The 70,746-nt window shown below is 45.0% G+C and overlaps 3 protein-coding genes across 5 annotated transcripts in view; 1 reads left to right on the top strand and 2 right to left on the bottom strand.

The window, feature by feature from the left end:
• ABCB10 (ATP binding cassette subfamily B member 10) overlaps nt 1-4,057 on the bottom strand; it is a 25,288-nt gene extending 21,231 nt beyond the window's left edge. The window contains exon 1 of the mRNA XM_074168244.1: nt 3,712-4,057. Within this exon, the coding sequence (XP_074024345.1) occupies nt 3,712-4,057 (346 nt within the window). The remainder of the gene's footprint in view (nt 1-3,711) is intronic.
• Nucleotides 4,058-13,069: 9,012 nt separating this feature from the next.
• Nucleotides 13,070-33,839, bottom strand: TAF5L (TATA-box binding protein associated factor 5 like). Of its 2 annotated transcripts, XM_074168626.1 has the most exons (5): nt 33,816-33,839; nt 29,538-29,682; nt 24,507-24,611; nt 20,941-21,665; nt 13,070-15,091 (listed from the first exon to the last, which is right to left on the bottom strand). In XM_074168626.1, the coding sequence occupies exons 1-5, from the start codon at nt 33,837-33,839 to the stop codon at nt 14,294-14,296; spliced, it is 1,797 nt and encodes a 598-aa protein (XP_074024727.1). In that variant the 3' UTR covers nt 13,070-14,293. The 2 variants fall into 2 exon arrangements, with proteins under 2 accessions (XP_074024727.1, XP_074024728.1); XM_074168627.1 differs by lacking the exon at nt 33,816-33,839 and having other exon boundaries at nt 13,105-15,088; nt 29,538-29,679.
• Nucleotides 33,840-34,925: 1,086 nt separating this feature from the next.
• URB2 (URB2 ribosome biogenesis homolog) lies at nt 34,926-52,169 on the top strand. 2 transcript variants are annotated; one of them, XM_074168896.1, is made up of 10 exons: nt 34,926-35,044; nt 35,230-35,396; nt 36,597-36,773; nt 37,832-41,210; nt 42,949-43,109; nt 44,329-44,439; nt 45,253-45,495; nt 46,405-46,495; nt 47,494-47,633; nt 51,420-52,169. In XM_074168896.1, the coding sequence occupies exons 2-10, from the start codon at nt 35,271-35,273 to the stop codon at nt 51,615-51,617; spliced, it is 4,626 nt and encodes a 1,541-aa protein (XP_074024997.1). In that variant the 5' UTR covers nt 34,926-35,044; nt 35,230-35,270; the 3' UTR covers nt 51,618-52,169. The 2 variants fall into 2 exon arrangements, with proteins under 2 accessions (XP_074024997.1, XP_074024998.1); XM_074168897.1 differs by lacking the exon at nt 34,926-35,044 and having other exon boundaries at nt 35,236-35,396.
• The last annotated feature ends 18,577 nt before the right edge of the window (nt 52,170-70,746 follow it).

Genomic DNA, 70,746 nt, shown 5'->3' with positions numbered 1-70,746 from the left:
AAAATATTTTCTGAACTACATTACAGAGAATATACCTAATAAACCAGGTAGGCAATTAAAAATAAGTTATACCTTGGACTTTTTTAAAAATTGCTTTTATAGGTATTTATTCCTTCTTAGAAACTACAAAAGATAAATCTACAGCAATCCAGTATTGCTCATTCAAGAATGAGAAAGTGCTTCAACTGGTGTAACTTCAAAGTACAGAAAAATCAGATTATGAATAAGGCAGTGCTCTTCTGATTTAATGGCAAATTCTAACTTATAGGAAAACAGCTATTACAAATTATGCCCAAAATTCTAAAATAAAACTTACGAAATAACATTTCTTGCACATCTCTAGAGAAAACCTGTATACAAAACAAACCTTCTTACTTTGACTCAGTGCACGGTAAGTGTTATACAGGGATAAGGCACGCTTTTCTCTTGGATTAAAAATTTCAGAGTTCCTTGTGCTTACTTTACAATTCAATAGAATTATTGTTTCCTTCAAGTGTGGTTTGGATAAAGTGCAACAGACAGTTTCTCACAGGGAGAAACAAGGAGGCAGGAGGAAATAAAAGGCATCATTTTAAAAAGACATTTTTGTGGCCTCACACACACAGCAGGATTTAATAATTTCAACAACCGCCCTGTCCTCGTCCCTGGGAATTGAATTTAACCAAAGACACAGGTTTAACTGACCTGACTGCCCAGGATGAGCCAAAAATTCCTAAAATTACTTCCCTCCTTTGTTAAATCTGGGAGGTAGTACAGAGTTTACAAACTCCTAATTTCACTACGCAAAACTGTGGCCACTGAATTCATAGAGTGAATTCCCATCATGGTATTTAGCCATCTTTTTACCACCTTTAATAAGAACAACAAAATTTAACAGACATGTCCTGCTTAAAATATATTCACAGCTCTACCCAGCTCTAGAAGTAACTGAAGATGAAAGATGGGATATATTACACTGATCCTCTGGGGATTATTTTTTCTTTTTTACAGCATGATATTTGGTACATTTATTTTCATTCCTAAGAGCCTCCGAAGGGTCAGAACCTCCTTCTGTGAGGAGAGCATAGAGGTGCTGTGTGCCAGCATACTAGAGCTCCTGGCCAGAACACACCACTTCTTCCTGAGCCAGCAGATGGTGAAGATGCCCTGTGTAAAGCAAGATGTGACCGTCTCTTTTGGTGCCAGTCACAACTGGAGCAGGTCACCTTCACCTCTGTACCTCCACCTCCTCAGCTGACACCATTTTGCCACCGTACCAAGATGGGTGACCCTAGTCTTGCTCAACAGCCTCACAAATCATCACCCTCTGCTCCTCAGGCCTCCACTGTCATCATTACATCTGCTTCACCTTCTGTGACCGTGAATTTCAATGGCTTAACTGCACCGAGCAGAATATCATGACCTGTGCCACATGGAATCACAGAAAAGGGATATTTCACTTCACAGTGGTAATACTATATACCTCTGTTACCAACTACTGGTTATATAAAATGCAAAAGATCTGGAAGAGCTGAACTTTCTTGCAAAACAAAACTGCACCTGTAAAGCCTCTGAAGAGATCCCACAGCATTTGCTTACCATTTGTATGGACTTGAAGAGGAAATTAAATGTTTTACCCTACATTCATTGTTTCATACAGTGAAACCATTAACTTTTTCTTTGCATGCAGGAAAAACAGAGATACTGAGCTTTTAGGGACTAGTTTCCCAGGACAAAGATGCAACAGGAACAAAACACAATGTATTTTAACATGTTTTAGATACAATAGGCAGATGTGGTTTCCCTACAACCCTCCTACAAGGCATTTTACCCACATTTGTTACTCCTGCACTCTATAACGACCCAAAGTATTTTCCTTTTTAGCTTTTCCATCATCCCACTTAACTACAACATAACAAGAAAAGTTTTCCCTTAGGTAGGGTGTCAATAAAGAAGAAAAAATTCACATAAATTTACTCCTCTCCCAGAACCAAGACCAACAGAACACTGAAAAGCAGTTATTACATTTGCATATTATTTCCATCCTCATGATTTCATATTATCAAGTTGTGTTATTTTTTTTTAACTTTAATTCAGGCCATTTTGTTATCTCAAAAGACAAAACTACATGTAGCTGAATTTTAGTAACTGTGATAGTCAATTTACTTATATAAAACCATGAGCAGACTGCACAGATTAAGGACACAGCCATATTTCAAAGCACAATTACAAGCAAGCGTACTGTAACCTGCCTGTGATAAACAAGCTGACAGCAAGTGCCCAGTAACAAGAACTAAATTAAATTCTCAGTTAGTTTGGAACCTTGGGCTCCTAAAAGCCATCCTTAAAATAACCGATTTGTTTCAATTTCAATGGGAAAAACAAAGAACTTCACTGTAAAATCAGCAGGTAATTTATCTGATCAGACACTCACTTCTTCACCAAAATCTGAATAGACCAAACATTAGTTACTGGCCAAAGGCTTTTTATTTTTTCTTCCATAAGCCAACAAAGAAAAAGAATTGTGAGCAAGACCGAAACCTTACTGAACATTTTACCTTTTTCCCTCTCCATCCAGCCCTGTCCCATCAATTTTCCCCTGCTTTTGTTCTCCATGACCAAGCTGCATAAAACAGGTGTTCACATCATAGAAATACTTCTAATTTCTTACAAAAATTCATTAGGATTCAAATTATTTTGCCTATATAATGCCAACATGATGAAACTCTGTAACTATCCGCTACCAATAAAATCTTGTACAAAGTATTTCATGTTTCTCAAACCCACTTCTTTAGGTAAGCCTACCTACCTCACCTCTTTCTTCTTGAACACCATTTACCCATTCCGTGGGAACTACCCAAGTTTTTGCAAAGGCCTACAGGCCACACACTGCCATGATAGTTCGCATGCTGCCCGCCAATAAAAAAAACAAAACCCAGACCACATTGTAATTTGATATTGTTTTCTTACTAACAGCTATTATCCTATTATCCCCATGAGAACCAATGTCAAGAAAAGTTTGTTTCTACTCTTTGTAGATAATATCACTCTGTTAATGGTGCAATTTATACAACCATGGTGTTTGACTTCACCATATAGATGCTAAAAGTAAATAAATAAACCGTTTCCAAAACAGCTTACAAAAGTTCTAGGCAAGAAATTCTTGGGAGACAGAACTCCAATTTATCTACTACATTTTTTAAAAAAGCCATAGGAATCCCATTTCTACTTCATTCCATATCGTCTCAGGCACGAGTTTATTGCAGGCTGCTTGTGAAACCGGCACTGAACATGCAGAGAGGCGTTAACCACCACTACTAGCGGAACAGAGAGTTCTGAAACTTCCAAAACTTTTGCCTTCCCTTCCAAACAACAACAAATTCAGAGATGGCAAGGGGGGCGGGAGGGAGGGGGGGTTGAGAATGTATGGTTTTAGCTTTTTACACCTATCAAATGCTCGCTAGGAAATGTCACGTTGTGCTCTGATGGTACCAGACGCGCGGGGTCGGGAGGGAAACACGGCCTTCTTCTCGCCCCCGGCGGCGGGCCGTCGCTCCGGGCAGCGCCCCCGCACCGGGGGCCTGCGGTGGGGCAGGATCCCCACCCCGGCCGCGCACCGGGCCCGCCGCGCCGCTCAGCCCCGGGAGACCCTCCGGCCCCTCCCCGCTCCTACGAAGCCCCAGGGCGGCCCCCCGGCGCGGCGGCGGGGCAGCCCCGGGCCGCGGCCGGTACCTGTCAGTCTCCAGCGCTCGGGGTGCGCCAGGGCCAGCAGCCTGCGAGCCTCGAAGCGCGGCGGGGCACCGCCAGCCCCTCGCGGCGGCGGCTCCGCGCCCGCGGCGGCGCTTAGGGGGCGCGGTGGGCTGCCTGCCGCAGGCGGGAGGAGGAGGAGGCGGCGGCGGCGGCTGCACGGCGCGCCCGGCGGCAGCGGCGGCGGTGTGGGGGGCGTCCCGCACCTGCCGGCCGGGCTCGGCGGGGTGCGGAGGCCGGCGGCCCCGCCGGCGGCCCGAGCCCAGGGGGGCGGCGCCGCCCGCCGCAGCAGCGGCAGCAGCCAGGGCAGGCGCGGCGCGTAGCCCGCCATGCGGCCGGCGCGGCGGAGCCCAGGCGGCGGCGGCGGCGCTGGTGCTGCTGCTGCAGCCGGTCCCCGCCGCGCGGGTCTGCGGCAGGAGGAGGCGCCTCCGAGCCGCCGCCGCCGCCCATGGGCCGGCAGCCGGGGACCAGCGGCGGCCCGGGCCCGAGCCGGCCTGCGGAGCGCTGATAAGACTGCGGCTGTCGGCCTCCTGCCGCTCACCGGGCCGCGCCTCGGCCCCCGGCCAGCGCCCTCTGCCGCCGCCCGGCCCGGGGAAGGGATGGGACCGGAGCCCGCTGAAATGGCGCCCGAGCCTGCCCTGCCGGGTGGCGGCAAAATCCCACCAGGAAGGGGGACAGGGACGGGGGCTGAGGCGCCCGAGCCCGAGAGAAGGAAGGGGGGACTCTGCCGTGCTCGCCCGGACCCGACCTTGGAGAGGAGTTTGGCGCCTTCCCCTGTTCCTCCCTCCCAGGCCAGTGTGGGTCACACCAGGGGAGGCCATCTTGGGCTGGCCATTGGGCCTTGGTGGCCTCTTGTCCATGGGTTTGGTCTTGGTCTGGACATGAGGGAGCCTCCAGCCAGAGGAGCCCTTCAGAGGCACTACCCGACCCCGCGCTCAGGCTGGCACCTTCGGGACCCATACCAACAGTCAGTACCTGCCCGTCCTCAGACTAGAGGCTGCAGGATCCCTATGAACAGCCCTCCATTGCTAGTATTTTCCTCACATATTACTGCTCAGTAAAAAGCCATTTTCCAAAGAATCTGCTGGCCCTGGTGTAAGAAAAAGGAGCTGAGTCCCCCGGGGGATACCACTGAGGCAGTGAAGTCCTGGAAGCCAGAGCAGGGAATTGACCCAGGCACCCTATTTTACCTGCTGGACAGCCTGATATAGGGATACCTATATGTAACGCATATCCTTATATATCCTATATAAGGATACCTACGCTCGACTTTTAAATTTTGAGTCAAGCTTCTTTGTGAATTCGTTAACGTCAGCTCGTGAGATTTGGGTTGCAAGAGCACTGTTTGAACAACCGCGCTTTAAAGTCTGCAAATGAGTAAAATTGTATCAAAAGATCAGGTGAAAACACGAATACAGTCTTTTGCTACCACAATGCTATCTACAGTCAAATCCCCAGTATTTAGGGAAATTGAGGGGTTAGCACATCCAGAGAGCACGCTGAGGGATGGAGTCTCATCCTGGGAAAATCACCACCTTGGCAGAGCTGTTTCCCTTGGTATTTGCCTAAATTAGCATAAACCTTTCTCGCAGCCCTACGGTGATGGCTGAAATGTGGGGAGACCCACGCTGCGAGGGCAGCGGCATGGCCCCCTCACACGAGACATTTGGTTTTCCATACCTGCCTTCCCTGTCCTTTATAATGCTTGTCCTTTAAGGCTGTGAGGAGTAACTGTGTATTTCAGTGAAATCCTGGGATCGTTTCCCAGGGTGCGAGGTGCCTCCCAGAGCCAAAGCGAACAAAGCCCTGGAGCAGCGGAATGCCAACACCGGCTGTCACTGCTGCTACCGGCACCGCTGCACAGGGTGACGGCTGTCAGGCCTGCGCCTGTCTCCTGGATTAATTTATCTTTTAGTAATTTTACTTTTTGGTAAGGTCTTTTCTGTTGCTTGGGAAAACTGCATTTTTAGTAGACCCTAGCGTCTGAATTGGTGAAAATATTTCCTTCATAGCCAGCTATGGTAAGCAGGTTTCAAGGTCTCAGTGTTTTCGAGCTCACCAGGTGCAGGGATGAGGAAAAGCGAGGCCCGGGCACTTGACCCAAGCTGGCCAGCAGGATTATTTCATACCGTGAACATCACATTCAATATAAATTAGAAAGTTTGCTGAGGATTTTCTCTCTTCTCTGATGGCTGCGATCCTGAGAACTTCTTGCCCTAGTGCCAGACCCCCGAGGCCTTCCCTTCCTCCTGAAGCTGTAGTGCTCGCAGCGTCTGACATTTGCTGTTGGGAGTGCACAGCTTCCTACTGATAGAATGGGCTGAGTATAATCCTCGTATATTTTATATTGGTGTCATCGGGATCAATATTGGTTCGTTAGTGTTATTAATGTTTATTATTTAGTAGTAGTCTATTAAATCTGTTGTATATTTCAGCCTTCGGGTTTTCTTGTTTTTTCCAGATACCCCTTCCCGGGTGGGGAGGGCTCATCAGGTGAGAGAATAATTGCCTAAACGACAAGCGATTGTTGTGGTATCTCAAACCAGAACAGAGTGCCAGCGGGCCTGTAGGCCGTCGCAGACCCCGCGCCCGCCCAAGGCCTCTGGCAGCGGTGCCCGTGTGGGAGCTCACCCCCACCAGGGGCGCCGGGGGGAAGCGGCTTCACCGCCTCCCGGCGAGCAAGGCCCCGCTGCTCGTTACGGCTTGGCCCGCCGTTCCCGCCGTCTTCCCCTCAGCGCCCGGCGCCGCGGCGGCCCGCCAGGGGGCAGGGCGCCGCCCGCCCGAGCGTGAGGCGGTTTTTCACGCCCCTTCCCCTGGGGCAGAACCGCCCGGGGGACGTTTCTGGCGCTGGCGGCTTCCCCGAGCTGCCCTCGAAACGGAGGCGCGACCAATCGATCCCTCGGCCGGGGAGCGAGGCGGGCGGAGCGAGGCGGGCGGGACGGGGCGGAGCTGCGCTGGGCCGGTCTTGGCCGAGCGGGCCGCCCGCCCGCCCTGTGCCGGCCCGGCGCGGCCTTAGGGGCAGAGGCCTCGGCCGCGGCCTGGCCTTGCGCGGAGCCGCCCCGCCCGCCGCCCCGTGAGAGGAATGTGGACCTGAACAGCTCCCCCGTCCCCCCTCCTTCCCAGTTTTAGGGCGGTTTCGGTGTTTCTGGTTAATTCGCTCGCCGTTTGAAAAAGCAGCGCGGCGCCTTGCCGCCACCCGCGGGAGCAGGGAGGGCCTGATCAGCGCCCTTGCTCGGCCTTGGCCCGGCCAAACCCTCGTGTCCTGAACAAAGGGGCTTTTGGGAGCAAAACTATGTGAGGGAGTCTGTAAAAGGTGGAAAGACCCAATAAAATAAGATTTTTTTTTAATAGGAGGGACGGGTTAGTTGAGCATGTCGTGGCCTGTGAGGAGCCACACACCACTGCCGGCTGTCCCCCATGGTGATCCCCAGGGGCCAGTGCCATTCACTGTGGGTGCCAGGACACACTATGGCCCCGACACTAGCCCCAGGCCGGCCAGCCCATGTCTCCAGGGGTTGGGGATTAACTGGGGTGTGGGACACATTATGGAGAGCAAACTTCTGGCCTAGGTACGACACCGAGGGCAGGGGTTCTTGCCAAGCCTGCCACAGCCCAGGCCCCCTTTCCCTTTTGGAAGGCGCGGAGGGGAAACTCAGTGAATGCAGGGGAGGGTATAGGTGAAAGGGAGGCAAGGTGCAAGCACCGAGAGAAGGGCACACTCAGGAAAGTTTGCAGAGGCATGGGTTTCTGTCTTCCACAAGAGCTTGAGCTGCTGCAGGCTATCCTGCCCAAGCTGTGCTGTCCCCAGGTTATCTGATTGGGACTGTGACAGCTGATGGGGTTGCAAATGCTAGATTTATGTTCAGTTATTGCTTGATACTGAAATAGTTGCAGCCTGTTCTCCATCTGCAAGGAGAAACAACCAGGCACTGCAGGACAAAAGCCTTTGCATGGAGTGAAGCAAGCAGTACAAAAGCAACACAGTGCACTGAAATCCCACAATGCACGTTCTTTGGCAGCACCATTTGAAGGCAACTGAAACATCTCCATCACAAAATTAAAGCTGACTGAAGCATGCAGTTCCTACTGCCAGGTGCACAGAGGACCCGAGCCGGAGGAGCCCACACAGCTGGAGCCACGAGGTGTGTAGGGTGGGGCTCCGGCATCCCTGTGTGTGGATGACACTGAGATGCGTGAGGTGATCACTCGATAAAATTTTTGCAGGTAAGCACTGTGTGCTCGCAATAAAACAATCCATGCAGACACAAACAGTGCTTCTGTTTGTGCAGGGGCTCTGCACTCGTGTGTTGCCTGCGCTGGCCACAGCATGAAGGCTCTTGAAGAACACAAGATGGTTTTGCTTGAGAGACTTTGGAGAAGTAATAAATAATTATGGGTAAGTAATTAAAAAAAAAAAAAAGGAGAAGGCCAAGCACCCTCTGCCTTTGCTCTGGTGAGGAGATCTGACTGGCAAAGGTGATTAGAAGTTTAGGTCCAGCAGAGCTTTACGTTCCAGTTTGTTTTAGGCTTTGCTTCTGGGAAAAAAAACTTAGTGTTAAAAAACACAACAAACCCCAAACTCACAGATGGTTATAAAATCATCCTAAGTGGTCATGAAATATTTGCACTAGTGGAGTGGAACTGCCAGGAGGGAAGAGAGTGCCAAAATTCTGACTATTCTTTTCCAGTTTGTTTACCACATGCAGATTGCTCTGCTATTGCCTTAAGCGAAAATGGCAAAAGCAACAGCAGTCCAGCACATAAGTCTCCAGCTAAGCTGCTCACCAACACAAAAAAAAATGAGCAAAAGCTGTGCAAACATGCCTTGTTTCAACTCTAGCAATGGGCTGAAGTTGTAATGTGTTAACTTAAAATACTACGAAGTCGTGTGTGTGCTCACAACTCCAGACCTCGGGATGTCTGAGCTAATAGTTTGGGCTTGGCTGCTTTCTGGTGTTGAACTACATGCAGCTCCGGAAGGATCTGTGCTAGTTCTAAAGGGCAAATTGTCATTACACGAGTTTTTCTGTGCTTTTCTGGATGCCAGACAAATGGCTGTCCTCCAGATGCGGTCGGCACTAGTTTGCCGGGGATTGTCTTACAGCGTGACCCCAGTTTATCACTGCAGCAAGCACATGGCAGTTTCTGCCCTTATTTGCACTGTCCTTTCCCTCTCCATGAACTATGAAGCATCACCAGCTGTTGCAAAGCCAGGTCCAGGGCTGGCCTAAGGCAGACGTCAGAGTGGACAGGTACTACCACTGCCATCCAGGGACGAAGAAACTGCTTCTGGCAAGAGTGGTTTGTTATCTAAGCGGCCTTGTTTCCCTTAGTGTCTGCCCACCTCTCCTCTATCCATTGCTTTTAGGAACTTCCTGAGACCCATGTGCAACCCTGCCTTTGGATGCTTCAGTGGGAGCATTACTGTGCCACTGAACGGGGCCATCGCACTCACTGCTTCTGTCTAGGTAGCCCACTTACCAAAGTGTAAAAGAGAGAGTCGAGTCTGATCTAGCACCTTCCAAATTAGGGGCAGGGGGTTCAGCATATCCCCCAAATATCCCAAAAGGTATTTCAAGATCAAAGGCTTCTCTCGGATGGAAACAGGTAGTTCAGTATGTTACAGCCTACCTCTGTTAAACAATTTGAAGCCACCGCAGGAGGTGGGGCAGGGAGCAAACACAAAAAATCCGAAACAAAACACCAAACCCAAACGTGCTTGATTAAGGAAATATTTACAAGCAATTTATGAGCAAGGAAGGCAGCTTGACTATTTCAACAAGCTGCCTGACCAGCCCTGCTGTCCTGCCAAAGCCTCTGGAGTTGGTGGTGTTGCATGATGTGTAGCAGTGTGAACAGAAGCATCGCTACTGGCTGAGTGGAAGAAGTGGTAGCAAAGAAGTACCATCATGGTTGTAGTTCCCTGACACGTGTAGCTTCTGCACCACCTCCCATCCCGTTCTTCAGAGCTGGGGTAGTGATACCGGTATACCCTCTCCCTGTGATGGTGGGGTAGGGGTATTCAGAGTTTCTTCCTCCTGTTCTCAGGCGGTGTCAGTGGAGCACTGTCTACCTGCTAACTGATACGCTCGTACAGCACCAAACACCATCAAGTCCTGGTCTATGCTGATCCCCTGGCTGTATATGCTAAGGTATTTTTGTTATCAGGCTTGTCATAAACAGAAGATCACGATTTCACCGAATATCACAAACTTATGCAAAGAGGAGACAATTTTATCCTAAATGGAACTGCAAAGATTTGGACTGGGTAGGAAAGCAGGGCTACTGAAAAAGCAAGTGCAGCTCTGAAGTCCTTGTCTAGCCCTCAGCTTAATGCAGCCAATCCCTTCTCCTGTTTGAAAAGAGGATGTGTGTTTTAGTTACAGAGTAACACCTATGATATCGAGTGATAGAAATAGCTTCCACAGCTGCCTTGTTCAAGGAACTTCAGTGTCCCAGGAGAACATTTCTGCAGGATGACAGACATGATGGATGATGCCTCAACTTAAACTGGGCACTGAGATAGAATATATCACCTTCTCTGCTCAGTGCTGTTGTATAGCAGTGTCCAGGAAACAGAAAGCCAGACACATGTTTAAAATTGTTAAAAAAAAGATTACGAGTTCAGAGACAAAGTTTAGCAGTATTTTGTACTTGAAATACACTGAGCATGGTGAGCATTGTTGAGCTATTTCAGTCTGCTTGGGCTCCTATCCAGTACTTTTAAAAAAATCCCATAGCTAACGTGCAGCATGACGGGATAGTCTTTGGCGAGGGACATCCAGGCAGTTAATTTAACTGTCACATTGGTGCCTTGTGATGGTACAGTTTTAGAGCCTGTCTCACCGTGAGCAAATAGACACCACTCAGAAGGAAGGCCATCTCAGGACTTCATTGAAGAACCCACTGAGCCTGGAGGACAGTTGAAACAAGGTTAGCGAAACGGCCTGAAGTCTTTTTTATTTTTCTTGGCAAACTCAAAGCATCTGTTAATGGAAACATCATTTCTGTAAAATATTTTTAGACTTAAGACACTTGTAAGAGACAGCTTTCTCACAAAGGAATGAGAACGGGGAGGAATAGGATGAACTTCACTGTTGGGGGAGTTAAGACATTTAGACTGAACAGCACGGCAGCACACTGCTCAGGAGATGCCAGTGTTAAAAGCGGGAAGGGCAACTTTAATGTAGACCTGTGAATGGGCATAGCAATTTATTAGAGCAAATACCCTTTCCTTTCGAAAGTATTCAGTGACTAAGCATGGGCTTGTACTTCAGCTTTGCCTCTATTTACTGTGGCCTGGACTACCTGACACCTTTTGAAAGGGTGTTTTGCTGTTCAATGCCTTTATCCATTCCAGAGGTTAGGGAACAGAACGAAATTATCAGATAAAGGATGTCAAAAAATGGAAATACTTCCCCCCCACCAAATCAAGGTGTATAACTTCTTGCTGCGGGCAAACTGCAGAAACTACAAGTATATAGCTCATTAATAAAAGAAACAAGACAAAATTAATAGAAACTAAATTAATTAGCAGTTATTGCAGATACACAGCCTGCAGCTCTGCAGGCCTACTAAAAAAAAAAAAAAAACAAAAACAAAAAAACAAACCCCAAACCAACAAACAGTAACTGTGAGAAGACAGGAGTGTGTAAACCATGGAAGGATCACTGTCTATATGCCCTCTTTCTCTGAGCATCTGCCGTTAGCCACTGCCTGAGACCATGCAGTGCCTGGTGCACTGCGCATCGTCCAGGAGGCGCGTGAAGCGAGCAGAGCTTTACAGGGGAAGGAGCACCTAGTGACATGACCCAGAACTGCCTTACAAACAGACTCACAAGCAGCAACAGTCCCTGCTGTGACACCTACTAATATTTGAGTGCTTAAAGATGTCAACTTAAATGCTTTTGTGTTTTTTATGATATATATTTAAATTAGAAAAAGGAAGGGGTCTGTGCAAATGCAGACTTATTTCTGAAATGCACAGTCAATAGAGATGACGGTCCAAATTTTGGTAGACTTAATGGTATTTCTTCCTCCCACTCATACTATGCTCCCAGTTCTGCCTTGAAATTCAGCCTGTCAATCAATTGCAGACATTTCTTATAGTCTAAATTGTTTACTGGCTTCCTGCCTTCAAACATTTACATTCCGTGAACACCAAAAACTGTCCACACAACACACAAAAGTTTGTAGGTTTGACGTGCATCATCAGTGATACTATTTTTCCAACACCCCAGAAATCACTTTTACATCTTCTAGCCTATGTATGTGTAATAGGGTTTGCTTCCTACACCTCTCCACTCATCACTTCTGTATGCAAAATACTTCAGGATAACCCAACGAATACAAAGGTCAATTCCACTGGACAAGTAATATGTTAGAGAGAAACTTTGTTCTCTGCTTATGTCACCTTTATTTCTGCCCCGCCTTTTGGTTGCTGTTTGCTCTACTTCAGGACCAAAAGTCCAGATGCTCTAAATCTAAACTCTGCTCAGGACATATGGCAACAAACAGCAAAATGAGCTCCAGTGAACAGTGGGGAGCAGTTTCAGCTCAACAGATCTGAAGGAGAAGGTGTCTCTAGAGACCTGCGTAGGACAAAGCATCAGCAATACCACCATCTCCCATACTGTTTTTTTTTCCCAAAATGCCTGATCCTGGTCTGAGATTGTTGAGCTGCTTCACACTTTTGAAATCCAGCTGTCAAGAAAACTAGCAGTGCCATTCAACTCCAAGCGTACAGGGGTTTCTGGTACTCACAGAGCTGAGCCACACACCGTTACTAATCTCAGAAAGGTCAAACAGTTTTCTGATAAAAGGTTTTGGTATTTACCAATCTAGGCAGAAAAAAAAAAATGCAATTGTGAGCTGTCATCTAAACTCTCAGATTGTTTGGATGTTCTCAAGAGAACTCTCTCACGAAAGTCCAGAAGGTCTGAGGGAAGATGAAGGGAATTATCACGTAATACCGACAGCCTGTCTAAAAGACATTAGGATGGTGCCTTTGCTCAAGAGGCATTATAGAACATCAAACCACAGAGTAAATGTCATGCAATGCTACAGAATGAGACCTTTTGGTGCAGCGTCAACCTCAAGGGGTACCTAGATGCTCCAGATGCATTTCAGCTGACCTACAAAGCTGTGTCAGTCCCCTACTCCACGACCTGCCAAGTCAGCTCTGTGGAAAGCAAGCAGGGGGACATCAAAACAGCACACACCAAGTGAGCAAGATCACCAGATTGAGCCTCCAAATGCCAAGTGGGCTCTGGCCCAAGCAGTGTAGGAGAAGCATGCTCCTGCCCTCTCCTTCCCATGCAAGTCAGAGCAAGTTTCCCAGAAAGGGACCAAACCATTTTTATTTTTTTTTTTAAACTAAATGCTTTTAATAGAAAACAAAATACAAAATAACTCTTTCCAGAAAGCAGAAATATTTAATCTCTCCAAATGACAAACTAGAACGTGCTTTTTCCATAGATCCTTGTTGTAAATGCTGATGATTTATCTCACAAAGTGTTCATTAAACTGGTATTGCAACATTTTGAGAAAAATCCAACACTGGCAGAGCTGCCTCCGTGTATGCACAATAATTTAGTAATACTATTTTTTTCCATGTCACTTTGTGTGTCTCTCTTTCCCTGTCCCCCTCTCCCTAGACTGCCAACTTCCATTTACGGAAATATTTCTGTGAGGTGCAGTGGTGGATTGACATGCCCCGTTCCCATTAGGAGTCCAAACTTAGCTGCTTCAGTTCTATTGTGCCCTCCCTCCAGACAAGGCAAGTTGTTTAGTGCCCTTAAAGCCACCACTCTACCCCCACTGTCCTCCCATCCTCAAAACACAGTGCAACCAGACTCAGAAATATTCCTAATTAATGGAACATAAATACAAGTATCACAGATAGTACCAGGAAGCAAACCCAAATGACAATGCAGAGATGGGCCCCAACTGAGGTCAGATTTCCATCCCCTTACTAAAAAGAAAGATGGTATTTTCTACCTAACTAGTCCAAAATATTCCAGAAGTGCTCAGGGAGCTGTAATATTTAGGACCCCCATCACTGTAGAAAATACGTGATGTTCTTTTAATATAAGGGTTTTAAAATGCTGGTCCTCCGCAATACCAGGAAAACAAAAGCAAAACAAAACAAAAAACACTGGGCCAGTAGTTCTCCACACACGCAAGCCTCAGTTAACAGTAGGTAAGATGTGCCCATCAATCAATGCAGGATATTTAAGCGCAGGTCAGCAGCTTATCTGGTTGGCAGTTTGTTTGGACCAGGCTTTTGGTTTCCCCAAGCTACTTACTGGGTTTCCTCCCCTTTTCCCCATCTCTACAAGTACAAGATTAGAATGTACGTGTATTTTCATCACTCCTCCTTTCTTCCTTATTCCGTTCAACAGCACAGGCCTTTTTGTGGGCAAGACATTTTAAAGGGTTTCCATCACTCTGAATGTGCCTTTCAAGGGAGCAGAGGAAGAAAAGTGTTTCACAGTCAGTAATCTCAGCTTGCAATGGACTCTGGCATTCAATACACCCACCCACTTCCCTAAGAAAAAAAAAATAATTAATGTTCCTGGTTTTCTTGTGCAATTCCAGTCACTAGAAGAAGATTACAGGCCATAAACTGTACGCTCAGTACATTATTCATTTGTCCGGTATATACACCAACCAGTTCACTGGAAGACCCATCTGCAGGGGCGTTGCAGTAAGTGTTCCGAATGTCCCAGACCCGGACTGAATTGTCCATCGATGCCGAAGCAATTAAACTACTGTCGGGGCTAAAAGTAAGGCTGGTTATGTTGTCCGTGTGCCCCCTCAGTTCTTTGTAAAGAGTTCCTGAGGCCAAGTCCCACAGCTTTAGCCGCTGGTCTTCACCTGCTGATGCCAGGTACTTACCGTTGGGAGAAAAAGCAAGCGCTAGCACAGGGCCACGGTGCCCAGTGAAAAGACGCACCGAGTTGCCTTGCTGAGTGCTCCACAGGCGCACAGTTTTGTCCGTGGAGCCCGTCGCCAAATAGTTGGAATTGGGGTGGAACTTGACACAGTCTACGTCCGCCAAATGGCCCGCGTATATTCGCAGCGGGTACGTCCGATCAAATGACCAGAGCCTTGCAGTGCGATCGTGGGAACCACTGGCAAAGTACAGGCTGCAGGGGCTAATATCCAAATCCCAGACAGGATAGGCATGTCCTTGGTACAACACAGTGTTTGTAAAACTTCTGAGATCCCAGTATCTGATGGACATGTCCTCGGAACAAGATAAGAGTCCTGAACTGTCTGAAAGGAACCTCGTGCTATACACAGGTCCACAGTGTCCTCTCAGGATCTTCATTTCTGTGCCTGCGCTGTCATCCTCTTCCTCCTGGTTGGGGGAGGAGAAAAAGAAACAAGAAAGGAAAGCATGTTTATCTGCTTGACAAATACAGGAACCACCATGAGGAAAACAGGGGGGTGTTAATGCCAAATAAGTTATTTTAGATGTGGCACATTTTGTGCAACACTGAGACATAAACATTGCTAGTGCATTTGCTACATCTAAGTTAATGCTGAAAGAGATGGGGAGATAAGACTTTACATAAAGGTTTTATCTTCATTTTGGGTAGCCTCATGCTTACTCCAGAAGGCACCTTAACCTGGGATTGTACACAAATAGGGAAAATAGAAGAATGATATTATGACATTTTTCCACTTGCTAAAACATATGCTTATTCCCTATTCACTCTACTAAACTTTTGGCTAAGATGTTGAAACAGATTCTTGGCATCTGCTCTTTTGGTGTGGTCATTATTGGAAGTCAGTCTCACAGTAGAGAAAAAGAAACACAGATGTCCTAAACAAAAGGCAGGAGATGGAAAGACAAAGCATATTTGGCATGCTGTCTGCTGGACATTCCTCCTTAGTCCCACACGTGAACAGAAACCCAGTAAGGCCATATATCTATATCCATGCAAGCTCCATTCGGATGCTTTCACATCCTCACCCTTCAAGAACAGCAAATGTATGCAGCTTATTTAGGTCAGAGGATCTATTTTGGGGTAGGAGAAGATGAATAATCACAAAAAGGATGGCACTGGTAACCTTTTCATCCTGTAATTCTCCAATTCAAGTACCAGGGCACAGTCAACAAGTAAAGGCTTTCACGTTTAAAGACTGTTCAGTGAGCTGTGCTAAAGGAATCTCCCAGCAGAGGATAAGAGTCTTTGAAAGACTACTCAAGTAGCATCTCTTGACAATCAAAGGCTACAGACTGCACAATTTTCAACAAATCTCAACTTAAGAGAGTGTCCTTGCCCAACAAGCTGGGATCTCACTGACAGAGTGCGAGATAACCATGGCTTGGGGTGCACCTGTGTGAGACCTTCAGCTTGAGACTACCCCTTCCTCAGGGCTGTCAGGCAGGCACTTTTCCTCAGTACTGAATCAGCAACACTCATCCACGGACAGTATCTGCACATCAAACTCAACACAACACACTTTTGTTTGTGAGCAGGCTCTTTAACTTTTATCATCACAAACTGGCCCGTTTCCTGCCAAAGGAGCACTTCCTGCTCCAAGAGGAAACCAATTCCCCTGGGCTGCCAGACTGCTGACGACCAGCAGAAGCCGGTGCATCGTGACCAGCAGAAGCCGGTGCATCGTGAGCAGCTCTCTCGGCTGACATGACATCTCTCATCCCTCTGACCTCAGGATGCACAGACAGTTTTGCCTCAGGCTTAGCAACAGTCCTTCTATTGGAGGAGAAAGCCCTTCTCCAGTGCTTTCAAATCTCACATCAGAGGTGAGCAAACCCTGGCTTAGCCAGCTTGCTGCCTTTCTCCCATCTCAGCTGTGTGTTTCGTGGCAGGCAGCAAGCTCTGTTCAGAGTAGTCAGTGCCCATGGGAGTTTTATGATGTGGCTGGCAGCCAACTTCATCTCCACTATGAAGGTGAGGCAGAGAGGCATTGCAGGCTCTAGCATGCAAAGCCCCATTCTTATTCAAATTGCTTTTTCTACCTCAGATAGAGCATTGCTTGCTGGAATCCACAGCATCTCTAGGCTGTTACCACATTAAAGGAGAGAGGCTGATACCTGCAGCATTTTATACTATTTAATTATGACCATAAGATTCCCGACAAGTTACCAGTGGAAGCCCATTCAAGTTACATACATTGTACTACACTTTCTGTAAATTCTGCAAGTGCAGGTACTTCATTTTATGCCTTCAAATTTATACAGGGCTTCTTGGGCTGTCTGCAAGCACATACTCTTACTCTCTTACAGGGACCTACTCTTCTTTTCTTGTATTACAGTAGCAGCTTATTTGACAATGCTTTCTGCAGTGTTCAAAACCACACTCCTCTACGGGTCACAGGTAGCAAATCTTATCTTTGACTTCTGTTTGACACCCACTTAGTGTAACAACTGCATACTGTTGTTACAGCTCACCAAAGACTATACCTATAGGGCTGCTGAGTCACTAAATTTTTCCATTTCCTCCCTATCCAAGTTAGTCTGCTGACCAGATTAACAAAGCAGCTGGAAGTTCAGCCACTAAATGACTACCTTGCAGAATGAAGCTTTGTTTGTAAGATCAAGCACACTCTTCCTTGCATCCCACAGCTACTACCATGTAGATGACCCTTTACAGCAGCTATAGAAAGGTTATAACCTGTCTTATAAATCAGCAGGGGGGCAGGGAATCTCACTTCATAATATTTTTTTAGGATTCCTATTTCACACACTGAATATGTTTCCTGGATATAACGTACCACTGGGCACTACCCAGCTATCCATTAGCTCCTTCTGAAGTGGTTGCTTCAACCACTGCACGAACAATTTGTATTTTCTTGGAATGGACAAGAAATTGAGTTATATTTTAATCAATAACCTACACACACACACAAAAAGCTACCTTTTATTATTTGTACTATCCATTTTGAAAAGAAGAACTATCAAAACAGATTTTAAGTAATAGGAGAGAACTGGAAAACCTACCAACACTACTAAAATGAGCCCAAAAAAAAATTTACACTTCAACAGTGAACAGGAAATCTTCCTGAGCAAGACTCCCCAAATTTATATTATTAAGAAACTGAAAAGAACAAAAGTGTTATCATGTTTTGTTACACAGGACACCTTCCAAATGATACACCTATGGACAGACTGTCCAACTCCTCAGCTATTACTTAAATCAGTAATGGATTTTGCATGACAGTCATCTGGACCCAGAAAAATTTCTTGCTGACGCATTTAACCTTGTGAGCAGCAAACATTATCTAGCTGACAAAAATTATTTTGATCTTCCACCTAGCATAAACCTCAAGGGAATAAGTGAGCCTCAAAAAGCAAAAATGATAACTTAAAAAAAAAAAATCTCCTCCCTTTTATTTTTTCTAACTAGTAACAGGTTTTCCTGGGTGTTATCATATCTCTCACCCTGCAGTGCTCTTCAGACATCAAAACGGAAGATCTCTTACCTGCCTACAGCAGGGATCTAGCAGGGAAAGATGAGGGAGTAGATACCATGGCTCTCTTTGCAGGACATTTCTTCAGAATTCCCTCCCATCTGCCACCCACCAAGGTGTCAGCATCATCCCTGCTCACTACCACTTGAAGGACCACTGCCACTCACAAGCAGGTCTTAGAAGCAGAGCTTAATAGGGTCAAGTCTTAGTCTTCATAGAATTTAAAGGTGGCCACTCTTGTGGCTTGGAACAGAGAGTATTATTTTCTGGTTTTGATTTATGTAGTACCAGCAATAAGCACAGCAAAATTGCAAAGAGACAAACAACATGTCCATTTGCCCAGCTGCACAACTGCATTTTTATGCTGGACCTTAAGAGAGATTATAAAGTGGCATTTGTGAGATGCCACTATAAAGAAAATGGAATTACTTTATCCCCAAAGAGTAAGCCTCTCCTACTTCCAAGAGCACTCATGAAGTGCAATGGGCCATCCCACTGAGCAAAATTCATTAAACCTACACCTAGGAGATGACTTTGACCTTACTGACACAAAAGCTTTACATAGACCAGGAAAAAGCATCGTTCTCCAACCCTTTTGCCAAGTCTCAACCTCATTTCTATATACATACAAAAAAGATACAATATATCTTTTTCATATCTTAGATATATCTATAATGATATAATAAACCAAACAGACTAGTTGTAATGGCACTCTGAAAGTGCCACCACTGAAACTTGCAGTTTTAGACCTCTGTATCTTCATAAACAGATGGATCTATTTGCTTGCAGCAAATCAGAAACCAATCTGAGGATTAATTATTTCAGGCACTACTATTTAAATACAGTATCCAAAGCTAATTACACAATACAGAAATCGACCAAAACAAACAATATGAAGAAACCTTACAAAAACCCAGTCAAGTTTGACATCCTCACAAGTTATTCTGTATCTATGGCTCCTACTGCCATGGCACGCAAGCAGGTGCTGGTCTGCTCCCACCTGTGACCCTGCAGGTGCCTGTGTATTTTCACTGAGGGCTCCCAGATACTGGAATGTATTTCCTTTGTAGTCCATAGGCTATCATTTGCATTCGGGACATATAACCAGCAGTGTGTTTGGGCTGGTATCCTCCCCTTAACTTTGAACTCCTGATCAGGTCACTCTTTGTTTTGTCAGTGGTAGAAGTTATTCAGGGCAATGATGATTTTGATCTGTGCTGGTCTTTGACCAGCTTTTGGTTTTAGACCTGTGCATAAATACTACAGGATACACAGCCAGGAAGAGCCATTTGTACTCAAGCTTCCACAGCTGTTTCATAATACACATACGATATGCAAGTATGTGCCTATGTGACAAAAAAAGCTAATACACACTCTTGATAACCTGGCAGTATCTCACTTTCCTATAGTCTGGAGCCAAAGGAGGTGACCTGCTGATTTACCAGAGAAATTCTCCTCTGTCACAGGTTATTGACTTTTGGTTTCCATGACAGGCAGTAGACAAAGTCACGTGTCCTATGAACTCTTGCAGCTTCAAATGAAAACAAGTCCATAGTTCCATCTCGAGATGGTCTGACCCACTTGCCTGCTCACTCTGCAGAAAGGGTTAACCTGGGAAGAGGTGAGCATGCCACTGTGCTATCTCACCTGGATGCCTGCCTCTAATTCTCAAGCTGACTAACAAAGCAATACCTAACCACAGATCCCTTCACACAGCAAGCTCTCTGCACCCTTCCAAAATAAACAGAAGCCTGCCTGCCACTAGGTATTTTTTATGAGAAGAAGAGAAAACAGTGGAAAAAAAAAAAGGATATTTCTCCTGCTAAATGCTCAACGCAAGAACAAATGAGGCCCCTTTTTTTTTTCCCTCCTTCAAGAGGGGAGTGATTAAACAAAGGAAGAGTTACAAATTCTGATCTCTGACTAGATAGAAGATGCTACGTGGGCAGCTGTGGAGAGAGGGGAGGAAGGGTGTGACTAGAAGGCAAAAAAAAAAGAACAAAAAAAAAGAGTAAACTAGAAGATGCTATCTAGCCTGGCATGTGAAGGCACACACATCCCCATCCTTGTCTCCAGCACTCCAGAGTGGGAAGTCTCTGAAGTTGCTACACCGCAGATTCCTTAACAGAAACATTTTGTGTAATTTTACCATGCTAACTCTTCACCTCTGGTTAATGTGATTCCCTAAGTACAGTTTTGCACTTAGGCATCCCTTCTTCTTCCCAAGGTCTCAGACCAGCCTGCTTTGGCTCTTATTTTGTCTATTTTCCTCTTCTTGCATCTCTCCCCTTCTCTCCACCCTTCTGACTGGTTGTTCTGAGCCAGTTTCCTTTTAGTTTTCATTCACCACAGTGTGTTTTTACTGTTTGCATTTCCTTGTTTCATCCTCCCATCCGTAAGAAGGTTCTTCAGGGAAGGGAGCCTCCTCTAGTTACCTGTCCTGACTGGGCTGCCTGTGTACTGTCATCTGTTCAGGGACAGCTGGAGGAGGAAGACCAGCACCTAGAACTAACAAACTAACAAACTCATTGCACCTCAGTGCAGCATTTACAACCACTGCAGGAAAGAACAAGGACGAGAGCAGGTGATAAAATTTGTGCATCAAGGCAGACAAGTTGTGGAACAGCCTCCCAGTCCCTTAAGACATTACTAGATACTCCACAATGCATGCCCAAAATACCTTGGCAGAAAAAGGCAGGGGAGGGGAAGGGAAGGGAAAGGGGGGAGGAGAAAAAGGGGGGTGGGGGGGGAAGAGAGTATCCAGACCTCCTCATCCAGGATGTCACAAGCCAGGCGGATGCGGGACACATCAACGAGGTGGGGCTCAGATTTTAACTTCCTGGAACGCAGACTCCACAGCTTCACACATGAATTATCGAACCCAGCAGCGAGCAGCTTGCTATTTGGTGAAATCTCTGCAGTGTTCAGCAACTGCTCCGTGTTATAGAAGGCATAGAAACAGATGGTCGTTAAGGAAGGGGGCCCATCCTTGACACGTTTAATGCTGTCCTGCAGTAAATCCAGCGCTGCCTCGTTCTGCAGAATGGAAGCCGGCACGTCGCTGGGTTCCAGGCCGTTGCTCTCGTTGCGTGAGGAGCTCCCACCGGCGTAGAGCTGATAGTCAGTCCTCTTGGCGGGCTGCACATCCAGGTGAATGTGCAAGGTCAGGACTTTGCACAGGGCGTTGTTGTTGTCACTTTGGAGGTAGCGAAGAAGGTAGTTGTAGCTGTCCTCTTGAAGGCGGATGACATATTTGTTGTCCAGAAAAGCCCGGAGCTTCAAGTTGGACAGGATATCTTGAATAGTCATGGTAGTCTGCAACTGCTCAATGATATCCTTCTGGCTGGCATTCTGCAAGAACATGCCATGGAAGCGGCTGTAAAAACTGTCCACTGTGCTTTTTAGGCCATTCTGGACCATGTTCAGATGGAGGTAGACGAAGAGGGGATACAGAAGAGGCATCACTTCATGGCTGTGCTGAGAATCTGAATCTATATAAGAAACAGCAACAAACTTTGAATGATTTCTCAATCCACTTTCTAATGGGAATAAAACAGAGCAAGGACAATTACTGCAAAAAAGCCTTGACAGTGGCATCAGAGAGCAAGCAAGAGGAGACTTTTGTTGGAGCATCAACGTGAACCTCTTCTGTCACCTAAAGGGGATACACAGTTCCTCGTACAGATGCAAACAGAAATTTTCAAGTCAGTGAGATATGCTGCAAAACAAAGTACAGAGATTTCAAAACCCTTTTTAGGTGTAGGCCAGCTATTAAAGTACCACCTCAAACTACCTGACAGCTGAATTCTTCCCCTATGTATTTCTGCCCTCTGCTTATTGCTGTAAATGGACTTAAATTTAAAATAGTATGTAATGTGTTTAAGTCAAAATTATTTACCTAGCTTGTGCGGGCCTGAACTTTGGTGGCTTTTTTCCTTTCAGCTTCAATAAAACTTGCATGTGGTGCTTTGCATGGAACTGATTTGTCTTCAGAGGAAAGGAATCTACAGTTTCCAAAGCGTACTGCAACACGCTGTGCTCCTGTTTTATTTCTGTGCCTGCTCAGGCGCATGCCTTCCCTCCCTCTCTCTCTCCCCCCGCAAATCCCAGCAGCAATCCCTAGTACACAGTGTAACAAGGTCCCGATTAGGCTGTGCTGTACCTTGCAGAGACTAGTCTGTGCGATAGCTCCACCCCTCCTGCACCAGCTTCTTGGGGCTGCTTCCCTCCCACCTTCAGCCGGCTGCAGGGAGCTGGAAGGAGCGGAGCCCTGCCACAGAAAACTATGGAGCATACAGGGCCGGAATAATGAGCTACCGGGGGACCAAATTACTGCAACAAAATAGGCATTGCTGGTCCTCAAACAGCATTGCTTCTTTTCTACTTGTTCTTCCCTCCTGCCACTCACCAACACCTATTCTTCGCCCCCCCCCCTTTCCATTAGGCTATTTTTCCTCTCCTGTTGAGCGCTCTTCCAGACTTTCGCCGGTCCATACTCTGCCTCTCTTCCATTTCTATATGAGTAACTACAGAGTGGAAGTGTGGTGTGCTGTGTATACGTACATATTTGCATGCTTAAGGCATCATTCTCCTTTCTGTTCCACTGAAACTGGGCCAAAGCCAGTGAAACCAGTGGTCTGTACGTAGTAAAAGCTCTAAGCAGCCAGCAGGTACTCCTTTCTCTGCAGGTGCTCTAGTCCAGAAATGCAACAAGGGGAAGGACCTCACTCTGCAGCGGTGAAAAAAGAAGAATGGGAAGCTGGCAGAAACAGGAACGAAGGAAATGTTCCCCAGGAACACGAGAAGAGAGGTTACGGGAGCTGGGTATGCCGAGCCTGGAGAAGAATAAGGGGTATCCAACTGCTGCCTTCAGTACCCAGTGGGACATTATGGAGGAAAAGGAGCCAGCCTCTTCTCAGATGTGCTCTGTGAAAGGACAACAGGCAAACTGCTGCAGGGGAAATTCTCACCAAATCGCTGCAGCTGGAGCCCAGAGGTGCAGAGCAATCTCCGCACTTTCTAATTTTCAAAACCTGGCTGGACAAGGCCCTGAGCAACCCAATCAAACTCCTATCTTGCTCTGCTTTGAGCAGCTGATTGGACTAGAGACCGCTAGAGTAATTCCTAGATTTTTCGGTGGTCCTAGTCCCCTGCCCACTCCTCATGCCCCTAGGGGCCGGCATCACAGAAATGGGAAGCGTCCTGCTGTGCGTTGTGGCTGGCTGGCAAGTTACTCCCTTGCAGAAACAGAAGCATTTCTTATCATGTCTATAAGAAATCCAAACTGAGCAAGAGGGACAAAAAGATGAAAACAGTCGACCTGAACACCAAAACCATGCCTAGCACTTCTCCAAGCGATATTTAAGCCACTGAACAGAGCAATCAATACTTTCAATACTTCTCAAAAATCTGCTAAGCCATATGGATTTACCTCCAATATTAAAGTGCAATGGTGCTGAACTGCTCTAGATGGCAAGGTTAAGACTTCACAATTTTCTGCCTCTGCGCTTTCCTGCCTGCCTCCTTCCCTTTCCCTTCACCAACTATCAGGAATATTAATCCTAGTGTTATGCACACTGGGATCAAATCCCTACACCGGACAAATGTAGATGTGCCGAAAGGCGGGAGGAGTGGTAACCTCACCTTACTTGGTACTGTTCTCTGAAAATCCTATCTGCTTTGGTTTCCCACATTTGGTACTCATAGAAGAAATAAGAATAAGACATTCCCATATCCTTTTTTTTTTTAAATTACTAAAAAAATATTAAAAAAAAGAAAAATCATTATTGTACCACGTTACATGTACACATGTCTGTACCACATTATAGAATGAGAATATTTTTTTTTTTTTTTTTTTTTTTACTTTCTGTCATATGCCTCCAGTCTCAGAGTCAGTACGGATAATTTAAGGGAACGAATTCTCCCTTAAAAATCAAACCATCATAAAAAACAAGCCAATTATGAATAAAATTAAAAGCCTTGAAATGGAAGACAGCAGAGAACTACACTAATTTCTAAATTACCTGCCTTTGACATAAAACATTCTCATCTTCCTTCTTGTCCTGTATATGTTTGCTGTTGTCTAGATCTACAAAGGCCAAACGCTTGAGCAAGGGCAAACAATCAGCTATCTACAAAAGGCAAAGGTAATCAGCATGCAGAAAACAACAACAAAAAAGAAAAATATTTCTGATTGTAGTAACTGAAATCTCAAAACCAGGAAACAAAAGATTGTTAGGGACATGATTTTAAATTTTATTGTATTGTCCTTTACTTGCTGAAATTACAAAAAAACCCAGCTACCTTCCTCTTCCTTGCTTCCTGATATTTACCTGTGAGAAAATTGCGTAATCGTCCAAATTGTACTTCATATTGCTGTGGCTCTGCCAGGCAGGGAGCTGCAGACACAACGTTGGCACAACCAGATTCAGATTGGACTGTGAAATAAAATAAGTAAAAATTAAATAGGGATTTAAGGAGTTTTGCATGTGTGTCTGGAAACAAAGCATCTCATAAAATTCAAGGTAACGCAGCCACCAAGATGACATTTCATCTTTCAAACCATTCAAGGATGACATAGTCCGAAGCATCTAAATGTGGCATTAACAACATACACAGATCATGAATGAGAAAGTATACTGAAAGCTTAAAAAAAAAAACCCCAAACAAACTAAAAACCTCACCTGCTCCCCCCAGAATACATTTTTAAGTTTTCAAATACAACTTTCAGTTCTCACACTATCACAGATCACTTAACACAAGTGATCACTTATCACAAGATACTCAGAGGTTTTACTATTTTGCACTCAGAAAAGATGAGGAAAGCGATCTACAACTTTCTCCAAAACAAAGTTTCTTTTTCAGCAGGACCCACCAACCACCGTGGACAGAAGGTTTGCAGTGACACTACTTCACAGTCTCAAATTCCTTGTCCCCGTCATTATCATTTACAACAAATGATAAACATTATAATTTACTAGTCTCCCAGAGGTGGTGGTGAAAACACACTGAATCTCTAAGTAAACACTTAGTAATTTTTAATCAAAATGTGTCCTCCTCCCTGAGGATTTTAGGTTAAAGGGCAGCTGGTATCTGACCACAAACCCAGTTGTTACGGTCTCTTGAGATGGTGTTAAACTGTTTTTCAGAACCGGTATCAACTCTGGTAAAAGTGGTTCTGAACTATTTAGAAAAGGAATTGGCTGCTTCTCTGGCAGCAAACCTTTGCTCTTCTGCTAACCGCTCAGAATCCAACAAGGTACTTTGTGCAAGTTTACAGACACCCACCAATATACTCTAAGCATATACAAATACCAGTAATTAGAAACGTTACAAAATTATAATATGTTTATTCATCTGTTCTTCTAAGAAGAGCACTAAAGGGCATGGAGTTTGATGTTTTCCTATCTTTTTTTCAATTCGTAACTGTTTTCCCCTCCACAAAACCTATTTTCATTACTCTCACTTTCAACTCCTTCAACTTCTTTCAGTCTCCCCTGCCCCCCACCGCTTGCCATCCTCTCTCTTTGCCTTCCTACTCCTGATTGATCGTTTTTTGTTCCAGTATTTGGCTCAGGCACAGAGGCACAACTCTGACAGCCCTGCAAGTCTATAAACAACATCATCAAACGTTCACATGCTAAAGAAAGACAGGCCAGCCTCCAGCTCGTCTCAACGCTTCTAATTAGAAAGACATCAGCACATGGTGTACATACAGGCAGCCTGGCACTATTCTCCCCCTTCTCTCTGGTAAGACACAGGACTGTCTTCCTGGATCTTATGGAAATACAGGAGGGATGTTTACCAACTCTCCAGGGAAATCTGAACTCAGCTTTGCAAACAGAGAGCTGGGCCATGCTCATCAACCCCTCACTAGAAAAAACAAATACAGATTCCAGCACCAGTTCTCTATCTTCTCTCAAATCAGTTTAGAAATAAACAAATATAACCCATTGAAAGGTAACAGATACACTTTCTACAGCCTGGCTGCTTCAGAAACTCAAAGCTGATAAGAACTCCAGGCTCGCATACCTTATTACTTATATTATACCTTTATTACTTAACAGCCAAAGTAAAAAAACTCCGCTGTTCAGACATAAAATTTGATATAATCAATATTCAGCAAGAGAAAGTAAACTGCATGTATGTACCTGTAGTAACTCAAAAATGCTTAGTGACAGTTTTCAATGTCACTCATACTACTCACTGTAAAAGCAGAGAAAAACAGAAATATGCGGCCCTGTCTTTTATGCTATGCCACAGGGTTACATTCAAGGGTGATGTTCTGGTGGCCTCATTTCAGGAGGAATGGGAACGACTTATTACCTTGCTTGTGCCATGCGAATGCAACTTACTGTCCTTGGCTCTGTGTAATTCTCCCTCCATGCCACCTATAAAACTTTCTCTGCACAAGCAACTGAATTCCAAAATTAAGATGTACTTCATGCTTCATAAAGAGGAAGATCATCTTTGCCTACCTACCCTAGCTCAGTCTGACTAGGCAATTGTTGCACCCTATTTCTTTCAGTAATGATGCTAGAGCTCGTTCCCATTAAGCAAATGGTAAATGAACTGTACATACCAGACAGTTATAACAAGTCCAAATTCTCATTATTTTCTTTCCCAAAACTCTACACCAACCAGAACTGCAAAAAGGATCACGAGCTCAACTGATTCCAAAACAAGAGTAAAATTTCAGGTGTATTTTTCTCCTGGTGGAAATAAAGCACTGGCCATATCCTTCCCATACATTAATATATTTACCATAGTTTCTTTTCCTTCCACCTCCCTCAGTGATCATAAGAACATGTATTGGAAACATCTGTTCCTTGACTTCACTTCCATAATTGCAGCCAGCTTATGCGACCTGATGCCAGATTCAAAGGAACTCGCTCCTAACGCAGGGTTGTGGCCAGTGCCCTCCTGGCTGTGTGTGTTGGCTGTGAGCAGCGTTGCTTCCAGCTCACACACACAGGGCTACTGTAAATGCTGTTGAACAGCAACTGATTCCCCTTTTACACGAGTGTGACAATGTATAATTTTATTTCTATTTTTCTATTTTACATAGTCCTATGTGTTGATAGCATACTGTGGGAAATACTAGAGGAACAGAATTAGTCACTCATTCTGTCCTTAAATATTCTTCTAATTTGCTACAGAAATATAGCATAGTCATGAAGAAACTCTGTGCTATATATTTTACTGCAGATGCGATCGGACAGGGTACTAGATAATCTCATCTGGGCTCCGTTTCCCACAAAAGGTGGGACAATACGATCTTTCAAGGTCTCTTCCAATCTGGGCTGCTCTAGATTCTGTGAAAATAGACCTCTACAGATATAGGAAGTATATGAAGCAATGGAAAAGGGCTAAAACGAAGAGACTCTGGAAGAAGACAAAAAGAAATGCTGAGGTAAAACTGAGAAAACTATTTAAAACCAAAACCAGAGGACACTTTTCACTATGAAGAAGAAATCACAGAATTGAATACAGAAGTATTCAACTTCTCTTATTTATACTCTCTTTTAAATTAACCAGCCTGTATAAATAAGTCAAACAAATGAAAAGAGCTGAACAGAAAAAGCAAGGTGAGTTTTATTAAGAACAAGCAAAACATCCTCAGAAAAAAATATCTGATTGTTTTCCTGGAAATAAAGCAATGCAGGCTTTAGAATCTGGTCAGTTTTTGTTCAGTTTTCAAAACTAAGATGACTGCAGCAGAAAGCATCTTCAGCCTCTGTTGTCAGAATGAGTACAAGCTGGGTTTTTCTTTTTTAACAGTCATTCATGGAACTGCAGCATACTCACTGACAGCTTACTACGAGCATGTTTGACAAGAAGAATTAGTAAGCAGCTGAATACATGAGAGCAGACCGTTTTCAGTTCTAATGAAAACTGATGACTAAGTTCTGAATCACCAGCCACAAAACCCTTGCACTGGCAAGAAGATACAGACTAGTAAGAACAAATTTAGTAATAACATTTGGTGTATGATTAGTAAAAAGACAAAACCCAATCACACATTCATTCATTCTTTACTGAAATGGTCTTTCTTCTGCATGATGCCATATGTGAATGCAAGGGCTTGCAATCCAATTCATCTCTCTTACTTCAGATACTCTTGTGTCCTCCTGGTAAGGATTGGTCCCAAGTTCTAATCCTGTTTCAACACTGACCTTTCTACCTCCCTCGTAAAATCTCCCATTTAAAAAAAAAAATTTAAAAAAAAAAAAAATCAACATTTTACTTTGGTTTCATTCTTTCCCAATGTCCCCCACTATTATTTCAGGGAGCTGCAACAATCTTCCGATAGTTACTCTGAAAACAGTAAGAAAACGAAAAGTACTAAGAAGGTAAGTCACTTCTCATAATGAAGTATTACCCAATTTTCTTTAGGCCCCTGAGAGAATCAGCCTGGACACTTACCCATGAGTCACTCATATTTGGATTGTAACTATGGCAAAATCTTCTAGAGATGGAAAGAGCTATGTTGGCATCCAATCTTATCTAACTACAAGCACAGAGTTATACAGCAATTGATGTTTTGTCAAATCAAGCTGTATCACAAGTAACTCACATCACCACTCTTAAGTCACAATCTAAGCTCTTTCATTACCAGAAAACATTTCCTCCTTGTATTTTCACCCAAAGGTCAGACCAGAATTTTCTATTACTTTTACGAGTAAATTTAATCTTTATAACCTCCACGTTGCTTGCATCCTTTCAATATTTGTATGTGCTCAAGTAGTAGCATAGTTTGTTATAATGAAAATAATAATTACAGTGAGGACTGCCACGGACAGGATTTTAAAAGCAGGTAGCATAGCAGGATTCAGAAGCCTTTAAGAAAGAGGAGAAAAAACATGCAAGGAAATAAAACTGTCTCATCCACTGAAGGGCTGTTTTTTTTCAAGTGACAGAGCAGAGCTTTCACAACTAGAAAGCTGACGAGGCCAGAGAAAGAAACGCCATGTATCACTTCCATTTCACATGATACAGCTCTCCTGGAGTACAAGGGTACAACAGATTTTCCCACTTCTACTGAATTCCTACATCCATCCCAAAGCACCACTACTCACCAGGCTTCATGTTCTTTGGGATACAGCAGACACATTTTCCACTACCACGGCCCCGTATTTCACCCTGATGATTCACAGACTATGAATCTCACCTTTTTACACTTTCATCTGCATTTCCGCTCTTCAGAAATTCATAACTCATGCTACCTTCACACTGGGAAATTTCTTTATCTCAAAAGAAGAGCTGTCCATATGTGCAGACAAATTCACGTAGTTACCAATACACGTACTCACACTTGTCACAACTCTGCCGAGAAGCATGCATGGAAAATATGATAGGATTACCTGTGAGATTAGCTGCCATCTCTTCAGCAGTCTGACACAGCCTCAGCCCTTGTTTTAGGGGACCTTCGGAGTCCACATACTGACGGCGCTTGAGGTAGCAGGATACTGCCATCTGAATCTGTTCTGTGCGTACGCGTTTCATGACCTCGAAAGAAAAGAAAGAGATGATGGGGCTCATTGTGTAGGTAAATGCTAAGACTTGACAGCCAACAACAATTGCTCAGTATCTTTATTGCTGAAGTTAAACAAATTCCTTACCAAAGTACAAGACAAAATCTTCAGATACGTGCCTCTTGGTACTAAAGGCATAACTAGACACTTTAAACCAGATTCACGAAGATACTTTGCTGCCTAATTCTACTAATTTCACTGAGGAATCCAAAATACTTTTGAGGATTCTAGACTAAAGTTGCAGTGGTGAACTGAAGTATTTGATTTTGTTAAAAATTAACTCACAAAAAGGGAACATTTCTCCTCCTTGATTTTTTACATGAGCAGTTTGGGTATTCCTCAGTCATTTTCTGATTCCTCTGCTTGACTAACCAACAAAATGATACCAAAAGAGTCAAGGGAATAAGAAATTAATATACAGGAAGGAAATTTCAGAACCATAATGCTTTAAATAGCACACCTATTTTACCTATTTGAGGAGTCCAAGAAGCAATAGCTTATCATCTGAACTTAAAGGTTAAAGCCAGACTTGTGACACTTCACTCAGCTAAGTTCCCAGGGGGGAAAAAAAAAAAAAAAAAAAAGGAAATTTAAAACAAAAAAGCATAGCCTTCTGCCTTTTTTGCCTGTCCCCATCTATCTAGACCTCCCTCCTACAAATGCTTTAAAAAAAAATTCTTTGAAGTTTCATTTATATAAATTTTGAAAGCCATCATCACAAACACCACTTGGTAGTATCTCAAAACCAAAAGGAGCCTGATGCTAGATTTTAGCCTCTGGCTTGTAATAAAAGAACCTCAATAAGATGAATGCAATAGCTCCCTTGCCGTTTGAGTAGTCCCTCTCTGCCACCAATAATTTGACATAGCCATCAATTTTACACAGATATTTAGATAACCTAAAAGGCTTTAAATAAAGCAGAACTAAGCAACAGTTTTATTCTACCAGAATAATAGGTACAGGCTGCCTTGAGATAGTTCTACATGTTACAGCCCCACTGCCACAAGACCTGCATACATTTTACAAGTGCACATGCTTTCTGGTTTGAGTAACTAAATCCAACGAAATACAACTTTTCAGAAGCAGACAAGGATGCCCATTCCTCTCCCTTCTAAGGACCACATTTCTAACAAAATGATAGCTTTAAAAATACGATCATAAATGAGCATTTTCTAATACCCATGCACACTTCAGTGCTTATCCTACTTGTTAGAACAATAAGCCCTCTGTGGAGTTTCAAGTGGATGGGGATGCAAGGTTTAAGCAAAAGTTACTTTAAACAGGTATGTGGAAATACAAGCCCATATGCTTTAGGGAAAAACCTTAAAAAAAAGTTTTCCATTTGTTCTCACAGGTGAAATAACTGTTGAGGGTGGGGAAGGGGCATCAACAGGTGTGGAGTTTTCAAAGCATTTCCAGAAAGACCTATTAAAATCCTGGGTTTCAGTCACAACTTTATCCATTCTAAAAGCAAACTTTCTTTTCATCTTCCTTGCAATTAAAGAAACTATATTTGAGACTTACGCTGTCTCAAATATAACACTTTTTCTGCTGCACAAAATTGTAGGAAAGACAGAATTCTAATGAAGACCATGAAGAAGGGTGGACACTGGGATGGACCACCTGCATCTCAGCACCCTCCTAAAACACACCCTGAACTAAGCTTCATGATGTATTACATTGCCATTCTGCATCTCAGCTAGCAGCATGGACTCACATACAAGTGACTTGCCCAGGTCGACACTAACGCCACTAATGCACGCAGTCTGCCACACAGCTTAGGCTTGGGTAGCAACTTAATTACATTTGAGATGCTCTCACAGATACATATTTCAGGTCTAGAAACCATTTTGGAGAGTTTGTATTCAACTGTTGCACTTGGCTTATAATCCAAAAGAAACTCACTCCCAAAATGGCATGGAACAGATTCAACTAGATGCTTCTGAAGTGGTTTAGCCAGTCAAAACTGTGCAAATCAGCCTCAGGTCTGTGGTTCAATTTCGAAGAGAGAACATCTAGAAATATCCTTGCCCAGACTTTTTTGCTTCAGTTACAGGATGAATTTGCGCTAGGTTAGATTTGGTGAGAAAGCCCTTATTCATTATAGCACAGCATGCATGTACAGATAATTGCTCATGAACACATAATGGATCAGAGAAACTGAAAACTGGTGCGTGAAAGATGCAGAACTCCAGAGGACCCTTTGAAATGACAGTGACAAACAAAAGGAGCACTGAGATCAACCTTTTCAAGCTGCTGAACGAGCAGATGACCAACACAGAAAAAGGTAAATGTTAAATGAGGCAAAAAACAGCAGTAGGTTACCCAGTCGTCTCAAATTCTAACATCAGGATCAGACATTTTAGCAGCAAGAGTGAAGGGCCTGGGAAAGGAGCAGTCGCTGGCAGCTGATTCAAGTCCAAGCTTTTTCAGAGCTTTGAGGGTAACAGGGAAGCCCCAGTTTCTTCAGCCGAGATTAGCAAGGTGGTGTCTGCAGCTGCTTTATGCAATCTGTACAGTTTCTTGCTCCCTTCACGTACCTCGTATACTCCTCCCGGCAGTCAGAGCAGTGGGTGTTATGAGCAGTATCTCCAGGAGATCTCTTTCCCTGCTCCCAGGTGACAGAACAGGAACTACCTTACAGGAAATGCACCTTCACCAAGAAACACCCATTGGCATCAGACAAACTGTCACCCTACTTTCACTTCACCTCTTTGCTTCTTCATTCACTTTGCCTTTATACTTCAGCATTACAAAGAGCAATGTCACAAGAGCAGGGAAAGCATTCATGAAAAGTGGAAGAAGAGCACAACCAACATTCCTACAAATATTCATTATCAAGCCCTCAAAATTAGAGTATGTCATAAAATAAACATAAGGACGGCCTGCCAAAATGCCTTTAAATGGTTTCAAACTGAGTCAAGTTCACAACAGGTCAATGATGCAAAATTTAAGGGCAAAAAAGGAAAAGCCTGCCATTTTACCTCAAATCAATTTTAAGACTTTAGCTCTCATTGCTGAAGAAGTCTCCAAAATATGAAACAAACCGAACACGTACAGCCTTCCCTGTCCATGCCTGCAGAAAGCTTGAAAGAATTGTTCTGAAGTCCCAGATGCCTCGTTCTTCTCGAGCAGCCAGAGAGAACAACAACTAATGCCATTAACTATTTTTACTGATAAGCAAAATACATAAGGAAAAAGAGAAGAAAAATCAATCACATCAGGAGTCTGCACAGCTACAATGCAACATCTTCTGCAATGTCACAAACTGGAGCACGTACACACAAAAAAAGGATATTAGGTTAATTTTTTTTTGAGGAACCAAAACCACTGAAGAAACCCAGAGGAGAGGCCGATCATGCAAAAGACATCACAAGTTCCTCTTTCCTAGAAAAGCTGGAAGTTAGCTGTGTACTAAGTATTGGGCCAAGGAAATTAATTTCCTGCCTGTGCTACATCTCAGGTACAGGTTTAGGCAGATTCCCCGGGCTTGAAATATTACCAGTACACACACAGGAAAAAGAGCTTGAAAACTAGCATTGGAAACGCTGCTTTAAAGACTCTGCATTCCTGTCCTGATGCCGGGACAGCAGTCTCTTCCTTCCAACAGACTGAGGAAAGACCTGTGAGCATCACAGAAAAACCAAGGACAAGCAATCTTAAAAAAAAAAAAACAAACACCCACCCAACAATAAAACAACCCACAAACGCACATTTTGAATACTCTCTACTGGGAACTGCGTCTCAGGCCTCAGTTGTGGACAGAGAAGTACCATTTTTAATGTTATCACTAGAGATGAAATTTGGAGCCTATCAACAATACTAAATCACCTAATTTTTAGTTTTGTGACATTAAGCTGACCTAAGATTTACAAAGTTTCAGAATAAACAAGATAAGGATAAACTGATACAAAGATCAAAACCTAGAACGGAGGGACTTCACACACGCAGCGGCTGCCGTTCAGGGAAACGGGTGAGCAAACACGGACAAGTTGACATGGAAACTTGGTGCGGTGGTGGTGCAAAATAGGATAAGCAGGAACTCCGGAGAAGGCTTTTACCGGAGCAGCGGTGGCGATCGGGTGAAGGAGGCAGAGAGGAAACAGCTGTGATTTTTAGAAGAGCCTGCATCCACTTGCAGGACACCTAGACTGGGCTCACCGTCCACGGATGACGCTTCGCCAATTCCACAGCGTTGGTTTTTCAACCACCCCCGAGCAGAGAGCCAAAGGCCGGGCTTCCCCCCCCCGCCCCGTCTCAGCTCCGCTGGGCTGCCCGAGCCGGACAACCCTTCCCTCCTGCCCCCAGCCCCCCCCAAACCCCCTCCCCGCGGCGAGGCTGCCGGCCCGGGCCCCGCTCGCCTTTAGGCCCCACCACCAGCCGCCCGGGCCCAGGCCCGGCGCCCACCGGAGCCCCTCGCCCGCCCCGACCGTGGGCACCGCTAACGGGAAGGGGCCTGAGGGGCGGGCGCTCGCTGAGAGCGAGTCTTCCCCTATTAATTTTTTTTTTTTTTTTTAAATAAAGAAGGAAAAAAGAGAAGAGAAGAGAAACGGTGCGATAAGAAGCAGCTAATTAAACCCACGCACTTTTTAAGGGGAAAAAAATATGCTAATATAATAACGAGAGCCCACTCCGGGCGCAGGGAAGGCGCCCGGCCCTGCCCTCACCCGGGGTTGCCCCTGCGGGCCGCGCCCGTGCCCGAGGCCCCCCCCCGGGCCCGCCGGCCTCCCGGGAGCCGCCTGCCGGGCCGGGCCGGGCCGGGCCTGCGGGCCTCCGCCACGAGGCGGCCCGGCGGGACGCCCGGGACTCGCTCCCTTCGCCGGCCGGCCGGCGCCGCGCCCCCCCACCCCCACCCCGCGGGCCTCCGGCTTCCCGCAGCCCCGCGCCGCTCCCCGGCACTCACTGAGCATCGCAGGCGGCGGCGGCGGCGGCGGGAGGCGGGGGCCGGCGGGGCCGGGGGGGCGCTGTCACTGCGCCCAGCAGCGCCAGGCGCTGCCGGCGGGCGCGCCACCGCTGCCGCCTCCCCTGGTTGCCGGTGCCGGTGGTGGCGCTGGCGCGGCCAGCACTGCCCGAGGGCCGGCGGCGGCTGGCGGCGGCGGCCGCTCCATGGCTGGCTGACACACGCCGCGGCGGGCGGGCGGGCTCGGAGGCGGGGGGGGGGGTGGGGGGAAGAGCGGGGCTGGGGCCGCCCAGCGCGCAGGCGCCCTGCGGCCGCCAATGGGCGCGGAGCTCCCGCCGCCGATCGGCGATCGGCTGGCACTGCCTGGCGGGCAGCGGAGGGCGGCGTGGGCCCGGCGGAACGGTGAGGGCCGGGCAGTACCGGGTGTGCGTGTGGGGTGGGATCCCTGCGAGGGGGACTGGGGGGGTCGAGGGCCTGGTGGGGGAGAGGGGGGCACGGGTGGGGGCGGGGGAGCGGGGCCTGGTGTGCCCCGCTGAGGGGAGAGGGGGAGCGTTAGGCCCTGAGCTGGGCCTGCGGGGCCGCCTTCCCGTCCCACCGCCTTCCCTTCGGCTTGCCTTTCAGTCGCACCTCTTCACCCGCGGGGGCCCCCGTGCCGTCTCCTCATGGCGGCGATCTACTCCGGCATCTACCTGAAGCTGAAAAGCGCCAAGACTCCTTGGGAAGACAAACTCAAACTAGCCCGTTTTGCGTGGGTTTCACACCAGTGTGTTCTTCCCAATAAAGAGCAAGTAGGTACTTTTAAATGGTAAACAGCGAAAGAAAAAAAAAAAAGTAATTAATTGCTGCCGAGGGTGATTTTTTCCATAAAGTCCAGATCTAGTTGCTTGAGCTTTTAACCCTGGGTAGTGGTGCATATATAGCTCTGATGCTGAATTGTGGACGCCTCTTGATTTTTGTGTGGTTGCATGAAATGTTTTCATAACATCGTCTTTCAGATAGCTTCAGCAGAAAGATCTGCATTAGGGCAGGAAGAAAGTATCTTTCTTATAGAGTGGGTAGTGTATGTGTTCTGTCTCCCAGAGGGATGGGAAAACATTGTCTTCAGAATTGTCATTAGCATTGTTTTGTTATATCCTATACAGGTTGCTCTAAAGTCTGATGCTTCTGGTCATAGTTAAGAACAAGAAGTTCAGGGTGGGAGAACTGACTGCAGCTACATGTGTGTTTCCCGGTGTCTAAATTTGTGCACATGGGAAGAGTGTGCTCTGGATTCATGGGCATCTCCTTGGAAGATGCTTGGAACCCACCTTCCCCTCAAATCTTTTGTTTTGACGCTGTTTCCTGAAGGTCTGTTCTGTGTTACCCCAAATGAGGGGTGTCTTGTGCTGCTCCTCCAGCCTAGCACTCTTGTGGAATCTAGCGTTTGCACCATCTGAGATCAGTGTTTTGAGTTCCTGTTATTTCAGTTACTTAGAATATTAAACCTAGCCATACACCATAATTTTATTTTGAAATCAATAATTTAAATTAATGGGTTTCAATTTGCATGTGTCTGAATTTCTAGGCCTGAATTTCTAGGTAGTCAATGTAAACATACCAAGAGGAGGATGTGAAAGGAATACCAATTGTTAGAAAGTGAAACCCATCTGATTCCATAAGTTTTGATTTAAAAGACTATGTTTGTTATTTAGTATCAACTGTTAGAATTGTACCCTCATGAAAGGGCCTTAGGATATTGACTCTTGAAAGCTGTCTTGGAAGGGTACAGGGGAGCACAGGGCCTACATTGGATTTAGAGTGAAAGTTCTCAGGAATTTAGATCTTGGTTAAAACCTACCAGGGTGGACTTTTATGCTCAGAGCCTGTTCTGCTTAGATGTAGAGCAGTTCTCAAGGCACAAGTGCTGCAGTTGTGAAGAGATACTACTTTTGTTCTTGTTCTTGCATAATGGTTATTAAAGATTATTTTTTTTTCCCTTTTGTTATCAGGTATTACTTGATTGGGTAAGCCATGCCTTGGTTTCATACTACAATAAGAAACTTGAACTGGAGGATGAAGTTGTTGAGAAACTCTGGGCATATCTAGACAATGTTATCCACAGTAGAAGACTACAGAATCTCTTAAAGAGTGGGAAGACAGTTGGTCTCAGTTTTTCAATTGCACAGGTAACTAAAACTGTGGATATCAGCGCATATCTTCTGCAGTACGTGACTTCCTCACTGTGTAGGATGTTATGTGAAATATATAGTAATTAATTTGATGGCTTTTAGGACCTCTAATAAAAACTTCTCTACTTCTGTGATACAGTTTGTTTTTGTGCAGCGCTAAGGCTGAAAATGGCACAGCATTCTAATAATGTCAAACTTAATCTTGCTCCCTGTCTTTAACTTCTTCAAACTATCAGAGAGTGAACTGGTTTAAGTATTTTAATAGGTAAGTAAAGGCTTAGTTCCATATATTGCTGTTCTATATTATTTACTGCTTAAATTGCCATTTTGACTGGGAGTCTTAGGGAGAAAGGTATTTTCCCTCACTGTGGTGCTCATCAGTGTGTTTGGCTTGAGTACTGTGCAATGTGACATGCTGTTCAGCAGACCTTGCAGCTTCCTGCGATGAATCTGAATGGTGGTGGCACCAAATCATTATTGATCTTAATCGTATCATTGTTTTAGCCTCGGCTGAAAGGGAATGGGGGAGACTTTACTTACAGTTTGGAACTGAATCAGAAAGTGTAACTTCTTATTCAGCTTTCTGGTTACAGAAATAGCAGAATTAGTGAATGGCTGCAAAGGCAGTCAAAATGGCAACACAAAAGTGTTGTGTGTGGCTTTTTGTTGTTCTTTTGGAACATAATTTTGGGGATCTTGCAAGAACAGAGGGAATTTACCCCAGCTCCCTTTCTGCAGGGTCAACTGTTAGGATGTTTGGCCTCTGCTGTTGCTGGTAGCACACATACTGAAGGAGGGCTTCCTCGCTCATCCTGTGGTGCAAACAAATGCAGAGACACTGTTCTGGCCTAGGGAGCTTCTAGTTTGAGACTCACAACATTAGAGGCCCAGCAGCAGCTGTTGGTGGGTCCTTATTACTTCCTTCTTGCAGCCAGAGCTCACAGAAGGTGTTGCTGGTTCATTATGATAACCTTTATCTTTGTGTACAAAATTGATTGTGAGTTTGTTCTTTTGTTTTGTTTTTTTTTTTTTTTTTTTGTTTTTTCAATCTTCAGGTCATAAATGAAAGATTATCAGAGGCCTGTTCTCAAAAAACACAGCAAAATGTTGGCACAGTGCTGAGTTGCTCCAGCGGCATTCTTTCTACTCCTTCGCTCTCCATCATTTACACGGCAAAGTGTGAGCTCTTAGTTGATCTCCTCAGCAAGCTGTCCAAGCTGGCATGTCAGCAGCTGGCTTCTGATGACACTGTGGGCTCCCAGGTGTTCAGCGTCCTCCAACTTACCTTTGCTCAGTACCTCCTGATCCAGAGGCAGCAAACCAACCCAAATCGTGTGTTTGGGCAAGTGACAAGTCAGTTGATCCAGCCATGTCTGCTCCTGAGGCACTTGCTCACTGTGAGGAGCTGGACACAAGCAGATGACAACCACGTGCGTCAGCACCTTAGCAGGGAAATCCGAAACCAAGTAGAAACTTTGCTGCAGGCTGGGTTATTCCAGCCTGAGCTTTTCTCCTCCTACAAAGAGGAGCTTCTGCCAGAACAGGAACTCCAGGTGAAGAAGAAAGGAGCTTTGAAAAGCCTTTTGCTACCAGTCAACACAGTGCAGACCAAGCTGGCTAGTGGCTTTTGTGAGCCTGCCCTCCATGGAGCTGTTGTGGCGGGTTCAGTGTCCCTGCTGTATAAGCTCTTTCTGGACTCATACTGTAAGGCAGAAAACCACCTTGTGTGTTTCCACATGCTCAGCAGGCTTTTTGGCTGTCTCAGGCTCCCTGGTCTACAGCAGGGCGTGGGGGAGGATGTACTCTCCCCTGCGGACTGGAGCACAGAGCTACTTGCTTTGGAACAGCTTCTGAACTTGGTGCTCAGCAGTGATATCTATAATGTTGCCAGTGACCGTATCCGGCACAAGGAGGTACAGTTTGAGTTTTACCGCACGCTAGCACAGATGTTGGTGAATCACTCTCAAGCTTCCATCCCTGCTTGGTTCAGGTGTCTCAAGCTCTTGATGTCATTAAACCACCTTATAGTAGAGCCAGACTTGGATGACTTAGTAGCCTCGTCTTGGATTGATGCTGAGGTCTCTGAGCCCCGTACGAAGAAGGCCCAGGAGGCTCTCATCAGCACCATGTTTCAGACTTACTCCAAGCTGCGACAGTTCTCACGGCTCTTTGGGGAGGTGCTGACAGTCATTTGCCGGCCAGCTGCTGATGAACTGAGGCTGCCTGTCTTCTCTGCTGGCCTGACAGGAAAGCTTCGCGAGTGCCTCCTTGAACTGCCGCCCAACCAGATTCTGGACATTTTGTGTCTCTTTGTGGAGAAATGCCAGACCCTTATCATTCCCCCTGTTGAAGGGTCAGCTGACATGGCCTTGAAGCTGCTGTCAGTGAGCTCGGTGCTGCATGCTTTTCTGTTCAACATGAGGAGCCTAGATGATGTCACTCCTTCCCCTGTGGTTCTTCGCACTCAGAGTCTGCTGGCAAAGATGCAGGAGGGGATAATCCAGCCACTGATGGAGCTGTTGCAGGCTCCTAGAAGACAAGAAGAGAAGTCAGACCTTTGGTTAAGAAAGGCTAGTGACTCTGCTCTCCTCCTTGTTTACACTTGGGTTGAAGTAGACACTTTGTTTGGTGTTAGCTGCAGTAAATATGTGTCTCCAGCAGCTGAAATGGCTGGTGCTGTTACTGCATCTGCTGCAAGGCACTGGAGCATTCCAGCTTTCCTGTCTGGTGTGGAGGAGCAGTGCTGGGAGACAGTCATGGAACTTGCAAATAGTTTTGCCTCCACTAGTAAATATTGCTTAGAACTGCTCACACTTCAGAAAATGAAGATGATCTTAATGCAGACCAAAGCTGACCCACAGGCCTTGCAGGATGCTGCTGCTTTCATCCTGGAGTCTGGGAGATCCAGCATGAGCAGGGGAGAATCTGAACCATGGGATGGAGATATCAGTGCGATAAGTGAGCTCACCTACCCCACGGCCCACTGGCACCTTGTCATCTCCAACCTGACTATCCTGTTGCCGTACATTTCCCTGAAAGATGTAGAGTATATTGCAGATTTGCTTCTAGAGACATTAGTATTGGCCAAAGCTCAGGAAGCTGCTGCAGACCAGGAGCCTTCCATCAGCATTGGAAAGATATCTCTTGGTTTGATGCATAGCTCCTTTCTCCCAGAAATGACAGTCCTGCAGTGCACTTTTCTGACCAGTCTTATTCATCAGTTCACTAGGGTGCTGCCCTCTGCTGCCAGGGATTCAGTAGATCTGCCACTTCAACAGCTGTCTGCAGGTAATATCCCGTGGCATGAAGAAATCCTGGCGCCTTGCAGACTTGTAGACCCATTGGAAGCACCATCAGAGAACAAACTGCTGAAGGATGAGCTCAGCTTGTCTTGGAAAACACTGGAGAAAGTTGCCCAATGTATAGCATTGTTAGCAAAAAACGGCTGCCCTCTCATCCTGAAAGAAAGTCAGCTAGAAAGCTGCTTGGGTTTGCTAGAAATTGCTTCCCTTCTGAAACTAGACAGTCTTCTTCCCTCTGACTGTACCCGGTGTTTTATGGTGCTGCTGTCCCTGATAGCCAATACCAGGCCTAGTGCCTCTTGCAGCAAACTCTTATTGCTAAAGTTTTTAAGTACCTGCTTCCACCTCCTGAGGTGCCTGCAAGCTGGCAGGAATGCCAACTCTGTTTTTAAGGTGTTTCATGCCAGCGATGTTCTTGAAGTTGTTATGACCTCCCAGCTTACAGCTAGCAAATTCTTCACTGATGTTTTGACTGTTCCTGTTTGGGCACAGTATCTCCAGGAGGTCCAAGCCTTTTTGGAAAACTTTCTTCGGATGATTATTGAAAGAAGGCAAAGTGTGAGGCTCAACTTGGAAAAGTTCATGTCTTTCCTGGTGAGCTGTAAGCCAGACGTTGGTGCAGCCAAAAGCAAAGGCTGGAAAAACTGGAATCCCACAGCTGGGCAGTTGCTGCTCATGGCATTCACCACGCTGTGTCATGTCGTCACACTCTACCTTCAGCAGCTGCCACAAAAGAAGCTGCAGTCTGCGGATGTACTCTCTGCTCTGTTGGAGCCTGTAATTCTGCAGATGGTCAGAACTGTTGAACACCATCTTCAGAGTAACACCCAAAACCAGCCTTTGCCTGTGGCATTCATACCATCTGTCACTACTCTTCTCAAAGCAGATCTGAGCTGTGCTGTCAAGAAGGGCTGGCAGAAGGAGCCCTGTGGGTTTTTGGAGCAACCCCGTATTAAACTGTACCAAAAGTTTTACTCTCAGATACTGAAAGAGCTGCCCTGCGCAGGAGATAATCTGCAATTCCTTCAGTCTGCGTTGCAGTTCCTAACGGTCTTCTGCTCAGTGCCAGAGCTGTATCCTGGAAAAGAAACTGCGGTCACGGTTGTTTTTGCTATAAAAAAGCTTCTCGCTGGTATGAAAACTCCTTTTCTCCACTTCCTTTGCTAATTTTGCAGCACAGAAATGAGTTGAAAGCCATTTAGCAAAACATACAGCTTTTTGAAAAGTCTGTATCTATTTACTTGTGTTAAAGCAGTAGGCTATCCTTTTATAAAACATACCAGGAAAGTTTCCAAGGAGGCAATGTTTTGGTACCTGGACCACCGCCACCATGTAATTTGGTAATGATCTTCTCCTGGAAGATGCAAACATCTTAATGAAGTGGAGGTCCTCAGTTACTCATCCCTGTAGAACATTTTGACAATAACCAGAACATGGTGATACTTCTGGATGTAGGGTTGAAGGTGCAGTGTCCTTCTACTCGTATAGCTGGTATAGTAGGCACCACTGAAGCAGCTGATGTGCACCAGGTCAGATCTGATATGTCTCGTCTGAGGATCTCGGAGGACCTTACAGTAAATTACTTGTCTATTTTGGGATATGATAGGCGAGGTTATAAAACAGTGGCGGTTACCTAACTGTTAAAGATGCTGAACACCTGTAATTCTGATAAAGTCTGTGGGAGATTGGCAGATCAGTCCCTTTATCTTCATCAAATAAAGAGCCAGGACTAAAAATGACATGAAAAACCTCTTGACAGCTGTGTGACATAATGGCTCCTTTATATTGTCGCGTTCAGAAAGCCAGGTGAACTAAATACAGCGTAGACATAGCTGTTCTCTTTGACTTCTCCAAACAGTTGGAATTTGTGGAACTTACTACTAACATGGTCTAGTGCAGTGGCCTCCAAACATTTTTGATTGCACACGCCTATCAGTTAAAAAAAATAAATTGAGCATACACCCCCAGTATATTTTTATTTATAAATTACATGCATGGGCTACTGTACTAGTATACTATCTAGATTACAAAGGATACACAACAAAAACTTAAAAAGCACAACATAAAGATGAAATAAACACTATTTATACATTTTATTTTATTTATTAAACATATTCTATTTATAATTCTTGCACCCCAGTGGATTGTCTTGTGCACACCCTGGGACATGTGCACCCCACTTCGGAAACTACTGCTCAAGTGCACTACAGTCATGATCTCAATGTTTATATTGGCAACAGGTAGTTAAGAACAGAGCACAGCTCTCCATGGAAAATCTGATCTTGAGGTTGAGCTAGAATTTATGCAGAGATACAGGCTTAATCTGTCTCTTCTGTGTCCTGCATTTTGGTCCTTCACTTGTGAGGTTCAGTAAAGGCACTGAGAGTGGGGATTTCACACTAGAACTAGGGACCACGAGGAAGTATGAATTACTGTATTTTCTCTGCCGACTTTTCTCTCTCATCCTATGCCTCACTTTACACTACTGTAAGATTAGTAAAGTGCTTTAGCCTGGAGACATAATTAATCACTGTAAAAAGCTGTAAGAATTTCTGATGAATAAGTAAAGTATTCAATAAGATGAAACATGGATTCCTGTTGAAGAACACTTTCAGCATTGCCACAGATCCCGTGGATGCTTGGAACTGTGAAACTGTATGATGACTGCTCTGTGAACCCTAGGGTAGGAAATACCTGAGAACAGCAATTTGTTGTGCTGGGTATGGGTAAAGGGAAAGCATGGGGCCTTCTTTGCATTTGAGTGTGAAAAAGGTACCCACAGAGCTGTTTTAAGGTTTGATTTGCCCTGTTCTTACCTGTGGAAGTCCCTGTCTTGGGAATTGATTAAAACATGTCTCTTGAATATGCAGGTGCTGCCGTCACAACCCAGATGATCCAAAGTATGGAGGTGGAGCTGACAGATGTGCTTGTCCAGCTGCTGGGAAGCTGCTCTGCTGAGGAGTTTTATACCATAATGAGGCTGGTGCTGCAGGGACTGGAAATGAAGAATGTTTGGCAGCGGAAGGCTAAAGTAAGGAATGAACTTAGTTTGGTATCAACTTCTTCCTTCATTTTTCTATATCTTGAAAAAGATTTGTTAGCTGAATAATGTCTGCTAAATATTTTTTCCTCTTCCTGCTTTATGCTGAGTGGTTGGGCCAATTTAATTTACATGGTTTAGGGCTTGGTGACTGTGCTGAGATATATTTTCGACATGAATTGAGAGAGGTGGAAAGATCATGCAATCCTACTGGAATAAACTTTCTGTCCAGTTTAGGGACTTAGCAGTCTTAATTCCATGTAATGTCAACAGAAATCACACAGCTGTGATGTTACAGGCCATGCTGAAGTTTTTTTTTCTACTTGCCGATCAGAGCTGTTGCACGGTGGACACCAGCAGTCAGTGAGTTCAAGCACTGTTTGTCTGTGGCTCTTCTTAAAAGGCTTAAAGGCACTTTTACAAATAGTGGCATTTTTAAGTAAAACTGAAGCTGCATCTGTGCTTTTCTATAAAGACTTTTACTCTGTAATAATCAGATACCACTCAGTAGCTTTTTAAATACTCTGCCTCCCTTCAGGGCAGCTTAAGCAGCAGTGGTAGCATATGGAACATTTTTGGCAAAAAAGCCAGCTGGACCCTCCATAGAAAGCTCAGTGACATGAGAATGAAACTTGGATTAAACTTGGGGGTTTATCTGGCTCTCTTATTTCTCAGAAGTAGCCACAGATACGCTGCATCAGTTCTTGAGGTGCCTTTTTGAAAGTGTATCTGGGATTCCTGTGCTATGCATATAATTCCTGCCACCTGAGTACAGCTTGTAATATGTTTCTTTAAACAGTCTGTCATAACAGCCAGCAAGTAAAAAAAAACCCTACTGTCAAATCCAGATTCTTAGCATATAGCATACTGGTGTCCCTGTATCCCCCCTGCTTCCCTCTGTTATCTGGTGGCAGTTGAAGGAGATGACTTTCCTTTCTTAAAAATCACATAAGCCTTTTTGTACAGTAATTTGATTCTAAAATAAATGTAGCGTGCAGTACATTTGGGCCAGTGCTACTCAGCATACTGAATTTTATTGTGCTGCTGCTTACTTCACAATTTCCAAAGAGATCTCTTGGTGGGAGGACTGTCATGTGTCAAGGCTCTGGTAATGCTCAAAACTGCCACTGCCCTTGAAAGAGCTCTTCTGTACTTGAAAGGAGCCAGTGCATCTTGTACCCCTGGCTGATCATCAATCTGCTTTCTGCAGGAAGTATTGTCAGCTGTTACGCTAACGAAATTGTTGCTCAGCTGCCCATTAAGTGGAGACAAAGAGAAAGCTTTCTGGTTTGCCAGCCCACAGATAATCACAGCTTTAGCTGTAAGTATCTCTTTATTGTAACTTCATTACCTATCCCTTTTATTTGTTGGAGTCTGTAGTGGGTACATCTAACAGAGGCATACAGAAACAAAAAAATTGTGGATACTAGACAAATCCATACCAGATTCACCTGCACTTTTTTTGTCTAGACCCTTTCCCTCCGCCTTCCTCAAGTGAATTTCCTCCTGTGAGTGCAGTGTGTAGGTTGTCCGCTTCTGATTATCGGAAATTTTCTGGGACTGCACCATGTAATCTGGAGCTTGGGAGAAACTTGTTAGGCTGTGGAGAAGAGAGTCTGAGTCTTCTGCCCTTCCTCCTGTCAGCCACATGTCACAGCAGAAGCTAACAGCAGCAAATCAAAAAGAAAAAACTGCTCATACTGAAAAAATAGTAATATAAACTCACTGAATTATGAATGGGAAACTTAACTAAAAGTAACCAAACCCAAGTTTCCTGTCCTTCATTTGTACAGCAATTTCTGCCCTTTTTTGGTATTTCTGCTTGCTTGTAAAGGAGAGAACTGCCTCAATCCATTCGTGTGAGGAGGTGCAAAGAGGTGCTGGTTGTCAGGGGGCTGGGATGCAGTTACTGTTCCACACTCGTAGCGCTGCTTGCTTGAAATGCATCATATGCGCCCCCTCCCAGGGTGCAGTGACACCAAAATGGCCAAAGTGCAGGAGTCTCCCTGCCAGTCCAGCTTGCACCAGTCTACTTCCATTGACTCAAGTCAGAGCATTGTGGTTCTCTGGTGTGTGAATGCTAGTGATGGGTGGCTAATGTGCTCCTCCTTATCTGTTTGCTGTCTTCTTGTAGATGCAAACCAAAGAGGCCTGTCAGGACCAGTCACTGATTTCCACCATAGTTGCACCTATTCTAGAGACTGTAGCAGCTCTGCTAAGGCAAGGAGAAGGCATTCTCTTGAATCCACACCATGTGGCATTGGCTTTCACCATTGTCCTAACAGTCCCTCTGGATCACCTGAAGACAGAAGACTATCGCAGTGTCTTCCTGGGAGTCCACGAAGTGCTCTTCTCTATTGTGCAGTGTCATCCGAAGGTATATCTGTGAGGGGGTGGGAGGAGGGGAAAAAGGTAGAAAGAACCAACACAGAGGCTAGTGATGAGAAGTTTTTGTTTTAATAGTGGTTTTGAAATAATTTGTCCTGATAGTATGAAAATGCTTTGTACCGCTCATCATTTAAAAGGCTTTGAATCTCAAAATCACATCATTTCAGTTGCTCTCCTGCTTTGTTTTATGCCTGCGTTGCTGTTCTTTGGCAGCAGATTGCTTATCAACATCTGACTGGATTAGAATAAAACTTTCTCTTTTTTTTATGATTGATTTCTAGAAGCACAAATGGCTCAGACACTAGGACCTCATTCTCACTGGAGATCATGATTCTGCTGTCCTTTGAAAACAGGGCTTAGACATGTTAGAAGTTGATGACCTTCAAACATTGTGCCATCCTGGTGTTCCTGTCAGTCTTCTGGCAGGGGAGTGAAGCATGCAAGGCAGTACACATTGCTAAAATGCCCTTACAAAAATCCTGTGATAGAAAGCTGCCTAATCCAGGCTGTTTTCACGCAATGATCTGTAGTGTTTACTGGACCCTGCGTTCTGTGAGTCTGTCTGGCTACACGGGTTCTTTACCAGCAGGAACAAATTCCTTAGACATTAGGGTGCTAAATCAAACGCTGCTTCGGAGAGATGGAGTAACTCTAATAATTATGTTACTTGTTATTTGTATTTGAATATGGCCAGGACTGAAGTCCTGCTCCAGGGTTCTCATGTGCTAGATACTGTATGGATGCAGAATGAAAAATAGTCTCTCTCCTGACAGCTGTATAAGCTATATAGTTTCCTTCACAGGAATTGATTTCCCTCAGGCTGTGGGGTGGTGTACCTCTACCCTCTCCACTCCTTTTACTACGTGATCTCAGATGCTTTTATTTCATGTCTTTGCAGGTGCTGTTGAAAGCAGCACCATCTTTTCTGAACAGTTTCCATCGTCTGGTTGTTTCTGTCATGCATGAAGGACGTCAGAAAGGAGAGAGAGGTACCATATCTTTTTCACTTTTGCACGATATATACACACTGTAATTTTGTATATTCTAGAAGAGGAGATGCAGAACAGGGCAGTCTGACACCAGAAGCAAAGTCTTCACCACCTAATGCTTTCCGCTGATGTCCTACAGCTTACTGCATGTTCAGATTTATCTCGGCTAGTATGTTGCCCACAACTGTGGGCAAATGTCAGTCAGTGTATGTATGCATCATGGAGGAATATACTAACAAAAGCTCAGTGATAGAGGACAAGGTATGTTACACTGGTGCCAAACGTTGAGAATTTGCTAGCTTCTGTAATATGTTTTCGTAAGGCAAGGGTCACAGGAAACTTATGGGTACATGGCATCCTAAAGTTTAAAAACATGCTGTTTATCTTTGCAGGATTGTTTCATTTTCATAACAGATAACATGAAAGTAATTTTTAGATTTCCCTTCCCCCTTGTCTGTGTTAGTTCTCTTCATTCACTGCCTACTGGAAGGGTAAATTCTCAGGTTGATCTCTGCAGTCTCACTTTAAATATCTCCTGTGCTGTGGCTTCTGCTGCTGTATTACACGTAATAAATCTCATCAGAAGGCTTTCTTACTATGCTGTTTCTAAGACATGTCTTCTGATTTTCTGTAGGTAGAGAATTTAATTTTCCAGTCTCCTGGTTCTCCCCTCCACAGTGCTTGGGACTGAATCATAGAAGGGACTATGGCTCCTGCTTCTAGCACTTCAGCATATATAACAAATACTTTTTGCCTTGCAGTGCATGTGGAGTGGGAATCAGTGTGCTCTTACAAAATAACCAATGGAAGAGATACATATGGTGTGTTGTTGGAGTCTGGGGGGCTTCTCAGCTGTGGCTTGATAAGAAGATAAAATGGGCAAGCTGGTGTTGACTTCATGTAGTTCAATAATCATATGGAAGACTGGGTGATTCTTTGTTTTTTCCCCAGTGTTTTTGAGCCTTAAATGCCAGACTGCATCTCACTTTCTGTTTTAGGCAACACAGATGAGTTTGAAGTTATACTGAAGTGTGCACACTTTGTGGAACGGATGTATACTCATATCAGTGCAGAAATGGAGGACTTTACTGTGTTTTCTGCTTTCATTGTGGCTCAGTATGTGACTGAATTGCAGAAGGTAACGTGTTCTCAACCATCTTGAAAGTGCCATGATGTTGTGTTGGCTTTGGAGTTTGTATTCCAAGGGCAGCTGTGTTAAGTTTTGTACAACCTGTGAAGTTATAAAAGTTGCTCTGCATCATGGTTTGATCCAGACTTATTGTTATTTTGAGAAAGAGTTCCTAAGAATCTTTCTTACCCAGCTCCTGGAAACTTTCTAATGGTGTGGGCTGTGAGGTTTTTTTAAGGCAAAACAAAGCAATGTCGATTTGCAGAACTGCTTTGCTTTTCTGTCATTTTTGGTGTTGTTTTTTCTTCATGTGATAGTTAGGTTCTTCTCCAAGCTAGTCTCAGTTGTCCAAGGTTGATAGAAGTTAGGGCAAATTAATCTGGCAAATTAACGGAGAAGAATTCTCATGGAAAATGTCTTTTATTCTGGTCTAGATGAGTAAGTGAATGGAGAAAATGTTACCAAGCTGGAGAATTGTTAGCTTTTCAGTAATTCTCCCTCCATATCAAAGATATCATTCCCATCCTTGCTGAAACAGCTGCTCCTACTATTACGAATGTCAGAGCCAGGTCAGTAGCTTCTCACATCCAGACATAAGTTAAAATAGTCATTCTGTTCAGCCCAATGGATTTAGATTTCACCAGGATTTGAATGCAGCTTGCATTGCAAGTTCCTGCAAATTGATTATTTGTGGCTCTGGCCTGGGCATGGGCTGAAATACAAAAAAGAATTTTAGTCTCTGATTTTAGGCTCTCTTACCACAAAAGTATCCTAACCAGTGCTATGTTTCTGAAGGATTATGAGGTAACCAATGTAACCATGAAGGTTGTTATGTAGCTTAAACTCAGGTGCCTTCTCTATTGCCTGGCTTTTTTCCAAGATTTGGGAACAAAATAATGGGATTTCAGTTTTTAGAATCAAGAAGGTTGTAAAGATGGTTGTTGCTAACATAAGTGAAAAGAATTATAAACTGATTTGAGCTTAGTGAACTCTACGTAATGGTTTAACTTTTGCTTGGCTGTTGATAGGGTGGTGTAGCTCGTGGGGGTGTCGGTGCAATTCTTAGATCTTCAGGAAAAGTACAGAATCCTGCAAATTCACTTTTTAGCTATGTTATCTACTGTTTTTAGCCATGTTATTTAGTGTTACTAATAAACTGGTTATTGTTTACGTAGTAAACATAGTAGTTCAGCAAGTACTAGGGACAAATTACTGTTCAGACTACTTCCGCTCTATTTAACTATCTCTGAACTCTGGAATCTGTTCATTGCTGAATGTAGAGCCTTTACTCAGAAAGCCTGACTTGAATTGTCAAATGACCTTTCTGAGTTAAAAGGACACTTACTCAGTATTAGCAGTGTACAAAGTCTCATGAGACTTTTAGGAAAGTTTTGTGCAATACTTATCACTGGGAAATGGAAAGTGATGGATGATAGCTGAAACTGCAGATCAGTAATATATGCATGGAACCTTTGGGCGTGGAAAGGGGAATTGGTGTAGTGAGCCACCAGATGCTGTGACAAAGGGGTGTTTTCTGTCTGACAGAATAGATAGATCACAAGTAGGTGATGATTTATGTGCTCATTTGCTGGTGAGAACTGATGGATATCGGAGGAAGGGGGATACCTGTCTTAAGGGGGCACGTACGCGTCTTTCATGTTGCTCTGCAGAGGGAGAGAAAAACTCCTTTAACGATTCATCTTTTATGAGGCCAGATCAGTGGCTTTCAGCCTGTGATCTGAAGACCCTGGGGATCCATCAAAGGTAACTGAGAAAAACGTGTTGGTAGATTTAAATCTTTATGTGGGCATCTGCACGCTTACTGGAACCCTTTTACGGGTCTACAGACTAAAACTGATGAAAGCCACTGGCCTAAACAGTCTGTTACTCCTGAAGCAGTTATGTAGCAGTTCCCTCAGTACTTCCTCTTTATACCAAGAAATAAAATATCCTTGTGAATTATTTTGTGTTCATCTAGAAAGGCTCCTTGCTGGAGTGGGTGGCATCTACAGCCTCTTTCATACTGTTGACAGTGCTTTACCCGTGTTGTCTGTGAGCTGTTGCTTAATTCAGCAGTAGTGAAATACCTCTTCACACATTTAATGTCTCATATCAAGAGCTCTGTAATGCTTGACAAATTGGTTGTGCTAACTATATAGACCATAAAACACTTACAGGCATAATTAACTGCCAGCCAGTAGTGGCAGCTGTTTAAATCTCTGATTCTGCTTCCCATAGTGTTATTGGGGGGTGTTTACAGGAAACTGCACTGCAAAGCAAGAATGGCCCAAATGAGGCGTGGGTCCAGATTAATTTGTGATGTAAGGGATGCAGTTCCATTAACTGCAGGTCTAAGCTATCTGCTTATCCCAAGCGGGGCATCTGGTCCATCTTGTCAGTAGCTGTGGGTTTTCCTGTCCTCATTCTCTGAAGCCATTTCTCTGCCCTAGGAAGGGAGAGGCCAGCCCAGTGCATACACTGGGAGTTGTGAAGCTCAACTGTTCTGTTACTTTAGCACATGGTGTAGGGAGAAATAACATCTGTTATAAACCAGTCAATAGATCAACTGACATAAAGGGGGAAAAATGACAAACTTTTGGACATGCACACTCATCAGGATCACAGCTCCAAATAAAGGCTTATGTGCCTTATTGCCTGCTCTATGTTTTTCCCAGCTATGTTAGCAGGTCTAATAAAATATATTAGCTGTTTTACATTTAGGGCAGAAAGAGAGCAGGAGCCTGTCACAGTGATTAGGAGTGCACTTCATTAGTGGAAAGTTTATTAGTCGCCTCAGGAAGAAAGAAGTCTGAATTTTAATGACAGCTTTTTATGTAATTTTCATTAGGCCTGGAGTGCAGAGGCTTAGGTCTGGAGGCATAAAGCTAATTTTGAGATTGAGTGAAGATAAGACATGGTTCTGTGGCAAAAGTAATGTGATTATGCCAGAGGCCAGCACGACCTCAGGCAGTGAAGTATTTAGCAAGTGATTGTGAGCACAGGACAAATTCCAGTTAGCCTGAAGCACCAGGGGAATCCAGAGGACTGATGTTCCTGGTTCTAGTGGTGGTTCTGCCAGTTGTGGGGTCGAGCAGGGGTAATGGCAGGAGCAGGGCACTGAGTCCTGAGTCATTCATTGTATTCCTTGAACTTCCTGCATGACTTCAGGCAAGGTACATCATTTCTGATGTTAAAACAGATCAAGGAAACGCGCATCTCCTGAGCTTTTTAAGGGCTTCTTTCATTAAGGCTTATATGTTAAAAGTCCTCAGATACAAATTGTTAGATAAATATCAAGTTGTTAAGTGATAAGTTAAAATTGATCGCCTATGCAATTAAATTATGGAGTAGCTTAAAGGAACTGCTCATTTGAAACTAACACTTAGTAGCATATAGCTAATATGAGACATATGAGAATCGACTGAAATGTATGATCCAGGGCAATCGACTGAAATGTGTGATCCAGGGCAAGTGTTTTAGGGTTTTTTTATTACAGTTCTTCTGCTGAGGAATTTTCATGTGATTCCAAGATGATCATTGTTTTTGCCTCCGCAGCAATGTGTATAGTAGCACTCGTGCATTTTATTGCAAGGGGCATGCTTGTTCTGCAAAACATGTTTGCAAAAATCAGGAAAACATTGCACAAATCAAAATCTTGGATTTTATCTAATGGACTGTTCCAGATAGCCTGATGCACTGGATAACATTGTCAGCATTGAATGTATGCTGACTGTGGAAAGGGTGTTTTCTTGCCTTTTTGTCTTCAAGTTTAATGTGGTTTTGCTCTTCTCGTAGGTGACTTTGCACCCGGCTGTGAAGAAGCATCTTACAGAAGGGATATATCACATCCTTGACCTTTGCATTGAACGGGACATCAAATTCTTAAATGCGTCGCTACCAGCGGGTGTAAGGGAGGTCTTTAAGGATCTGTATAATGATTACAACCACTATCACAAATCAAAAAAACAGGGGGAGGAGAAGTATACTGCATGATGAATCCTTCCTGGTGCTGCATAATGGATTATGGATTGATCTTGCAGTGCTCAGAAAATCCTCAATTGCTGTTTGGTTTGGGATGACCGTAAGATCAAATCTGAAGAGGGTCCTCCAAACACGGGTTGCATCTGTATCCATACAGGCAGCCTTCTTAAATGGGGAAGAGGGGAATGGGGAGGGAGGACGTGCTGTTGGGTCTGGTCCTGCTGTGTGCCACAAATAGCAGAATTGCTGCACCTTGTGCTGGCCCTGCTGAACCCTTTGGGAGCCCCCAGGGAGCTCCCCGCAGTCTGGCAGCAGATGTCAGGCTTCAGGCTTTGGCACATCACGGTGCTTTTCTGTGGAAGCAATAGCCTGGTGTAAAAGCCAGTGAGGGTTATAATCCTACTCTTGCTTACATGGTAAGCAGAATTAAAGCAGTTAAAATGCTTATTTTTGTACCCTGTTATTTTACATTTTGTTACTGAAGAAATTTGTGAATGTTAGAGAGCTTTGTGGTAGGCTACTGTGCAAAACTGTGGAAATACAGTAAAAAAATGGAAAGTTTGTATCTCTTTGCTTGGTTGATTTTGCTCTTGAGTTGAGCCCTGGGCAACCTGGTCTGACCTATTGAATTTCCTTCCCAAGTGAATTATTCTGTGATCTCATGATCAAAAAGTCTGACTACTTAGAGCTCTGGTCGATTTACTATCATTAAGCAATTAGTCATCTGAACTGTGGTTGCTCTTGGTGCACGTTTTTATCTTGTGACAAATGCTAAGTACCAAAACCCATCCGAGACCTCTTTGGTCAAAGCTGAGCCTTGGGGCTTTGCATTCACTCTGGGATAAGAGCAAGCCCTGGACTTACTGCAACTCAGCTGACAGTAATTTAGTAAGTTGTGGTAAATTAATCATATTTGAGCCATATCAAATACCTCCTTTCATTAGCTAAACTGCAAAAGTTTATTTTGTTGAAAATGATAGAGACTAAAGATCCAAACTTCTATGAAAGTGGTAAAACAATCTTCACACGTGCATGTAGTTAATAGTAAGAACTTAACATTCTCACATGATTACCTGCTTTAATCTACAGATGGGGGTGGGCAGAGGAAGACTGGACTGTGGCTTACCACTTTTAGTGGGTCCATCTGCCGCACAGCAAGGCCCAAAGGATGAAGTTTGGCTGGGGCAGGAGACTCCATGTGGCACAGACAAGGGAGGTGAGCAGCGCTGTGGGGGAGCTGAGGCAGGTGGAGCTGGACCTCGGGGCTGGCAGGGCAGGGGTATGGCATGGCAGCCGCTGTCTGCTCCTCCTGCACTGCCCCACTGGCTGTGGCCCTGGCAGGGCACTTCTGGCACATCACAGACTTCCACTGGGATGGTGACTAGGATGTGGTGTCAGGTCCCTGGCCCGTGGGTGGCTCCTGGAGGATGCCTGCCCCTGGTCCAGGGGCAGCTCCCTCTGCAACTCACACTGGTGCCTGCTCAACTCCTCCATCTTTGCCATATGGAGCCTCCTCTGCTGCCTAAACTTCGTCCTTTGGACTGGAGATGATCCCCCTCATGTCCTGAACAAGAAGCTTGGAGAGGAAGCTTTGCTACTGTGCAAGCGCTGTTCAGAAGTAGCCACAACAGTGGTGTGTTATCAATGCTGTTCTAGCCACAAATGCAAAGCACAGCACCATATGGGCTGCCCTGAAGCAAGTTAACTCCATCCAGGCTGGACCCTGTGCACCACTGTGCCGTTTCTGTATTTTATTGCAAAGGTGAAAAGCTGATGTGGGCCAATGCTGGGAAGGGCAATTACTGCTGCCCCACCAGGCTGTGTGACACTAGTGCCTGGTAGGTCCCAGAGGGAAATGTGTATGAGCAGCGTGCAGCCAAATGGGCACCAAAGGGAGGAGGTCTCCAGGGTGAAGACCAGTTAATATGCTGGTAAAATGAAGGAATGTTGCAAGTGTTGGGGGACGATCTGGAAAGAAGAGTGAAAAAAGGAGAGCTGGGTTTGGAACAGGGGAGGAAGTGAGGTGGCATCTCTGGCGTGTAAGTGTGAAGGCTCCTCTGATGTAGCTATGTGGTTGCAAGCCACACACATAGCTCAAAAGCTTCTGGGTGTAGACCACAGAGTAAATAACATCTTACTCATCTCTTTAAAGGAGGTAGACTACTTGAGTTGATAACAGTTTTATTTCATTAATACTAACTTTTTAAATTTTATCAATTTTAACTTCTTGACTTGGAAATGAAAACGCATAGCTGACTTATGTGGCCAGGAGCGAGGGAGATAACAAATTCCTACTATAAAAAGGACACAGTGCTTGAATGAATGAAAAGCTGAAACCCTGCTACAATTAAATCTTTATTTCAATTACACTGTGCAACTGCCACTTATCCCACAGCCCTCCTCCTTCTCCAGGCTAAGCAGCAGAGTTCTGAAACACAAAGCAGCATTTCTGTGTAGAAGTTACAAAGGGTTAAAAAGAAGGCTGTATTTCACTTGCTAATCCTAGGTCTTTGTCCAAGAACTGCTCTGGGTTTTTTTTAGCTAGAATAAATTAAGTCACTGGCAGCAGACCACCTGCTGAGAAAGCAGGCTTTGTTTTATTGAGTACGTTCCCACGTGGGTGCAGTGCTCCTCTTCTGTCACACGATGGAGCCGTCCTGCAAGGGTACAAAAGCACCCTCTGAAATCACAGCTGTGGAGTCCTTTCTCCTGGGCTGGGTTGGTTTGTGAGCTCTGAGCCCCAGGAAGGTAAAGGCTTTGGAAGAAGCACCATCTTGGGGCTAAAGGACAGGATTGCAACCTTTGTTTCACTTGAGCGTTGGCTTCCTACAAGTGAACCTAAAAGCACAATCCTTACCGGCTTCTGCAGCAGTTGATCTGGGCCAGATTTCCCACTGTTGATGCAGCACATCTCTTCCGAGGGCTCCTCTTGCTGCTGCTGCGCTAACAGAAATGCCTCCCATGGGCAGAGCCAGCAGGCTGGGATATCGGGGTCCTGCTGGCTCTGCTGCAGGCTCAGCTAGTGGCTCTGGGTGTGGTGGTAGTTGTTCGTGCCCGGCCAGTGCCCAAGTCTGCTGTGCCAAAACTAGCTCAAATATAAAGTAAGAGACAGGATGGGCAAGAAGAACAGCCATGACTGGCAAAGATCAGGTTGTTTTTATTTATCTCTTGTTTTTGTATAGCTGCTGTGAAAATCGGATGATTTTTCTATTTATCTCAGGGTGGGGATTGATGCTTGATTTATCCTGCTGTTGTGGATAGAAATGCCAAAAAAGATGGTGGTGTAAGATGGTAGAAATTTTTTTGCTAGTTTAGGAAAGAAGTTATTTTTCCCATTCTTACCTGCTGGGAGGAGACAACATACTGAGTACTTTCCTTCAAGTTTGAAATGGATCAATAACTTCCTGTTTGTTTGCTTCTTGATGTGGTTCCGGGGCTGCTGGATAACAGAAGACTCCTTCCAAAGCTTCCTTTGTAGGTTAAAGCATAGTAGCATGAATAAAGGAGTACTTTGAGGGATTCCTATACCATTATTACTGAACCAATAAATGTCTGCTGTGATAATAGTTTGCTGATGATACCAAACTGAGTGGGGAAGTGGACGCTTCAGAAGGGAGAGCCACCCTGCAGGAAGACCTGGATGGGCTGGAAGAGTGGGCTAACAAGAACCTTATGAAGTTTAACAAAGACAAATGTAAGGAAATCATAGTCCAGAACTACAGTACAGGCTGGGAAGCAGCTCTGTGGAAAGGGACCTGGGGGTCCTGGTGGACAAGAAGCTCAATGTGAGTGAAAAGTGTGCTGCGGCAGCAAAGCAAGCCAACAGGATGCCGGGTTGCATCAACAAGGACATCACCAGCAGAGATAAAGAAGTCATTATCCCACTCTCCTCAGTGCTTGTCAACCCACGCCTGGAATACTGTGGAAAGGTGTGGACAGGCTGGAGAGAGTCCAGACAAGGGCCACAAAGATGATCAAAGGACTTGGAAGCCTGCCAGAGAGAACTGGGTTTGTTCAGCCTGGAGAAAAGAGGGCTTAGGGGAGCCCTTATCACCACGTTCCAGTATTTAAAGGACGGCTACAAAGAAGATGAAGACTCCCTTTTTACAAGGAGTCACTTGGAAAAGACAAGGGTAATGGGTACAAGGTACTCCCAGTGAGATTCCAAAAATTTTTCACAATGAGAACAATCAGCCATTGGACTAATCTCCCCAGGGATGTGGTGGATTCCCCAACATTGGACACTTTGAAGATTTGGCTGGACAGGGTGCTGGTCCATCTTGTCTAGACTTTGCTTTGGCCAAGAAAGGTTGGACCAGATGGTCCCTTCCAACCCGGTATTCTATGATTCTGTGATAATTTCTATACTGGGATTCTATAATCCTTGCATGTTACAGAGTTGTAAAGACACTTGCCTCAAGGTGCAACAATTGCTTTTCTACTTGAAGCAGATTCTAGCCATTCAGGTGGAGAATGGCATTTGTGTCCTAAACAGTGTTTGCAAGCATGGAGAAATGATTTTTAAAAAATTTTTTTTCAACGACATGACTGCTTGATTTTTTTTCAATAAGAAATATATGAAAGTACAATTGTATCATTGTTGGTAGTGCTGATATTTGCTGCTGTATGATCAGTGAAATATTCTGCAAAGGGTTTAAGTTTCCAAAAAGGAAGATGCTCCTGTTATTTTATCTACCCTGTAAGATTTATGTCTCAGGCAAGTGGAAGTGAAACCTGTCTTGCTATGGAGTAGTACTGATTTGTATTCACATACTTTTTTTTTTTTTTTTATTAAATATGAAAGGCTTTGGGTTGGTTTTTTTGGTGACTTTAAAGTCTGGAAAATTTGTGAAAGTGTGTCCCTGTGACCTTCTCAGAGCTTTTAGTCTACGAGAGCCCTCTAGCAAACTCCTTGACAATTCTTCAAGAGAATTTGGGAAGAATAAATAAAGGCACTCCAAGTGGCTAAGCTGTATTGCCATCCCTTTCCTCCTGAAGAAGGACACTGACTTTTTTGAACCTATTTCTAAAGATAGTAACGAATGAAAAAGGATAGAGTGACAAGAGGACGAGGTACGGGGCTGCAATGACTTTCCAGTGGTGGCTGCTCGGTCCTTTCTAGGTGGAGTTGTGTCAGAAGAGCTTTATTCTGACACATTGTTCTGGGGTTTTTATGATTGGTGGAGACCGACCACTGCCCCAAAACAATTGGCATTGGTTTGATTACTTTTTGTAGAAGTCAGATTCAAAATTGCTTCTTGAAGGGAGAAGTTCCACGCGTTATCTGCTCTGAACTAGACATCTTCTTGCAGAGGCTGCCACAGAGCCTGGACCCTCTTTTTCCAGCAGGGAAGTCATCGTAATGCCTTTCAGCTCTTCCCCACGTACAGGACAGGGGTCTTTCTGCTGGTAGCTGGTGGAAAGCAAGCAAAGAATGAAAGGAGAGGGAAATCGGGAACATGTCCCCTGTTAATTCATTCAGCAGCTGAGTCTTCTGTTAGGTTCAGGCACCCCTACTTTTATTTCTACAACCTCCACTTGAGGGATTGGTTCTGCAGGCTTTCACAGAGCTGGGCTGGAGCTTCTCAGGAATGTGCACAAAGCTGAACATTGCTGTCCTAAGGATGAGGACACTGGGCTGCTTGTGCTCTAGGAAAAGAGAGAAGAAAAAGAGCAGGAATGGAGGTCGGGGATGCAGTCAGACTATTGCCAGGGCTCTTTGCTGATGAGATGACTTTGTTAATGATCTGATTTTGAGTAGGAATCAGCAGCATACAAGAAGGAAAGAAGCTCTTGGTAGCGGAAAGCAGAGCAGCTTTGAAAACCAGGCTGTTCCCCATTTTCAGTGCATCTTAAAGGTCCATTGCTTTATTTGGTGTACTACAAGCGCCTAGAAACCTCTCTCGGTGCTCCGTGTGTGCAGCAGTGTGAACTGTGAGCGGGCACTCGCTGTCCTAACACACTGCCAGGTGTGAGAGACAGTGGGTGGGAGAAGAAACAACATTGCAGGGAGAAGTGATTGATTTGTGTTTAGTTTTTCATGCCAGTTTTAGAGCAGCATGTGGGAGTTACCTTCAGCAACCTCAGAGAGTAGTGTTGTTGAGCTTGGTTTTGTTAATATCCTAGGAAAAGAAAGGAAGAGTAAATGACCATGTTACAAAAAAATAATTTTTTTATATTGGGGCACAAACAGATAAATCCATAAAAGACAATTGGATCAACTACTGCCACCATGTTGCCACCTGAGCACAGCTGGTCTGTCCCAGTGTGAGTGGCTGCTGCAGGGGTGCAGTGGATTCTGAGCCCCCGCTGCTGGGAGTGAAGCTCGGGGCTTTGGTGGGGCTTTGTTCCTGCATCTGCTGCAGGTCACCTATGTGCTTTGCTTGCCGAAGCTTTACGTTCTTTGGCCTCTGACACAGACTTGAGTCTTCCCCGTAGGGGATTCGTGAGGTTTGCAGAATGTTTAATGCTGAACTGAGATTATTTAATGCTACAGAGGTAAGCGATACAGCATTATTCGGTTTATTCACAATATCTCAAGTGATAACCAGAAAATATGTAGACTGACAGCATAATTTCTGCCCCTTTTGTCCTCCCACCAGACGTATGTGAAACTTGCTATTGTTTTAGTGTGTATTTTACTTATTTTCTGGGATTTGTTGAGACTGCCCAGTGTTTTCAGGAGACAGCTATACAAATGTGAGCTACTAGTACCTGATTTCTTCAGACTGACATTTTAAAATATGTTCATTAAGGTTTTCATAACCTAAGCCCATAATAACGAGAGCCTAGAGTGTGTACCTCCTGGTACCACATGCAAAGGAAACGTGTGTCTAAGAAACCTGTTATTAGCAGCTCGTATTTTGTTTATGCAGTGACATCTAAGAGACTTTCTAAGCAACTTATTTTCCCTTGCTGTAAAAGCAGAATTCTTACTGCAGCAAGCAGCAGATGTGTTCTTCAGATCTCAGCCTGTGCTGGGTGAGGAGAAACCTGGAGAGGAGAAATACTTTTGTCCCTGAGCCATGGAAACTTCCCCATCTGGAAATCTCCTTTGACCCACATGCCCTTTCACTGCAATAGCTAGGGATTATCATCTGCCAAGGCGTTTCTGCCCACATTTCTGCCCTAAGCTGCTCTAAAAGCATCACCAAGCCTGTTGCATCCCATCTATTAGCAAGGGGACTGTCCCAGCAGCTCTTGTTTTCGAGGAAACTCTTAGCATGCTAAGAGTTGGGAAAACCCATCAGTGTGAGTGGTAAGAAATGGTAGTGTTTAACTTCCAAGGTGTGAAGTTTCAGTTTGTTCTTTCTAGGTAAGCGTGATGGTATTATAGCTGGGCAGTGCATCCACAGAGCATGGGTGAACTGCATTAAATGGTTCTTGCTGACACTCCTCCGTTCCTGTTTTTGGAGGAGAGTGTGTAGCTGTGTTGTTTTAACACAGGTGGTGTCTGGAAGGTGGGTCAACCACTACATGCAGATCCGGGGTACTGAGCAGTAGCTGTGGTACGTGCATCTTTGCCCTGCCACACTGTAGTAGCGGTGATGTTTAGAATTAGCTTCTGCACACGATTCCTAGGGACTTTGGAGGGCAGAAACATGCCCTTAGAGCTCACGGCACTTTTCATCTTCAAAGTGCATTATAATCATTAATACATTAATTAGGCATTCTCCCCTTCCTTCCTGCTAACAAGGTTTATTAAGCTGAATGTATTTATCTTTGGGCAGCTTCTACAAGCAATTGAATGAATAATTTTCCTAGTAACTTTAATAGCAAAGATATGAAAGAGAACAGGAATGATGAGAAGAACAAGAGACGGAGGTAAATAAAGCTGGGTTATGAAAGGAGAGGAGCAATTTCATTCTAGGTGTAACTCCACCTACCCTGCAACTCCCCGCTGGCAGCTGTGCTGCTTTTGTTGCTTCTGTCTCCCCTAACCTACATGTAATTGCACATCTATGCAACTTTTATGCTAGCACACACAAATGCAGAAAAAAGGAGGTCATGGATGACTGGGACCTGCAGGAAAGGAGAACATGAAAATAGCTTGCAAGGTGAAGAAAGCCTTTATGAAAGTTTGACTTTTACATAGGCTTAGAGTGTCTCTGGTGTTTCTGTGAGAACCAGTATAACCTAGCAGAGTATTTCACAGGGGGTAAATTGCAGGACCCAGGAGGTGGAAGAAGGTCATGAAAGACAGTCATGAAAGACTATGTCAGGGAGTTTATGGCATTGAAAACTTTGTTCTAAAGCAAGTGAAATCTTGCTTTCCTTCTCCATCTTTACCCCTCGAGCGTTGTCTGTTGTGTCCTCAAAGCACACACAAATAACATGGGCTATGGATGTTACCATATGTATGCTGTTTTGCTCCTGCTCTTATAGTAAATGTTGGTGGAAAGACATAAAATGTTTGCTCGGAATAAGGACGTGCCCCCAAAAAAACTCTGAGACACGGTGACTTAGTGGCTGGGATGCTGCCCTGTGAGTTTAGTGATTTGCATCTTGGGCAGTGCTCTGCTGCTTGCTAAATGATTTCACCTCTGTCTTGTTCCTGTCTTGTTTATTTGGATTCACAAGCTTAAGACCAGGAGGGACTACCAGATCATCTGACCAGACCTCTTGTGCATCACATCACAGTCCATTGAGCTTGATGTAGTTACTGCTGTAGCGAGCCCAATAACCTGTGGATAGTTGCAACATATCTTCCACAAAGCCAAATTTTTGACATTAAGCTGTTCAGGGCAGGAGTTGTGTTCTAGCCATGCTTTAAGTAGAGGTCCTCAGCAGTGTTATTACATCAACACCAAGAAAAACAACAACAAGGGTAATACCAATAGTGTTAATTATAATAAAATCTATGAATATTTTATTGGTTAAGCTTGCAAAGATTTTTTTTTTTTTAAACTGTGAAGCCAGCCACTATATATGAACTGTAGCCTTCAGAAAGGAGATCGAGAGATGGCTTTTCAGTTCCAGTATGCAAATACTTCTGCTGGGCAGAAGTATTTAATGCAGTGGAAGGGGTTGTAATAAAAAAAAACCCAACATAGCTAGGAGCTGTTCTCCAGCAACACAGATTTGGGGTGAGTTGCAAATAGTTATGTTATTGAGCTCCATACAGCAGTAAGGGAGTAAATGTTAGACTGATGGCATACAGGATAAATGCTATGAGCCTGAAATGTACATTTTATTACACATGGAGATTCAGCCCTATTCTTATATCTCTTAATTCCCAATTTAAATTTCAAGTAGTCTGCTTGTGCCACTTTGATGAAAAGTGGCTTGCCAAATGGAGCAAATAGTATTTTTGGGGGTAAGAATTCTTTCAGCTGATGTGGACTTGACACTCTCACAGCTTCGTTCAAGCTCTGTCAGACCAGGAAGATGTTTGTCAGCATCCTCTTTTACTGAAAAAGCTAACCTAGTCTGAAATATTGAAGGAAGAAAACCTTGATTTAAAATAGAAGTGCTTGTGACAGGACAGTGTCATAGGAATGGAAGGATCCTTCTTAACCACCTGCTTGGTTGTCAGAGGAGCTCATCTTTTCCCCTTGGCACCTTTGGCTGTGTAGAGTTTGCCACGGACTGCCTGCAGGCTGCAAACAGAGCCGGGGAGACAAACGTGTGCACTGAGAAGTGACCAGAGTTTATCTGCTGCAATAGGAGCAGCGCCTACCACCAGCGCTGGCAGTCGCTCCTCACTGCCCTCGGATGGAGGAGCTCCAGCTGGTTTAACTGAAGCAGCGCAGGGCCTTACCAACCTCACTGCGTCCTGCTGGAGGTTACCTCCCCCACAGCAGCATCAGTGGAGCAGAGTTGTGGTCTCACCTCGGAGCCTGCAGCTCTGAGCTTGATCCATTACCCCAAACCACTGAGGAGGACGGTTTAAAATAGCACACCAAGTTGCTGAGAAGCTAACATGCTTCTGCTCTCTCTGGTCCCCGCTGTGGGGCAGTGGTCTTCAGCAGACAGGCAGGACAAACGTGGCCGGTGAAACTCAAGGTAGTACCTGAAAGGTAAGCAGATAAGTTTGACAGAGTTGCCCTTGAATTCCTGGGGCACTGATGGTCCTGCACACTCAGGGTGGAGCTCAGCCCCGTCCGGAACCTCCCACCCTGCGCAGTGTATGGCTGTGCTGCAGACGGAGGTGCTTACAGCACCAGTAGGCAAAACAGCCCGCAGCTGACTTCCCACAGGGGCCAAAGCTCAAAACTCAGGCTTCAATCTGGCTGCTTCTTGCCTTGGGTGGGTATGCTGTCTTCCCTTTAGCCCTTACTACCCTGGCACCACAGGTACTGCCATCACAATGACCTTGCTGGCCGAAGCATAGCCAGGAGCACTGCAGTCATGTCTCTGGTGGCAAAGCAGACAATGCCTTGGCTTTCAAACTTTGTCTTGGGCTTCAGCAGAAGAATGGATTCTTTTTCTTATGGCAGCATGGGATTTGTTCAGACTCCACAGCAAGAGAGAGAAAGGAGGGAGTGAAACTGGACTCGAGTGAGGTTTATGGTTGCAGGGCTTGTGATGCGGTTTCCTCTCTGTAGTCAGAACTGAGCTTTCAACCCAGTTCAGTGAATGAGAAGAAGATGAGCCCCTAAGGCCTCATTACTTTCAGGTGCAATGACAACACCCTGTTGTTTGAGAACAAAAAAGGTTGGGAGTCCATCCTTTTGGGACAATTTTAAAATGAAACATTCACAAGTTCAGATGCAAGTCTGTTTCGGTGTACTGTTTCAAAGCTAGTAGGAAACATTCAAGTGGAAAGCATGCAGGAAGACAGCAAAGTAGAAATTCCCAGTGCAACTCAGTTCAAAGCAAGGTCTGCCCTGCTATTTCTATTTATAGTACTTCAAGAATGTATTTATTTTGTTATTACAAGAGACAGCAGGGATGAGAATTGCAGTGTGCAACAGGACAGGTTAAAACAAAAAAGCACTGCCATGATAGCCCCTTCTTCCTTTTCCTTTGGAGCCAATGTAGACTGCAGGTGAGCAATGCCACAATGAGACTAATTTCTTGCAGCTGACAGATGTTAGCCAGAGTGGTGGATTTCCAGAGCTTTAAAAAGCAGGTCTTGAAGACTGCCTGGTATGTGTTACACTGTGGGTGGTTCCATTCTCCTTGCCTTGGATTCCCACAGGACGTGCTACTCTTACCTGTCAAGGTGTTTAGCGCTGGACATGAGCCCTACCTAACTGTGGCCTGTTAGCAATGGCAGCGTGAGCTGGGACGTGGAAAGTGGGGGGTCCTTGTGTTGCAGCCTTTATATAAGGTAATGTCTTCCACTGCTCTTTGACTGATCAAAGGTTGAGGTGGCTTTGTGCTCAGCTTTTGTGGGTACCTAGGCTCATAAGCCTGCATTTTGCTCAGGTTCAAATCCTTGGTGCTGGGCAGGGTCACCTCTGTCAATCTGCTTATTCTCCTTGCTAAGTGCTGCATCCCAGCATCTGCAGTATTTCACCCCTTCATGCACTTCCTCTGTTTGCGTAGTGATCACAGAAATAATTTTTGCCTGCTGTACAACATTCCTTAGGTTCCAGAAATACAGGCTATTATTGTGATTGTTAAAGAAAAGCAAAGCTGCAGCTCAGAACTGAGTGTGACACATTCCCCAAGTCAGATGTCGTAACTATGTCCATAACTCTTAGGCTTCTGAGAGTGTTAAACTGGTCTGAGAAATGAATGTGGTGCGTAAGACCACCTGAGGGGAAGCCAGCCTCTATGGCAGACCACTGACCAGCTTCACCTGCTCTAAATGTTTCAAATTCTTTCAACTCTCATTTTCAATGCGCATCTTCTGAAATGCTTTCTCTTTCTCTAATTCTGCTGACAACAGTTTCCAGGAGTCTTCTGCAACGGCATGAAAATCATAAGCCCTGCCACTTGTCAATCTGATTACTGCTTTTCTTTTACGTGCTGTCCGCGTGAAGCCATGCTACTGTGAGGATCCTTTTGCTCCTCCTGTCTTGGGTTGGGTATTTCCACAGCTAAGAATTGATCAAACAGGCTAATCTGCATTTTGTGGGCCGAAGAAAGATTCTCAACATCTGCAAGAACGCTGCCCTGCCCTTATGGGGAGGGAGGGGAACCCCAACGTTTTGTTACCATATGGTTTTGGCTGATTTGTGGCTTTAATCATTTCCTCTTGGCAGAGGACTATCCAGCTCTCTACCAGGAACTGACTCATGGAAATGGAGTTTTCCCTCAGTGCATTGGGAGAGCAAATATCTGTGTGTTTGAGGAAACTAGTGAGCTAACGTGCAGCTGATGAAGATTTCCAAATGTGGGGGGGAAACCCATATTTGGCTATTTTAAATAAAGTTTTTCATTTTATGCATCAGCCAATTAGAGGTTCATCTATTCTAAATCAGATTTGTCTGCCTCATTGGTCAAAAACTGCAAAGCTGGTGACCTGAATTTTCTTGCTCTGCAGAGGTAAGTGATGGCTGATAATGGATAGAGCTGATCAGATACCATGGTGATAAGCCCAATATAAAATACAAACCATAGTCTTGCTGTCAGCTCTGTGCAGATCTTTGTGTCCTGTGTTGATATAACATCATGGCCTTAGGCATCATCATCATCATTATCATTTAGGCTTGAACCTGGGATTTGTGGATCTAAAAGCAGAACCTGCTCTGAGCTGGAGGCTCAGCCAGGCAAGTGCACTGTGACCAAACATGAAGTAAAGCGTATTTGTGTAAGCTGCAGTGAAACAGATTTAAGCAAATAACCTTTTTATCTCACTTTTGTGATAGGCTAAGTGTGCACGCAGTCTGCCACTGCAGCTCGGCAGATAAGCAGTGCCTTCTTGAGCTGTGGTAACTAATCAAGTGTCTGAACTGCGAGCTGAGGGGCCCATCTTTGTTATCACGAGACTGAATTGTCTCAGTAGCGTTTGTGATCCACCCACAAGAAGGAGACAGAGCCGCAGTAGGCAGGGGTTCAGACTGTGTCCGCAGGAAATCCAGTTGATCATGGTGGAGCTCGGGGGTGGGGGTGTCCAGGGATTTGTATATTCAGGGACCTCGCAGGATGGGTGCCTCTGTTAGAAGAGTCTTGGCAAACCAAGCTCATTACATTATATGGTGTGTCACCTATACTGCCAAAAAGTTGGGATTTTTTTCATGCTGTTTATTTTCTTCTATCATAGGATTTAGCACTCCAAACAATGGAGCTTTCTTGGTGTCCTCAGGAAGTTATTTCCTACCTTTAAAGATTAGTGTCATGGAAGTTTTTCTTTGATCTCAAGCCTGACTTTCGTTGGCTCCGTTTTATCCTCTTATTCTTGGAAACAAGGGACAATAGCAGGAGAAGTAGGATTTCTTGCATCGAGGTTTGGAGACACGGTATGGCTGTTGCCCCAGCTGTGTAGGAGTTGTGGATGGCCAGGCATCGACGCAGTGATGCCTTTCCCTTGTGAGCAGAAACCCTGCTGCATTTTAGCTGATCCACTGACTGATCCTTGATGTTTTTATTTTGAAACACGTCGCGCTGTACGAGATATATGCGTAGCGACAGTCCTAAAAAAAAAAATATCTGTATGCTGTTGCACGCGAGCAGGCTGCGCCCAAGGCTAAATCCCGCAGCCTAGCCGGGTATTAGCTGACAAGCAGGTGATACACGGAGAACAAATGGGGAGAACAGAGGGTGTTTGTTAGGCTCCTGGGGCTGAAGAAATGGGGGTCTGTGCTCAGGAACAAAGACAATTTGCATTTAATTTCTCTGGCCTGCAGTACAGACAACAATGGTAGATGTTCATCTGTAGCATTAAACCTCTGCGCGCTCTGGGCTGAATGGCTGTCTTTGTTCAGGGCTGGAGCAGCCGGAGCACTGCAAGTGGGGACTGAAGCACTGTGTCGTACAGCGTGGCCGCAAGCACGGGAACAGGGAAGGAGAGAAACTGGATGCCGGTAAAGCCTACCCCGTCTCTCCTCCTGTCCCACGGGAGGGGGTCAGTGACCCTGGGAAGCCCTAAAGGGAAAATGGTGCCATCCTTAGGTGGCTCTCCCATGGGGTAACGCTCAGTGCCTGTCTGTGCTGGTGATCACCTCTGCGCTGAGAAAAGGAGGATGGGTTGGCTGCTGCTCTTCCCAGAGGAGTATTGTGGGGGGTCTGCTCCTTAGCTAGCTGAAGCTCCACGCAAGAGATTGAACAGCCCTAAATCTTAGCTGTCTCCTCCCTAGGTAAGGCTTTCAGAAGGTGGTGAGGAGGGTAGGCAGGGAGACGGAGTGTGAAGTGTGGCGCAGAGCCCTGCTCCTGCAGCAGACACCTGAGTTCAGGCAGGTGTTACATGGTGGATGGGACCCCCATCCAGACTTTGCTGGGGCAGGCTTAGCACTGAATCTGTCATTCAGCTTAACACCCTTTGCAGTGGGCTGAGGCTTGGGAAGCCCCTCTCCAGGGGACTCCAGGCACTCACTAGGCTGCAAAAATTATGTCGCCTTAGACTGGCTGCTAGCAGCCACAGAACAAGTTGCTGTGACCACCAGCAGAATTATCTTTGCCACACTCCCCAACCTCCTTGCTGACTGCAGTAGTTGTACTTCTGATTTCAATTGCCAAAGCGGTGGGAGTTTGGCTGAGACCACCACCAGGCATCAGGTGACTTGTGGGGTCTTCTACTGGTCTCTTACCAGGAGTGATTTGCAGTCTGCTGTTGACCACAACAGGCAGGAGGAAAGCGTGGGAAGTACAATCCTATTCTCTAGCCTCACAGAGAGATGGTGTTCAGCTCGGGGACTGACTGTGCCAAACACTGTCTTGGAAACCTGAACTGCTTCTGCCTCACCTACCCCATTGTACGGTGCTCGCCATGCCAGCTAAATGAGAAGTAGTGTTAATTCCACTGCGTGCTCCTAAGCTTCTTTCCATGGCTTTCTGGAGGCTGGATTAAGATAGATAAAGTAAAGTGGGGATTATTGGGATCCTGGTGGAGGCTAGGGCAGGAAAAAAAGGAAATTCCTTGGAGGGGGAAAAAAGAGGGATTTGAACAGCTGATGGCAAGCCTCTACAAACAAACTGGGAGAGTTAGGCAGCAGATGGACTAACACTCTCTGGGCTTGTGCCAATGCATCAGATTGATTTTAAAGATGAAGCACCCACTGCCTGGGAAAGCAAGCCAGTAGCCCTGCAAGTAGGAGCGCTTCCTGGCAGCTGTTCAAACACTAGCTGCTTTACAGTTCGCTTTCGGTGCACCAGGAGTCAGTGAGAAGCTCTGAGGACTTGGGATATGAAATATGACCAGTAGGGACTACAGACCAATAAAGGGATTATTTTTGTACGGAGGGTTGCATGGAAAATAATGTCCACTTGCTCAGAAACTCACGGTGTGCAATTAAAGGACTAGAAGAGATCAAAGGGCCATCAAGTCAAACTCTGTGCCTCTTAGCATGGTGAGCGCTGAATCTTTCAAGCAAAGGTCTAGGCTTCTCTGGAGTTCAATTTCAGAGGTGGAATTTTTTTGCTGGACCTCAGCTGTAGACCTTGCTGTGGATCAGCTTATGTCCTGAGCTATGGCAGCTGTCCTGAATGACATTAGCTGTGTTACAGACATCTACCATAATGTGTTTCAACTGAACTCACAGCGTTCCTCAGTGATGGATTTAGATACATACACTGACAAATACCTCCTTCTCCCACACCATCCTTCTCCTTCTACAGAAACGATGTGAGCTGGAATGGTTGATTTTTTCCCTCCTGCACTTCTCTCGAAATGAAATGAAAAACTCCCTGTTGATGGAATAAAACTGCTGAATAATAAAACATGTGAAGACTCTTCAGTAAAATAAGCATTTTCACAGCAGTTCATTCCATTGGATTATATATATATGTATATGTAATATAGCCTGATGGTCCACCTAATTTATGAAGGCTGTTCCGTGGTTCTTCCTCTTAATCTCCAATTATATATAATTGGAAATTCTTTTTTAGTATGCCATACACTGTTTTTATGGTATGCATGGCAAAGAGACACAGACTCAGACCCTGAGCTGGTGCCAGCTCCCACATCTTGAATTGCCCCTTGAACATAAGCTTATATAAAAGTTAATCAGTTTTTTAGGCTGATTGTACAACATGTGCAGTTGTGATTAGGGTCTATATTTAAAGACTCGGCTGCCAAAAAGACTTCAGCAATGACAGGCTTACAAGTATTCCAGCAAAAGGCTGACACAAATATGGGGTGGGCTGGGAGTGCCACACAAATTACGCTCTGCCCTGAGGAAATACCACCCCCCACCCTGGCACGGCACTTTCCTCCGCCTCCACTGGCGTTGCAGCGAGGGGTGCTTGTGTTTGTCATCCTGCTTCCTCCTCCATCCCAGGGTTTCTGATGCAATAGGACTAGAGTGAGAAAACAAGTATGATGCAGCAGGCCTGGTGAAGCACAGCCACAGTCAATGGAAAAAGCACTGGGAGGCTGGCGGCATGTGTGATATCGGGGGCTTCAGGGGCAGGGATGTGGAAAAGTAAAGAAGGAGTAGCATCAGCTGCTTGTTCATGTTGATGAAGAGTTCCCCGTTCCCCTCGCTGTGCTGTTGGTTGTTTGCAGCTGGAGTAGTTTGGAGAAAACCAATATCCTACTGTCACTCAGAGCTTGGACAAGTTGTGTCTCGAAGTTTGCAATAGTGTGTCTTGACTTTTGAGTAGCTGGGGTCTTTCTGAAGCCAGAGAACCTGATTGGAGAGGATTTCTAGTCATATTTTCAGCTTTAAGTTAAGACAGACTCTTATCTGCCCACTTAGCTGACAACCGCAGGTCTGGGGACCGGTGACTTGGTCTTTCACTGCTGGGCCATTTGTTCAGATGTATTCCACACAAACAGGGTGACAGGCTCTGACAGGCTCTACCAGCTGCTTGGCCATTTATGGTCTTGTGTAAACTGGACATGGTGGTTCCTAGAAAAAGCCAGCAGGAATTCAGCACAATGACTGCTGGGCTCAGACAAATATCACTTAAGTGTTCACTAAATGGGCATGTATCCAGATTTATCCAGTCCAAGGTGACATCCCTCTGCTGTTCCTCAGAAATAGCATCCCATCACCTAAAGCTCTCTCTTGGTCTGCTTTACTCAAAAGAGTGTTGTTAAAATATTAAAAAAAAAGTTACTTCCCTCTGTTGTGTCCCACCAGTTTTACACCACTGACTTCAGTGGAGCAACACCGGCATGGAGCAGAGACAGCCTGACGATGAGTCTGGTCTTGCGTTTGCTTTAGTAAACTCATTTAATGGATTTCTAGAAGCAGGAATGTCATGGTAACTGATGGGAATGCATCAGGTAAGAAATGACAGGTTTCTGACTGATAGCCAGGCACTTTAAAGATATGGGTGTTTACTGGAAGGGAGAATTACTGGAACAAAAAGTTTTATGATTCATGGGAAAATAAATGTAAACATAAAATTATTTTGTTTTACTTTCTCCTCTCCTGGTCACTGACAACACCTGATTTAAAATATTACCTACTTGCTTAGAGAACGGAAATGTTTTCTGGGCAGATTCTGAGGCTGGTAACACCAAAGTCAACCTGGAGTCCTACTCCTGTGCCGTCCATGGAGTTCCTCTGCATTTACAGCAGTGTTGTAGATGAGCTTCTTGCTCATGAGAGCAATCAAAGCTAATAGACGTGGCTAGAATTTGAAATTTCAAATGCTTCTGCTGAATGGTTCGTGAGCAATCTACAGGCTAGGAGTTATTTGCGGAAAGTATCCAGCAGTTAATTTCAAATCCCATATACATTTGTGATGTTCATAAGCTACTTGCAGACAATTTGCAAACAGAAAAAGAGGCTAAAATTCATCAAAATAAATGATCTGCCATGAATTATTCATCTGGCTCCCATCAATCATGCCAAATGTCTCCCTTGTTGTTAGTCTCTGCAAAGAGATCAGGGATTGAATTTAGCTTAGAGACAGAAGTATGCTTTCACCCCTAGAGGTGCTTCTTCAAAGCAGACTAGCAGCATGTAGGTGATGAGAATAAGAAAGCTTCGGCGGCACAAACCGTTCCCGCTCTGTGGATAAACAGCAGATTTTAGCCAGCAGGGCTGTCAGGCAGGCTGCATCCACAAGGACCATTTTTACTGAAAAAAACCAAACCCTACCACCAAAACAAACCCTGAACTTGAAGGGGAGAGGAAAAGAGAGAATTTGGGCTGTTTGTTGTAAACAGGAAAGGTGTCTTTTAGCCAATCTAAGCAGCAGGCTGAGGGTAGCTTTGCCTTCTAAGGTGGGAGGGAAGAGTACAGGTGAAGCAAAGTCTGGATCGCTGAGAAATAAAAGCAGGTATCAGGACCTGAGAGCATTTCAGGCAGCAGCATGACTTCCCTGCCTTGCATATGTAATTCACCCCTGGTCATGGGCACACTCCTGTAACTAGTAGCAAGGGGACAGCCAGAATTAAATGACTTAGTGGTGGTGTCCGTGCAACGTCTGGGAGAGAGGGGTTGCAGTGGGAAGGCGCTGTACCACTTGGTTAATATAGTGGCAACCACATCCAGACACAGCTTTTTGGGGGAACAAAGGTGGCTAATTAAAGGGAAAGGGCATCATTCACTTCTGGTTTGATCAGGTTGACAGCAGAGAAATATAGCTGACACCAACTGCATTTTGATAAATGGCAGTGGCGTAGCACAAATAAGAGCACTAAGAGTAAATAAGCTGTCTTACGTAGAAAAAAAAGCGTAGTTTGATTCAAAGGCAATACATGCAGCAGCATAAGCCCTCACCACTCAACAAGCCCTCATATGAGGCTCTTATAACCTGGATTTAGTTGCAGCATGTAGGTATTATCCCTGTTTTTTCAATAAAGGCATCGCCATGGCTACATGCGCAGTGACAAGCCAGACCCAACTCTCAAAGCCTCAGCCCAGTGCCTGAGGTGCTAGGTTACAGCTTTTACTGTTCAGAAGATGGAAATAAATAGGGCATAATAGAGTTTAGGGAACTGAAATGCCACAGAGCTGAAAGAGGGGCATCTAGCAGCAAAACTGATAAAAACGTATGTTAAAGCAATCTCTTTGCACATCAATTTACATCTTACGCTTTGCCGCGAGCCCTTTACTTGAGAACCACTCAGCAACATTTAATTTAGACAAGCGGACCTGTCATCTTTGGCCTGTTGCTTCTAAGGTTGGTGTAA

This window comes from Numenius arquata, chromosome 2, assembly GCF_964106895.1.
Source record: "Numenius arquata chromosome 2, bNumArq3.hap1.1, whole genome shotgun sequence".
NCBI classification, from domain to species: Eukaryota; Metazoa; Chordata; class Aves; order Charadriiformes; family Scolopacidae; genus Numenius; species Numenius arquata.
This window is presented reverse-complemented; position numbering and strand designations above follow the sequence as displayed.

What these genes read in the sequence shown, in the direction of transcription:
- TAF5L (XM_074168626.1), bottom strand. Translation starts at nt 33,839, where the DNA reads ATGCAGGCTCTTCTAAAAATCACA. An exon ending in AGGCTCTTCTAAAAATCACA is followed by an intron (nt 29,683 to 33,815) that starts GCTGTTTCCTCT and finishes TTTTCTTTCGAG; the next exon opens with GTCATGAAACGCGTACGCAC. An exon ending in GTGACATCCTGGATGAGGAG is followed by an intron (nt 15,092 to 20,940) that starts GTCTGGATACTC and finishes TCCCCCAACCAG; the next exon opens with GAGGAAGAGGATGACAGCGC.
- URB2 (XM_074168896.1), top strand. Translation starts at nt 35,271, where the DNA reads ATGGCGGCGATCTACTCCGGCATCTACCTGAAGCTGAAAAGCGCCAAG. An exon ending in TTCTTCCCAATAAAGAGCAA is followed by an intron (nt 35,397 to 36,596) that starts GTAGGTACTTTT and finishes TTTTGTTATCAG; the next exon opens with GTATTACTTGATTGGGTAAG. An exon ending in TTGTGCAGTGTCATCCGAAG is followed by an intron (nt 45,496 to 46,404) that starts GTATATCTGTGA and finishes ATGTCTTTGCAG; the next exon opens with GTGCTGTTGAAAGCAGCACC.